Below are 72,089 nucleotides of genomic sequence, written 5' to 3'. Positions count from 1 at the left end.
ATAAGAAGTATGTATTGAATAGTTTTAAGGAATTAAAATGGGCATTCCTTCCATAATTCTTCCATCACATTTGTTAGCTGATAAACTAAACTCTCAGACTGGAAGTTCTACCTGTGTAATTAATGGGAGTATTTATCACTGATGCCTTAAAACAACTTGGTTATTCAGTTCCATTTATAGAAGGATAAAACAGTCAGCAGGCTTAAGACCAATAAAAGGTTAGTTTTGAGCATTATATTTACCATCTGAGAACTAAGTACTCTCCACTCCTGAACAGTCTCCCACTCAGAATTAGGAACAACCAGCTTCAAGTCATTGAGTGCCTGTGTGGAAAAAAGTATAAGCTATGGAAACAATGTGTCCCTGTGGAATTTCCCAAGTGGCACCAGGTGGGCCTCCTCCACTATGTGAATGCTTTGGGATGTCACAGAGGTAAGCAGTACTAAAGCTTATGGATGATTCGATAGCTGTAAACAAATAACCTTGTTCTGAATCTAGCCACCCTCTCCCAGACACAGCTAGGTCTGAAAATAGCAGCTGAAGGAACCTCCTCCCCAGTTGGCCCCAACGCTGTCCAGACAGAGGACTCCTCTGTTTCCACTAGAATGAGCCAGGAATAAAACCTCCATCCATCTGAGAATGCCTGGAATAATTTCAGCATTGGGAAGACAAAAAGAAAAGAAGTCTGAGGGTTTCACTGATAAGGATCTAGGTTTAAGGACGGGAAGTGCTATCCCCCAGAGATCACTTCTACATGTTCCTCAAGCACCAAATACTTGCTGAGACACCAAGCACAGCTGAGCCCCAGCCTGAGCCCTCAGAGGGCACATGTGGTTAGAACATTTGCCACAGGGGGAGAATTTCTCAGTTAAGCTAAAGGAAAATCACTGTGCCCCAATTCTCAGATGATGGCAATGAGGATTTAAGTGATCCAATTAATCATATGTGCATTAATATTTAGAAGATGAACCACTCATTTTTGCCACAAATAGCATGGCATTTAGTAATTTGGTTGAGGATATGAAGTAACCAGTGGTAACTTATTATCTATTTTATAAGGATAATATGTTCAAGATGTGATGTATTAGCTCACTTCTCCAGAATTGATCTCGATGGTATGGAGGAGAGCCAAGGAAATAGGCAAGAAGCCATTCAAGTGATGCCTGAGCAACTGAAATGTATGTCACAAACTACATGCCCTCTTATGCTCTCAACTCACAGGAGAGGGTCTTAGGGTGCACCTCAGGATATACATACTTTTGTTTTAGACACGATTCTAATAACAACCTGGAAGCAGATGATTGCAGAGAGAGAAAAAGGATATTTTCAAGATAACACAACTGAAAGCAAGAAGTGATGGAGAACCAATAATGATAGAGGAAACCAATCTATAAAAATGGCAGGAAAAATAACTCAATGTTTTACCAGTGTGGGGCAATTCTGTGTTGGGCAAAGTTAAAAATAGTTAAGCAGAACACAAGATTAGGTGTTCACATTAATAACCCTCTGATACCAGGAAATATGATATCCACATGAAGTAGACAAGTGATGTATTTTAAAGCAGTTCCAACAGAAAAAGGATAAATTATGTTAAATTCTGTCATCTTGAATACTCACTTTCATGCAATGCTAACTTCTCAGACTAATCTGCACAGATAACAGAGAAGCAGTGGAGTATCACAGTTAAGAGTGGATACAGTTGCCAGGCTGCCTGGGTTCAAATCCCAGCCATACCACCTCCTATCTGTGTGACTTTGGGCAACTCACTTAACCTCCCTGAATCTGTTCCTTGATTGTAAAATGGGTGATGGTAAGGATTTAATGAGTTAATGTGTGTAAAGCATTAGAGAATGCCTGGCACATAGTAAATGCTAGGTAAGCATTCTCTGAAAAGACGTTCATGTTTACCAGCTACCCACTGTGTGCCAGGTACCCACTATGTGCCAGGTACCCACTATGTGCCAGGTACTGGATGGGGGCTGATATCTTTATAAGCTATTCCTACTTGAAGTGAGACACCAGAATTTAGCCTTAAATATTCCTTAAGCCCAAAGTAATTGGAAATAAAAGGAAAAGCCAACACGACCCCTCACGTCTAGCATTCATGTGACCTGATTTCTGTTAACAGCAAAACACTAGTGTTTCTTCACCTTTTACATCTAATTTAGCTGCTATTCTGTCTCCGAATATTACAGAATAGTAGCTCAATTAAATGTCTTACCTTCATTTTGCATATGTATTCATCATCTTTTCTGCAATGATTTCAGCTCAGTTGCTATTTTAGACCCTATGGAGCCAATTATCTGGGAACATGAGAATAGGCATTGCATTCATCTGAAGATAGACATTACAACTATTTGCAAAGTAAAAACAGTGCTACAGAAGTTCTAGGTCTCTAATGGAGTCAAGAAGAAATGCCCAGCCATTTCTAGGTAAAAAGCACAAGAAATTTACCTTCTGAAATAGATCTCAAAATTGAAAAGTTATAGAATAAAGTGCTATAAGCACAAAAGTGATATTTGAATATCAAAAGTTATATTCAGTATCTACAAAATGCCTGACCACTGCTCTTCAAAACTGTCAAATAATGAAAACCAAGAAAAAGACTCAAAGTCACATACTGGAAAAGACAAAGCTTGATGAATAAATGTCAATACAGTGCCCTGGATTTGACCCAGGAACAGAGAAAGGTTATTAACAAAGTGCAGGTGCAATTTGAGTAAGAATTAGAATTTCGTTAGTCGTAATGTCTACAGTACATGGGATCACAGAGTCAGACATGACTGAGTGACTAACACACACAGTAGTACCGTACACGTGTAAACCTCTTTGTTTTGATAACTGTTTTTCATCAGAATGTAAGATGTTGGCATTGGGGAAAATGAGTGAACGGGTATACAGAAACATAATTCTAAAATAAAATTTATTTTTAAAATATCTGCAGGTCTCAAAGGCTGAGTAGTGAAAATAGCTTGGGGGTCTTATCAGATGGTTAGATTTCAATCTTGCTTCCACAACCACCCAGTCGGACAGCTTGTGATAAGTTTGGTTGAATGTTTTGAGCCTTGGTATCACTCATAAAATAGGGATGAGAACGTCCCTGGTGGCACAGTGGCTAAGAACCCGCCTGCCAGTGCAGGGGATTGCAGGTTCAGTAGTCTAGAGCCGGCGAGCCGCAAATACTGAGGCCAGCGCCCTACAGCTTGTGCTCTGCGGCGAGAAGTCACTGCAGTGAGAAGCCTGCGCACAACCAGAGAGCAGCCCCTCCCTGCCACAACTAGAGAAGAGCCCAGGCAGCAACGAAGACCCAGCACAGCCAAAGAGACAATGAATAAAGTAGGGATAAAAATGGTGGTCTGACACAGTCTTAGTGAAAAGAGCAAAGGAAAACTCACAAACCCAGACAGATGACCATTAATTACAAACGATTCAAAGCTTCTCTGAACTGCAACTTCAACCTTAAAACTAGCTAGTGAATTGACACCTATTCTTTTTCATTTTTAAAAATGATCAATAACTGATCTGGAATGCCTTCAATAAAGAAAAATTAAGTCAGATATTGACCTCATTAGAGAGCTTATATTTTCATCATCACCCTCCTTCAAAATTAGCATTGATTAGACAAACCAGCGTTTGTAGGAAATCTTTTGCACCTACTCTGGCATGAGTGCCCCATGTGCAAATAGAGACTTAAACATGAGTGAGACCAATAAAAATTGGTGGATTTGATATCCTGTTTTGTGGTTGTCTAACTGACAGTGAGACAAAACTGGGTATAGGTAAAGCATCGCTGTGGAAGCTCTGAGGAAATCCTTGGTGGAGAGGACAGGCAACGGGACAGGTTTGTTGGAATCACCCTTTCCTTCACAGAGGCAAGGCTGGCAAGTGGTTAAGAACGCAGGTTTTTATTGACTCCTCAGATTTGAAGTCAAGCTCTGGCTCTGGCATTTTAGAGCTTGGGGAGCTAACAAGAAGGTCAGGGGATCACCAGAGCTGAGATGAGGAGTCTGATATGGGAAATATGAAGGAAGTAGAAAGCAGTGGACATGGATGTCAGGAGAGGTGCAGGGATCAAGGAGACAAAGGAATCAAGGTGGGCTCTCGCGTTTCTGGAGAGGGGGCATTTTGTCCATTAACTAAGGTAGGAAATCTTGGAAGACTGGGGGAAAAGTAAGGCTTATGGTTTGAGAAACTCATGAGAAAAGATCTTTCTGGCATAAGAGTTTATATTTTATCTGAGTTAACAGGAGCTTGGAGACAAAGTAGAAGATAGAAATAGCATTCTTAAGCTCTACCACTTCCTGAGTGACTGAAGGGGCAAGTAGCTTAACCTCTGCCTTCATTTCCTCATTTATAACATGGGAATAATGAGAGCTATCTCAGAGCTGCTGTAAGAACAAGATATTGCATACAAAGAACCAGCCCTGCACCTGCCCAACCAATTTTAAGTCTTTCATTCCATGTTAGCTATTTAACTTTAATAACATAAAGCTGTAATGATCTGTAGCTAAAATAAGCAACTTCCCCAAAGATACATAGCCAGAGAAGCCCAAGGTGATATTCGAACCAGAACTGCCTCTTCACATTCAGCGCACAGATTCAGAGAGAGCTGTACCCACACTGATCTCAGTGGGCTGCAGCTTCCCAAGGTGAACAAGATCAAGTGAAGACCCTCCACTCCACCCCTCTTCCGCCCACCCAACCCTTTACACTCCAAAACTTCTGGGTCAGTGATATTGCCCGAGGATCTCATGAAGGTCGAATTCACAGTGGAGAGTTATAGAAGTGCATGAGACTTGAGGAAGTTGAAACAGCAAGCTCAAGACTTCCTTTCTTCATGAGGTAGAAGGTTAACACAGGCGAGAGTAGAATGCATTCATAGGCCGAGCAGAGGAAACTTGAGAAAATGTGATTAATAGAGAAGATAGCAAGCGAAGGCCCCATTGTGAAGGAAGCAGGCTAGGATGTGGCAGGAGTAGAGAAGAGCCACTTCTCCCACTGAGGGCTGGAAGGGGGTGACGCAGGAACACGGCCCTTGTGTGCTGCAGCAGGGCTTATGAGGGAAATGCTCTCAACATTCTCTAATTTCTCAGCAAAGCGGGAGGTTTGCTTTGCCCAATACACAGCAAGGCAGATGCTGAGATGCCAAGGTCTGCAGCAAAGAGAGGAGATGGAAGAAAGCCTTAGATATGCCTCCCCAGAGCGAAGGGGCTTGGGGTATTTATAAGATGCCAATAAAGCAGCAGGGCAGCTGAAGGCATCAGAAGCATGGGGAACCGGAATGTGAAGAAAGATGATTAGTCAAAGGTGTGGTGCTTCCATGTCCTGCCTACTGTAAACAGTGCTGCAACGACTGGGTACCTGTGTCTTTTTGAACCTAGATATCCATCAACAGATAAATGGATCAAGAAGTTATGGTACACATATACAATGCATTATTACTTAGTCATAAAAGGAATGAATTTGTGTCAGTTGAACTGAGACAGATGAATCTAGAGCCTATTATACAGAACGAAATCAGGAAGAGAAAAACAAATATCACATATTAATGCATACATATATATAGATGGAATCTAGAAAAATGGTACTGATGAGCCTACCTGCAAGGCAGTAATAGAGACGCAGACACAGAGAACAGACTTGTGGACACAGTGGGGGAAGGAAAGGGTGGGATGAGTTGAGAGCGCAACACTGAAACACTATATCTATTATTATATGTAAAATAGATAGCCAGTGGGAAGTTGCTGGACAACACAGGGAGCTCAAGCGAGTGCTCCGTGACAACCGAGAGATGTGGGATGGGGTGGGGGAGGAGGGAGGGTCAAGAGGGAGGGGATATATGAATACTGATGGCTGAGTCACACTGTTGTGTGGCAGAAACTAATATATAACATTTCAAAGCAATTATCCTCTAATTAAAAATAAAATTTAAGAACAAGAAAAGAAAAAAGGTACGATAATCGTGGTTCTGTGCAGGTGCCAACTAAGCTCCAGGACTCTGGACGTTCAAACATCAAGGTGCTTAGCACCATCTGAGGGTGAAGTTTCGGCCCTGGGACGTCAAAACGTGCAGTTGGGGGGGATTTAATGGTCTGATCAAGTCTTAACCCGCTCATCTGCAACTAGACACAGCGCCGAGTTCTTATAAAATAGCTGGGGCATGCACCTTCTTGTTTAGGCTGAGTGCTTCTTGGAGGACATGTAAGTCTTCTACAGCAACAATTAAAAGGACCTGGATTAGTGAAGGCAGGTTAAGGTGAAATGGACTTGACTGATGACTACCCATGGTTTCAAAAGGGTCCAATCTGTTTGCTTAAAGGTCTGAAATAACCACTGGCAGGCACAGAAAGGAAGCTGAACCAGAATTTATACCTGGATATAAAAGCTGAGATTCAAAAAAAAAAAAAAACAAAACAAAACCAAAGACCAAGTCTGTAGAGACCTCGGCTGGCACTGTTGCATGACTGCCTCCAGGGTAGATGAGCACCTGTCTGAGAAATCAGCAGAGAAGCCCACGTCTTTACTGTGTTTTGTGATATTTCTCTTTTCTCTGTTTTTCTTTTTTTTTGAGGGGTAGGGGGTGGAGGGGTGGTTTGCTGTGTGACTTTTGAGAGCTTAGTTCCCCAACCAGGGATCAACCCTAGACCCTTGACAGTGAAAACACAGAGTCCTACCCACTGGATTGCCAGGGAATTCCAGGAAATTTCTAAAAGATAGCCATGATCTATAAAAACTCTGTGATCCTTAAACTAAAATTATCCTGTATTGCGGGGTGATTCACTATGTAGACAGTTTGGAGCAGTTCCCTGATGAAATGGCAACATTTGCACCATTCTGTAGACGAGTGACATCCAGAAGAGTCTCTACTGCGTGTCTTTGGGCTCTAACAATCATTCTCCTGCTTCCAAATTAAAATGCAGCTGAACTTATAATTATATCCCTGTCTAAAAGGTGCATTCCTTTATTAAGAGAATTAATTGAGCTATCTCAGAAGAGAATATTGATTACATTGAGATTTGAGTAATAAAAATTCTTGCCAGTTTGTATCTAAAGTGAGGCTCAGAACTAGGTCACTGTTACTCATGAGAAAGCCCTGAGAAATCAAAGAGAAAAATATGACTTTGGCTCAAGGGTCAAGAAGCCAGGGCCAGAGGCATCCTTCAGTGGGGGAGCTGAGCGATTGACAGCTGCCTCTAGAGAAAGTGGAGGACGTGCAGGGCTCACAATATTAGGTACGTTAAGGGGGAAAAATACAGTAAAAAAAAATGTGAAAGGAAGTCTGTACAACTGAATGAGGCGTTCAGACATATGACTGATTTGAAAAACTTAGCAGGCTGTGTGTGTTTGCAGTTTCCATTCATTTTCTCTCCTTGCCTCTAAGTGATTCCCTGCATGGACCCTGCCACTACTTAACCAGCTTGTTAAATCTCTTTGATTCTCCAGTCATGCCAGTTTCTCTCATTTCCACTGCATTTTAGGGGGAATATACAACATCTCCATGTCTATGCATTAATCCACACAGCACTATAAAGGCAAGAAGCATTGTGAAAGTGTTTGCATTTAAATGGGCTGTAGGCAGTCAGGGTTTCCTGCTTCTGATCCTAGTGAACTGAGGCAAGAGGAAGTGAGCTTGTCTTTCCCCCCTCTTTTTAATTTAGCAAACCTGCTTGGCTACCAGCAAGGAGCTGACAGATTGCATACTGTCATCATTTAATCTTAAGACTAAAATTCAATTTTCCTTTCTCAGGATCAGAATGGGGAAGGGGGTGCAGAGGGGGGCATAAAACACCCCCAAGACACAAGGTGACCTGTCTCAGTGGGGTGACCCAGCGCACGTGCCAGCTAATGATGCCCGTCTGTCAGCAGAGCCCAAGGGGGGAGGCCAGTCCTGACAGATGGTGGCGGGTTTGCTGATTATAGAGCTCAGTTGGACCAAGACTTGGTTTCATTCCCTGCATCAAGGTCCCTTCTGAACAGGGGCTGTTTACTTAAAACATATTCATTCCTGTTTTGTTCATCAGATCCCCAGGATAAAAATGAACATGGGCAGCTGTTGGATTTCTGCTGCTAACTATTCAGTTCTGCTTTGTACTACGGAAACTCATAATCCATTTTACCCCATAATTATTCATTATAAGCGAGAAATCAAATCGGAAGTGGCAACAAGAGTGGATGCTAGGGAGAGAAATTCAAATAGGCATCACCTTTGGTTAATGTTATGTCTCTACATGGGAAATTCAGACTTTTGTGTTACCCTGCTAAAAAGGAAATGGCAACCAAATTTAGCAAGCTGGTGTTTTCGAGCACAAAACGGTATCAGCTGAGGAGCTTGATTCTTGCTTTGCCTTCCGGTTGAGAAATCTCAGCTTTTCTTACAGGGGTTAATGAAAAAGTGGCTTTGGGATGTTACCCTCCCAAGTTACTGATATTCACACCAAATCACACACAAACATTTAAGATTAGAGGTAGCAAATGCATAGTGGTGCCTGGACAGAAGGGTCAGAAGGAAAAGAAGCAGTCTTTGAAAAAGATTCTGAGCCTCTGCCCCCGGAAACCTCGAGGAGGGAGACAGCTACTCCAGTGGCAGCTGTAAATAACAACATGCCCAAGAACTTCCTCAGGCCCCTGCAGACCAGGGCTCATGCTGTTTGGAAAAACGACAGGGGTTATATGTTCACGTCCAGCTGTTGTGTTATGACTTAGCAGGCAAGAAGTCGTGGAGGCTTCTCGAGCTCCCCAGCACTGACTTATTTAGAACTCCTGTGGACAGGAGCTCAGGACTGTGGAGGAAGGGCCACATGGCAGGTGTTCTCAGCAGACACACATTCTGGAACAAGTCGTGTGAGGTATGGTCTGAGACACAGCCTCATTATCCAAGGCGAGGCTGTGTAATCCTGTGGCCAGCTGTCTTGGGAGCCCCATACGGCTGCTCCTTTCTGACACAGCCTGAGAAAAACAGCCCCTCCATTTTTAATGATTGCAGGGAGAAAGGCAGGAGTGAAGAAGCAGCTGCCCTCCAACTTCCTTTCCTAATTATTGTCTAGGATGGGGTCTGGTAGATTACATACTCAGTAAAATAACATGGTTTAGAGAAGTGAACACATAGGGAATCTGAAATTCATATTTTGTTCTTGGCTCTGCCTCTACCTGGGAGACTTTGGAAGAGTTACTTTATCTCTGTGGACTTCAATTTCTGCAATGACAAAATAACAGGATTGCAGCTGATAATGTCTACTGGATTCCAGGGTCAGCTCATCTTTTCTGAGTCTGATTGATCAGTTAACAGTAGATTAGGAGTTAATAATCCATCTCCAAACACTATGGATTCATTTAAGAATTAATGGATCAGGAATCTGTAATTCTGATGATCCAGATTGGGGAACGACGATACACTAGGTGTTCACTAGAATGAGATGGTCCTGTATCTCCTGGGAATACAGGGTACGTTCTTGCTCATTGCAACTGCAGATGGAAAGTAGTGGAAATACTTCTTTCTCCCAGGATCAGTATTATAACAAGGACCTAGCTAGCACTGTCCAATAAAACATTCTGCAAAGATGGAAATGCTCATTATCAGTGCTGTCCGAACAGTAGTTACTTTCTGAAAGTATTTACTGATCACTTAAATTGCAGCTAATGTGATCAAGGAACTGAATAACTTTGCTTCATTTTAGTTAATCTAAATTTAAATAACCACATGTGACTAGTATCTATCATAATGGATAATACAAATTCTACCATATTTTACTGCAATAAACTAATAAACGGTGCACTGAGGTGAAATGAAAAAAAGGCCTTTATTTTACTCCCATTTCTACACTTCTGGGTAGTATGGGGCAAGGGACAAGGTCTGTGACTGTTTCCTTTTCTCTCAAATTGTGATGGTCATATGTACTTCACAGTATTGTTTGGGAGACTTAGAACCTTTGAGAACCATAAAATGTTATATAAATGCAAGGTATTCCAAGGGCCAGTGCACTGTTGAAAGATGATCTTGCTTCAGCACAAAATACAATGGAGTTTGAGAACATGTAACTGAATGTGAGGAAATACTGGTAAGACCAGACATGAGAAGTTGAAAATAAAGAGGAGAAACTAAAAAGGAAACTCCAAAGAAGGCAGAGAAAAAGGAAGCAGATGAGAATGGAACGGATGGGCAAGTCAAGACCTGTGGGGAGAGGGTAATGTCAAAGAGAGGGTGGCGAACTTTATTTTGGGGAAACTCTTCAGGGCTGAGAATTACTCATGATGACAGGACCATGAATAGATGTCAGTTCTGAGTGGCAATAAATAGGAACATCATCCAATTGAATTTGGATACTTTTTTTTCCCCAAAAAATGGCAGTCTGATATCCATCTTGTTGACTTTTTTCCTATCCTTTTAGCTCAGTCTCTAAAAAGGGTTAGTTCTGGAAATGCCTGGGTTCAAACCCAAGCACTGTCATGCAATAGCTGTGATCTTGGGCAAGCAAAAAACTCTCCAAGTCACACCTTCCTCATCATGAGGCCATAGCAGTACCTGCCTTGGAGGAGTATGTGGGATAATTTATGGACAGACTAGCTCAGTCTCTGGTCACTGGGAAAACGCTCAAATTTGTAAATCAATCCAACAGACATGAATTTGAGCAAATTTCAGGAGGTCATGAAGGACAGGGAAGCCTGCTGTGCTACAGTCCACGGGGTCACAAAGAGTTGGACACGACTTAGTGACTGAACAACAACAATGTTTAAATATTATATTACAATGTCTCAGACTTCCAAGCAGATCATTGAAAAAGAAATAGACTTTCACTGGGTGAAATCAAACATAATGCACTGCTTTCTATAGATCAATACTTTTATTTTGGGAAGCTTAGCCAACTAAAGTTAACTACTGCTTTCATTCATTCATTCATTCATTCATTCAACTTATTTTTCCCTCAACTTTTAAATGGGGCAATCTGTTTTTTTTTTAACAACTTCACTGAAGTATATTTAATATAATGTAAAATTTACCCATTTTAATGTATAATTCACTCATTTAAACTAATATGACTATATGGTGCCAAGTGCACATCCTGTCCTAGCCACTGGGGATACTATAGTGAATAAGGTGAACAAGGTTTCTGCTTTCAAAGATCTTCCAGTCTTGAAAGAAAGACAGACGATGGACAAAGATAAAACCTAAGGGCTAAGAAGGAAAAGAGTAGAGTAAGACAATGGTGATAGGCTGCTCCATTTTAATAGGGTGTCCAGGAACATTCTCTCTGAGGAGGTAATATTTGAATAATGTGAAGAAGTGAACTATATGAACATCTGAGGAAGGCATATTCCCAGCAGGAAGAAGCATGTGCAAATGCCCTGGGGCAGAGGCATGCTTCTGCTCCCTCTGAGGAAAATCTAGGCTGGCAGTGTCACAGAAGCAGAATGAATGGGCAGGGAAAACAAGAGAGAAAAGACTCAAGATGTAGAGAAATCACAGTCAGGTCATACAAAGTCTTGGTTTCCTAAGTAAGACTTATGAATTTTGTTCTAGGTGAGATAGGAAGCCACTGAAAGGATTTGGGCAGCGAAATGACACAATAAGGTTTACATTTCAAAAGAGTCTTTCAAATAGTTGTTCGGAGAACAGTCTCTAAGAGGTAGAGAACACGCAGACCAGTGAGGAGGTCAGTGGACCAGAGGCTCAGACCAGCACGGAACTGGTGAGAGGGGACGATGTCACAAGTATATTTTGATGGCAAAATTTCCTGATAATACGATTTCCTGCACATACAATTTGAAAGAAAGAGAAGGATTTGGATGACTCTGAGGATGCTGACCTAGGTTACTCTTGATCCCACCCTTAGTGGGGGCTTTGCTAAGAAAGGGGGAGGCTTGAGGAGCTGGCTCGATGGGGGTGGGGAAGGTGTGAAGCTCCATTCTGTGACATATTTATTTTTTATGTTTATTAAAAGTTCCAGTAGAAATCAGACTAGTCTGCATACATACAACATATACATACATATATACTAGTCTACATCCATACAATAACATGTACATACAAGACTAGTCCATTGTATGTGCTTCATTGGAAAATAAAGACTTTGTAGTGGAGGACTTAAAGGATAGCCAAACAAATTCCTAAAACCTGGATCATCCGAGCTGAGAGCTGCACCTCAAGTGTATCCCATGGGATTCTGTATAACAAAAGAGCTACAAAACCTTCAATCTATTTGCTGGAAATGAGCTAGGCAATGAGTAAGGCAGAAAATATATGTGGTGAAAATTAGCTTGTCCTACCTAAATGTAAGACCGAATACTATAAAATTACTAGAGGAAAACATGGGCAGAATACTCTTTGACATAAATTGCAGCAATATTTTTTGGATCTGTCTAGTAAAGGAAATAAAAGCAAAAATAAACAAATGGGACCCAATTAAACTTGAAAGCTTTTGCACAGTCAAGGAAGCCATTGAAAAAATCAAAAAGACAACCTACTGAATGGGAGAAGATATTTGCAAATTACATGACTGATAAGTTGGAGTTAATATCCAACATATCAACAGCTCATACTACTCAACATCAAAAAATAACATGATTAAGAAATGGGAAGAAGGACTAAACAGACATTTTTCCAAAGAGGAAATGCAGATGGCCAATAGGCACATGAAAAGACACTCAACACTGCTAATTATCAGGGAATTCAAATAAAAATCACAGTGAGATATTGCCTCACATCTGTCAGAATCAGTTCAGTCACTCAGTCGTGTCCGACTCTTTGTGACCCCATGAACCGTAACACGCCAAGCCTCCCTGTCCATCACCAACACCTGGAGTTCACCCAAACTCATGTCCATCGAGTCAGTGATGCCATCCAACCATCTCACCCTCTATCGCCCCCTTCTCCTCCTGCCCTCAATCTTTCCTAGCATCAGGGTCTTTTCAAATGAGTCAATCTTCACATCAGGTGGCCAAAGTATTGGAGTCTCAGGTTCAACATCAGTCCTTCCAGTGAACACCCAGGACTGGTCTCCTTTAAGATGGACTGGTTGGATCTGCTTCCAGTCCAAGGGACTCTCAAGAGTCTTCTCCAACACCACAGTTCAAAAGCATCAGTTCTTTGGTGCTGAACTTTCTTTATAGTCCAACTCTCACATCCACCCACGACTACTGGAAAAACCATAGCCTTGACTAGACGGACCTTTGTAGACAAATAATATCTCTGTTTTTTAATATGCTGTCTAGGTTGGTCATAGCTTTTCTTCCAAGGAGTAAGTGTCTTTTAATTTCATGGCTACAATCACCATCTGGAGTGATTTTGGAGTCCCCAAAAATAAAGTCAGCCACTGTTTCCAATGTTTCCCCATCTATTTCCCATAAAGTGATGGGACCAGATGCCATGATCTTAGTTTTCTGAATGCTGAGCTTTAAGCCAACTTTTTCACTCTCCTCTTTCACTTTCATCAAGAGGCTATTAACAAAAAGACAACAAATAACACATGTCGGCAAGTATATGGAGAAAAGGGAGCCCTACACTGCTGGAGGAAATAAATCGGTACAGCCACTGTAGAAAACAGTACAGACATTTCTCACAAAACTAAAAACAGAACTACTGTATGACCCAGCAATTCCACTCCTGGGTATATATCTGAAAGAAATAAAAACACTAGTTGGAAATGATAAATGCATCCCAATGTTTGTAGCAGCATTATTTACCATGGCCAATATATCAAAGCAACCTATATGTCCATCAGCAGATGAATGGATAAAGAAGATGTGGTATATACATGTGCATATATATATACATGTGTGTGTGTATAAATGTATGCATATATATGTATAGTATATATTTATACATACACAATGGAATAATACTCTGCCATAAAATGAACAGATTTTTGTCATTTGCAACAACATGGATGAACTTGGAAGGCTTTAAGTGACTAAGTCAGATGGAGAAAGAAAAATACAGTATGCTACCACTTATATGTGGAATCTAAAGAATACAACAAACTAGTGAATATAACAAAAAAGCAGCAGACTCAAGAGAGACTATACTAGTGGTTACCAGTGGGAGCAGCAGGGAGGGGTAATACAGGGGTGGAGAAGTGGGAGGTACAAACCATTTTGGGGTATAAAACAGGCTCCTGAGTATACTGTATAACATGAAGAATGCAGCCAATATTTTATAACTATAAATGGAAAGTAACCTTTAAAAATTATACAAAAATTTAATTGGTTTGTCCTATCTATTTAATGTGAGAATTTGAGAGGAGTGTGTTAGAAAGAGTTCTAGTGACCTAAAAAGTTGATGAGGAAATAAATCAAGCATCAGCTATCTTGCAGGCAAGAAGAGAGAGAGAGATCTGTTTGAAAACAAATTCTCGCTGTTTTATTGCAAGAAAACAAATGAGTCACGGCAGGCAGACTACAGGATTATTTTTCATTTAACACCAAGACACTTCTTGAATTTTTTAAAATGCTTCTTGGTACAAAAATCCAAAGTTGTTTGGTAAAACTGAATGTGTTTTGAGAAGGATTAAGTGTAATTCAGTATTTGTTCATTTCTCAATTCAGTAGTTAAGTCTTCAAGACAGGTCTGTAATTCAGAGTAGAACTTCAGTAGATTTCAACTGCTGGGAGTTTATTTATTTGGAATGTCAGAGAAACAATTTTTATTACTCTTTATCCTTTCAGAAATCAGCTCCATAAATTTTAACTAGACAAATGCCTCCACTGAGTGCATGAGTTTGATAGTGAGATCCATTCAATTATATAAACATTCAGTAAGACATCAGAAGTTCTTACTCAACGATGTAAGTAAGTAAGTACATGCTTCACTCACCATGTGAAGCAGTGCACAGTATATAAACAAGGAATGGAACTCTATAGGATACATTTAGAATGCATACAGAATTTCTTTGATGCATCTCCTGGTGGCGGTGGGGTCATGGGGGAAGTATCAAACTTCTTTCCTTTTGTAGTTGTGTAGCTAGGGAATCCTCTGTAAAACCTAAACACATTGTTCCAATCAATCAACAAATATGTTCTGACTATATGCACTGGCTATGTTATGGTTTAAAGCTAGTCAAAGCTATGGTTTTTCCAGTAGCATGTGTAGATGTGAGAGTTGGACCATAAAGAAAGTTGAGTGCCAAAGAGTTGATGCTTTTGAACTGCGGTGTTGGAGAAGACTTTTTAGAGTCCCTTGTACTACAAGGGGATCAAACCAGTCAATTCTAAAGGAAATCAGTCCTGAATATTCATTGGAAGGACTGATGCTGAAGCTCCAATACTTTGGCCACCTGATGCAAAGAGCTGACTCATTAGAAAAGACCCTGATGCTGGGAAAGATTGAAGGCAGGAGGAAAAGGGGATGACAGAGGATGAGATAGTTGGATGGCATCACCCATGATGCGATGGACATGAGTTTGAGCAAGCTCCTGGAGTTGGTGATGGACAGGGAAGCCTGGCGTGTTGCAGCCCATGGGGTCACAAAGAGTCGGACACAACTGAGTGACTGAACTGAACTGATATGCACTGACAAGCTTTAGTTGACACTCCTTTTGAGAACAGACAAATGTGTATAACCACTCTATATACTTCTATGATGCATCTACAGTGTGTTTCTGTATACTTGTGTGATGCCATCTTTAAATGGAAATCAATATTCTATCTAAGCCATGGACTAACATATGTCTTGAGAAACGTATGTCCTAATACAATAGGAAAGTAGACTGTGAATAACTGCCAAAGCACTCTATGGTTTTTACAGTGATATGATTAAATAATTAGCCTTTCCTTTTTCCTTTTACTCTTTGTTCATATTTCCAAAATACTTAACCAGAAAGTAGTGAAAATTATTGGATTTTAGCCTCTTAGCTCATTTCATTCATCAGCCCACAATAGTTTAATTTTTTATTTACAGGGATTCTTCTGAGAAGATTCACTTCACATTATTCTACTCAGGAAATGTAATAATACATAATATGACATATTTAGATAATCTCTGAAGCACAAAATAATTTTCTGCCATGTTGTCTTGAAAACCCTGATCAGACTCTTCCCTAAAGGAATGAAAACACTGTAGTCAATTATATATATATATATATATGTGTGTGTGTTCATATATAATACATTAAATAAAAGTAAGTATGTGTATAATATGTAAAAATTTTACCTGTTGAAACATTTTCCTTCCTTTATATGTATATATATTTACATATGTAGACATAATAAATCAGGAGTTTCATGTGAAATAACTTCTGTAACTTGATTTATAAAAATGGTATAATATTGGATTATTTTAGAATTTGTTTTACTCTCAGAAACATGATTCTGAGATTTTTCAACGTGATCACGTATGGATGCACCTCATGCTTTATCAACTACATGATATTTCTTATTTGGGATATGCTATAATTTGTTTCATGATTCAAGCAATAATAGACATTTTTTCTCATATTTCATTATTAAAATGATAATGAAATCCTCCTTGTACAAGCCTCCCTGTGCACATGTACTTCTCAGGGTAAATGTGTGTAGTTAATGTGTGCACAGACATACACATATACATACCAAAATTCTTTATTAAGAATTTATGTTTGTGAATGAATAATCAGTTATCACGTCATTATTGAGATGTTCATCTCTTCCCCACTAAGTCAAAGTTCTGCCATTCTTATACTAAACCAGAACTTCTAGTCTGTTCTATGGTTCTATTTATCTACAAAGTCATGTTGTTTTCATTATTATACTTTATAATAACATATTTTGAAAATTTAAAAATCATCTTGGCAATTTTGAATATATACTCTTCTATGAAAAATGCTATGGCAATCTTGATTGTGAATCCACTGTATCCAAAGACAAACTTGGGAAGAACTTTCATCATTATAATAGTCAATCCTTAAATTCACAAGTCATTATCCATTTACTCAAACCTTACTCTGCTGCTTTCAGGACACATTTATATCCTTCTCTGTAAAGTTCCTATATTTGTATGCAGCTTATTCTTGACTACTACTTAGTTGCTGTGGCAATTGTAAATCTGAATTATCTTTTAAAAATTATGTTTTCTAATGCAGTAACGCTGAAGAAACTGAAGTTGAACGGTTTTATGAAGACCTACAAGACCTTTTAGAACTAACACCCAAAAAAGATGTCCTTTTCATTATAGGGGACTGGAATGCAAAAGTAGGAAGTCCAGAAACACCTGGAGTAACAGGCAAATTTGGCCTTGGAATGTGGAATGAAGCAGGGCAAAGGCTAACAGAGTTTTGCCAAGAAAATGCACGGGTCATAGCAAACACCCTCTTCCAACAACACAAGAGAAGACTCTACACACACATGGACATCACCAGATGGTCAACACCAAAATCAGACTAAATATATTCTTTGCAGCTAAAGATGGAGAAGCTCTATATAGTCAACAAAAACAAGACCAGGAGCTGACTGTGGCTCAGATCATGAACTCCTTATTACCAAATTCAGACTTAAATTGAAGAAAATAGGGAAAACCACTAGACCATTCAGGTATGACCTAAATCAAATCCCTTATGATTATACAGTGGAAGTGAGAAATAGATTTAAGGGCCTAGATCTGATAGATAGAGTGCCTGATGAACTATAGAATGAGGTTCGTGACACTGTACAGGAGACAGGGATCAAGACCATCCTCATGGAAAAGAAATGCAAAAAAGCAAAATGGCTGTCGGGGGTGGGGTGCCTTACAAATAGCTGTGAAAAGAAGAGAGGCAAAAAGCAAAGGAGAAAAGGAAAGATACAAGCATCTGAATGCAGAGTTCCAAAGAATAGCAAGAAGAGATAAGAAAGCCTTCTTCAGTGATTAATGCAAAGAAATAGAGGAAAACAACAGAATGGGAAAGACTAGCAATATCTTTAAGAAAATTAGAGATACCAAGGGAACATTTATGCAAAGATGGGCTCGATAAAGGACAGAAATGATATGGACCTAACAGAAGCAGAAGATATTAAGAAGAGGTGGCAAGAATACATGGAAGAACTGTACAAAAAAGATCTTCACGACCCAGATAATCATGATGATGTGATCACTCAGCTAGAGCCAGACATCTTGGAATGTGAGGTCAGGTGGCCGTAGAAAGCATTACTATGAACAAAGCTAGTGGAGGTGATGGAATTCCAGTTGAGCTGTTTCAAATCCTGAAAGATGATGCTGTGAAAGTGCTGCACTCAATATGCCAGCAAATTTGGAAAACACAGCAGTGGCCACAGGACTGGAAAAAGGTCAGTTTTCATTCCAATTCCAAAGAAAGGCAATGCCAAAGAATGCTCAAACTACCGCACAATTGTACTCATCTCACGTGCTAGTAAAGTAATGCTCAAAATTCTCCAATCCAGGCTTCAGCAATACGTGAACTGTGAACTCCCTGATGTTCAAGTTGGTGTCAGAAAAGGCAGAGGAACCAGAGATCAAATTGCCAACATCTGCTGGATCATGGAAAAAGCAAGAGAGTTCCAGAAAAACATCTATTTATGCTTTATTGGCTATGCCAAAGCCTTTGACTGTGTGGATCACAATCAACTGTGGAAAATTCTGAAAGAGATGGGAATACCAGACCACCTAACCTGCCTCTTGAGAAATCTGTATGCAGATCAGGAAGCAACAGTTAGAACTGGACATGGAACAACAGACTGGCTCCAAATAGGAAAAGGAGTACGTCAAGGCTGTATATTGTCACCCTGCTTATTTAACTTCTATGCAGAGTACATCATGAGAAACACTGGACTGGAAGAAACACAAGCTGGAATCAAGATTGCCGGGAGAAATATCAATAACCTCAGATATGTAGATGACACCACCCTTATGGCAGAAAGTGAAGAGAAGCTAAAAAGCCTCTTGATGGAAGTGGAAGTGGAGAGTGAAAAAGTTGGCTTAAAGCTCAACATTCAGAAAATGAAGATCATGGCATCCGGTCCCATCACTTCATAGGAAATAGATGGGGAAACAGTGGAAACTGTCAGATTTTATTTTGGGGGGCTCCAGAATCACTGCAGATGGTGCTTGCAGCCATGAAATTAGAAGTTGCTTACTCCTTGGAGGAAAAGTTATGACCAACCTAGATAATATATTCAAAAGCAGAGACATTACTTTGCCGACTAAGGTCCATCTAGTCAAGGCTATGGTTCTTCCTGTGGTCATGTATGGATGTGAGAGTTGGACTGTGAAGAAGGCTAAGTGCCGAAGAATTGATGCTTTTGCACTGTGGTGTTGGAGAAGACTCTTGAGAGTCCCTTGGACTGCAAGGAGATCCAACCAGTCCATTCTGAAGGAGATCAACCCTGGGATTTCTTTGGAAGGAATGATGCTAAAGCTGAATCTCCAGTACTTTGTCCACCTCATGAAAAGAGTTGACTCATTGGAAAAGACTCTGATGCTGGGAGGGATTGGGGGCAGGAGGAGAAGGGGACGACCGAGGATGAGATGGCTGGATGGCATCACTGACTCGATGGACGCTGAGTCTGAGTGAACTCCGGGAGATGGTGATGGACAGGGAGGCCTGGCGTGCTGCGATTCATGGGGTCGCAAAGAGTTGGACACGACCGAGCGACTGCACTGAACTGAATGGTTCTTGTTGGTGGACAGAAAAGCTAGCACTCCTATATCACTACAGCACTATTCACAATAGCCTACGTGTGGAAACACCCTGAATGTCCACCTAAAAATAAATGCGTAAAGAAAATGTGGTATATACATACAGAGGAAAACTCTTCAGCTTTTGAAAAGGAAATTCTGCAATATGCAACAATATGGACAAACTTTAAAAACATTAAGCTAAGTGAAATGAGCCAGTCACAGAAAAAATATTGCAATCATTCCATTTATATGAGGCATCGAAAGTACATAGTCCAATTCAGGAAAGCAAAGAATGGAACAGTGGTGACCAAGTGCTGGAGGAAGGGGAATGTGGAGTCATAATCAACAGGCATAAAGTTTCAGTCAAGCAAGAGGAACAAGCTCTAGAGAACTGCTGTACCGCACTGCGTACTCCCAGTCAACAATAATGCACTGCACACTTAAAAATTTGTTCAAAGTGTAGATCTTGTGTTAAGCATTTTACAATAAAACAATAAAAAAGAAAAGCTATTGCTTTTCGTATGTTGATTGCAAACTCTGCCTCTTTGATGAGCTATTTTAAGTTGTAATAGAATGTATGTTGATTGTCTTAGATTTCAAAGGTAGGCAGTCACATCATCTCCCAAATTCTATCTTCTCCTTTTCAATAATTATACCTCATTTCCTTTGCCTTATTTTGATGGCCACAGCCATCTGTTGGATAATATCCTGAGAGATGACACTGCTGTTTAAACCAAATTGACTCTACTATTTCCCTCTTAAGTATGATGTTTGCTAAAGCTGTTCACTTAGCCTCTATGAGGAAATTTCCTTGTATTTCTAGTTCCTGAAGGGCATTTTTCCCTCTTTGTCATGAATGGGTTATATCTGATTGAATATTTAATTCAGTTTTCCTGATATAATCATCTAACTTATCCTCTCTTAATTTAGTGAATTACCTTGATAGATGTTGAAAAGTTGAAATACCTTTTGCATGACTTGACATTGATTTGTTAAGGTCCTGCTGGATTCAATTTACTGAGTATGCTGTAGGATGTTTGCACGTGGATTTATGTTTCTAAAACAAATGGAGTTGTTTTCTGCCTCAGTGCCTAGGCCTGTTGGTCCGTCAGCTAAGACTTTGTTCTCCTGGTTCCTCCTCTCTGTTCAGGTCTTCGTTCAGAGGTCATCTTCTCTGCTGTTCCTCCCTGTCTTTACCATTTAACATTTCTCCTGTTTCTATCCTGTGCTTACACATTCCTGTTTCATTTTCCTCAGGGCAGGCATCACTATTAACCCATCTCCTCCCTCCCTTTCTTCTTTCCTTCCTTCCCCCTTCCTTCCTCCATTCCTTCTCCGCTCTCTCCTTTCTCTCGTCCCTGTCTTCTCCAAAAGAATGTAAGCTCCACGAGGGTAGCATGTGTTTAGTGAGTCCACCTTGACCTTCCTCGGTCTGTGCGTCATAAACACCACATACTCCCAGGTGGCAGAAGTGCAGAGGGGCTTAAATAATGAGCTGTGTGGTCTTGAGCAAAGTAATTAAACTTGCTCAGTTCTGTTCTTCCACAGGTAAAATGGGAATAATCACACAAATATAATACAATCTCTTTAAGTATTAAAGGAGTCAACATATTGAACCATGAATTTCAACACCTGGGACATAGTTGGAAGTCACTCATGGTTGGTTTCCCAACTCAGCTGTTTCCCTTATGGTTGTAATGATAAGATAGAAGGGGACAGAGAACAGTGCCCAGGAGAATGTTGTGTGGAGTTTCGCACGTGTTCTGGCACACAATTGCTGCATGTGTTAAGGCACAGCTTTCTGGTGCTGTAAGCACATCTCTGTACGTTCATCTGAAACAGCTTTACAATTTGAAGGGGAGTGCAGAGAGAGAACATTTTTTAGATTGAAACTCCAGTGATACAATGTCAGCATGAAATATCTGAATTCTTGATTCTTTTACCACAGTTTACGCTTTTGCATGTGTTTCTTCTTCTAAGGTTTTTAAGATAAGAGCTATTCATGAGTACTTTCCTAAGGCCATCTTTAAAGACAGAGTTTAAGGGAGTAGATAAAATTTTGCAATAATTTATTGGATGATCACAAAATTTTAACTTTAACATACATATCAGAATAATAAGTCAATTTATGATTATGACTGACAACCCAAGGTGCTCTTATAAATGTATCCATTCAGGTGCCAATTTTATTTTTCCAGCTTTTGAGGAATCAACTTCAAAATTCTCTTGAGGGGTCTGAGGATTCCTGGGTTGCCAAGCGCAGTAGATATTTTGAAATTGGTTTCTCTGTTTTCCTTCCTGCCATCTACTTGCTGAGTTTAAGACAGATTTTATATACATATAGTGCTAACCTCAGCTGGTGGGCAACTCACCCTATAGTTATAGCAAATTACCTAAAAGTAAATAAAAGTTTGGCGTATTTGAGTTGAAAAAATGTAGCTCCATAAAGTGACACTGCCATCACACCTTTATGGACTTGACATTGGATGTCACTGGCAACTGTTTCTTGCAATTCCCAAAGGTATGTTTTTCAGTTGACAACAGAACATTCTTAGCTGTTTCCGTACTTTCCAATTCATCCTATGTCAGCTTTTACCAAAATATACCAAAAATATTATTATGTAAGCCCATCAGACTTTCTGTAGGCTGTCAACTTTGAATAATAAAGCTACTTATAAATATAATTCAAAAGCACAAATCCCACATTCTCTCAATTTAAAAGAGATGAACCTGGTATTAAAACCTTAATGGCCCTGAATAGGAGACCTCTTTAAATAAAAAATTCACCAGCTAATATAGGTCAAAAACCAGTTTTCTCAGGCAATGAAACATTTATAGCATTTCTCTCCTGTACAAATTCTTGAGTGTTGAAAAAGGTGATAATTCTGGCTGAAGACTTTCCCACATTCATTACTTTTATAAGGTTTCTCTCCAGTATGAAACTGAATTACATCATGGGAAAGTTAGTTTCATGACTCCTTTGGGATAGCTATAGTCTTGAATATGGAAAATCAATTAATCTATTGCTTTAAGAATAATAGTCAAGAAATAACATATGAAAGTTCTTTGTGAACACTGAAAGGTTATACAAACATAGGATATTACTATATAGAACATTACCTTAGACTGTGAATTCAAGGAAAGAATCATGCCTTGTTATTATTATTATTATTGGTATCAGCTTCAGTGTCTGGCAAAATACAGAAATTTTAAATGTTTTTAAATGAACAAATAAACATTGGAAGTAGTAAGGTGGCAGCTGCAGCTTAAAGAATGTTTAGGAATAAAAATTAAAACTAAGGAAGTATTTATGTCCTACAATCTTAGCCACTGAAACTAGCTTGGGGGATTGGGTCAGATAAAGCCTGACCCAGAGACCAGGAAGCTCTACAGGTTGGAAAAGAGAGTCCAAGGGGCTAGCACAATCAGAAATCCTTAAGAGACCCAGCAGGTTGTGGGGCTGCAGTCAGGCAACCTGGGCTTAGAGGAAGTGACCTTATCTCTAAAATGAGTAGGAAGGTGAAACTGAATCCAGTCTGGAAAGAACTAACAGTCAGCAAACCAACGCAGGGACCCAAGCACAAAGGCACTAGAAGTGAAACCAGCTGGAATGACAACATAATGTTGCTGTTGTTCGGTCACTCAATCATGTCTGACTCTTTGCAACCCCATGGACTATAGCACAACAGGCTTCCCTGTCCTTCACCATCTATCAGAGTTTGCTTAAGCTCATGTCCATTGGGCTTCACAGGTGGTGCTAGTGGTAAAGAACTCGCCTGCCAGTTCAGGAGATGGAGGAGACTCAGGTTTGATCCCTGGGTCGGGAAGATCCCCTGAAGCAGGTAATGGCAACCCACTCCAGTATTCTTGCCTGGAGAATTCCATGGACAGAGAAGCCTGGTGGGCTACAGTCCATGGGGTCACACAGAGTCAGACACGACTGAAGCGACTTAGTAGCAGCAGCATGTCCATTGAGTCAATGATGCCATCCAACCATCTCATCCTCTGTTGCCCCTTTCTCCTCCTGCCTTTAATCTGTCCCAGCACCAGGGTCTTTTCCAAAGAGTCAGCTCTTCACATCAGGTGGCCAAAGTACTGGAGCTTCAGCTACAGCATCAGTCCTTCCAATAAATATTCTTAGCTGATTTCCTTTAGGATGGACTTGTTTGATCTCCTTGCTGTCCAACAGACTCTCAAGAGTCTTCTCCAGCACCACAGTTCAAAAGCAGTACTCAGTCTTCTTATGGTCTAACTCTCATATCCATACATGACTACTGGAAAAATCATTGTTTGACTCTATGGACTTTTGTAGGCAAAGTGATGTCTCTGCTTTTTAATATGCTGTCTAGCTTTGTCATAGCTTTTCCTCTAAAGACCAAATGTCTTTTAATTTCATGGCTGCAGTCACTATCTGCACTGATTTTGGAGCCCAAGAAAATAAAGTCTGTCACTGTTTCCATTTTTTCCCCATGTATTAGCCATGAAGTGATGGAACCGGATACTAATTTCTTTTCTTTTTTTTATGACAGCATAATGGGACTGATTTAATACAAACCTGTTACATGAATTATAGGGTAGAGGTTTATTATGAATGTGTCCCTGACCTAGAACAGCCAGAAATCATGGCAACCAAGAATTGTTCATTCATAGTGAGAAAGCCATGAGATCCTCACTGAAACCCTGGGGGATATCAAGGACCCATGTCGGGAAAGCAAAAACAACTTGTCTGGTCCCTGGTTTTCCAATTTATGGATCTAATCTGAAGGATCAGAGTCATCCAGAAAATGGGAAACAGACAGTGTGAATCTCCAACTTCTGTTGTATTATTAAAAAGTATTAAGTAAAGGACCAGTAGGTTCTTTACCTCTTATTCATGTGTTACTCAAAATGCCTGATATTTCTGGAATTCCAAATCTCAGCAATCACATTCAAATGCCACACCTTTTCCTAACACCACATATAAAGCAGCGATACCTTTTTTTTTTTTTTAAATTGAAACTAACACTTGGCCTCCTGAAACAACTGAACTCATGCATTACCATGAGGGACTATTTTTAAAATGACTTCCCCATGTTATCTGATTTATGACACATAGAAAAGAAAGCAATTCTCTGAGCCAATTGGAATAGGGATTATGTATGGCATGTGTAGCAACTGTTCCTCTTTGCCTGTTTCGTGCAGGCATCCAATAGAGGAGCAGCTGCAGCATTTGTCATCTGGTGTCGTACAAGAAAGGGATTTGTCTGGGAACCATGACACAGATTAGACAGTTCTCACTTTGGAAATGACTTTCTTGCTTTGGCTTTGATGTATGCATTGATAAATGCTTTTGGATTGCCTCAGGATTTCCCTGCTGATGGGAGACCATTGCTTGTTGACAACATTCATTGTCACTGATAGCGTCCCTCAGTGCCAATGCCTTTGTGCTCCGTGGGGGTCATGGAGACTGACAGCCTGCCAAATGAACATGTGATTGGTCACACTTGCAATGCTAGTGCACACTTAGCCTCTGCGGAGCTCTGTCTCCTGGAATACTTCCATTCCTAACTGTTCATCAGAATTTAATTGTTAGCAAGCACTTCCTCCTGAAATCTGCCACTACTAGCTCATTGTAAGAGTACAGGGAGCCCCAGCATCATCTAGAAGGCCACTCTACACAAAGTACCTAAAATAGTTGCAAAGTTTTCACATGAGTATTCATAGTAAGAGAAAAGAGTGCATGGTGGCCAAGTTACAAGCGGGATGGTGAAGCCAGCCTCTAGTTCTTGGCAAACAAAACAAAAGCAGCAGGTCTCTTTGTGATAGCAGCATGGCAGTGAATGCATGACTCCTCTCCCATCAGAAACAAACGTTTAGTGCCATAATTGTAGAAATCTTCTCAGCTGTCAAGTTATAAATTCTGGTGGGAGAATGACAACATCCTCTCCTGACAGATTAGGAATTGCCTGTAGCACACAGGACAGGCTGTCTTTTAGCTTATTTCTTATATTTCTTATATTCAGCTAGGCTGTCCATGGATTTCCTCCTGAACATACCTTACATTCTCTCATTTCCTAACTCCTGCCAAATGAAATGTTTGCCCCAACTCAACTACAACCTCCACCTTTCTCAGCTCTATCAGCCCTGGGGCTTGAGTCCCCAGCTCCCTCTGAATTCCACAACTCAAAGTGTTTGCTTCCCTCCATAAATACCTCAAGCTTTCAGCATCTGGCACCTCCCTTGTAGAGATGAGAGTGGCCATTGTTCACATGAACAAATAGCTACCAAGAGATTGAGCCTGGGGAAGTGAAAACTATAATGCTTTATGAATGAGGTAGTCTGAGCTTTCATCCCAGTTTAGCCATATACATGACCTCAGACAATTCACCTAAAATCACCATGCTCGTTTTCCCATCTTGAAAATAAGATGTTGGGACTAGATAATCTTTTTTTCCCTGTCTTACTTCAGTAAGCCATGAATTAGGTTTATTAAATAACAGGGAATGCACACATTCTTTTATTGTTGTGGCTATAACACTTAATATTTAGTATCAATCATTTACATAGAAAGGGCTTTAAAATGGCACTTACTATGTGGCAGGTATTATTCCCATTCAGTTATATCTTCCAATATTCACATACCCACTTCTCTGGTATTACATAAATGTGGATGTATTAAAGAGATAAAATAGCATTGTATTAATGGGGACTATTCTGCAAGAGTGAGTTTTGAAATGAAGTGTATGAGGGTAAGGCATAGTTTGTCAGAGAGGACGGGGAGATGTAATATAGGCAAAGGAAGAAATGAGTCCATTGTGCGCTAGGCAGACAACACAGAGATTGGATTGACACAGTGAGTATTGACAGCAAAGGCAGGGGACAATGACAAAAAGTTCTAAATGTCAGGCTATTGTATTTAGGCACGATGGGTCAAACAACACAGACCTCCTTGAACAAGGATAGCCAAACTACTCTGTCTCCCCGCTCCACTTTCATTGGGATATTTTTTTTTACATATAATATCTGTAAGTTTAAGGCATACAACGTGATTTGACTGGATCTACTGTGAAATGGTTGCCACAATAAAGTTAGTAACACCCCCAACTCCTCACATAATTGCCATTTTTTGGCAGTAATAACATTTATGATCTACTCTCCTAACAATTTTGAAGTATATAATACACTGTTGTTAACTACAGTCACCATGCTGTGCATGAACTTCCTCATCTTAAAACTCACATTTAAGAACTCATCTCAGAACTCACTCATCTTAGAGCTGGAAGCTTGAGGCCTTTCATCAACCTCTGCCCAGTCCCGTACCTCCGAGCCCCTGGGAACTACTGTTCTACTTTCTATTTCCAGGAGTCTAAATAAAATGTATCTTAGGAATGAGAAATCCCTGCGGCATGATAGTGTGTCAGTTGGAGGGGCAGGGACTAAGGAGGAACCCATACTCCTCCTTTAGCTCACTGCTGGACCATCAACAGCTAGACCTGTTCTTGGCTCAGGCCATGAACTGCAGTGCTCATGTGTCCCATGGCCTAGATTCCTCCTCCCTCTTTGGGACAGAGTTGGTGGCTGAGTCTCATGCCCAGGACTGATTGCCCTGACTGAAGACAGCTGAGTGGCCCAAGGTTTTGTCTGCTTTCCAGAGGCATGAAATCCAAGCCCTCTTGCCTCAAGGTGTGACAACTCCAAGGATCATCCAACTCCAGTTTCCTGTGGGACTGACTAAAGTTTTGTTGTGGCCCCATCACAGTTCAACTCCTCCCTCTGTCCAGTCTTACCTCCTCCCCTGCCCCCAGGAGTTGATCCCAAAGGCTCCTGTCACTAAATTCTCCATTTGAAAGTCTGCTTCACAGGGAACCTGACCTAAGACAATAATGGATGAGTAAATAAATAGATTTAAAAATATTGATTGAGAACCTTCCATATGCCTGACACTGTACTAGTGTAACTAAGCAGGACTCTATGGGGCCTTCCTGGGACAGACCCATCCCCCATATCCTCTGCTTTAGCTCCTCTCTGAAGTACCTAGACAATAGTAGTATCTGATGCACGTTTCCTGAGTTGTTTTATAGATGCTGAAGCCACCACCAAATGGAAGAAATTAACTATTTGATGATCATGAGCACATAGTTGCCAGACCTGCTGGAGCCTAAAGATTTATAATGTTACATCTGTGACACTATCCAGTTGCCTCACCATTAACCAGTCAGAGAACTGTACAGGAGCTGATTACATAGCTTGGGACGCCCCTCCCTCCCCTTGCCTTTAAAAATGCTCTGCTGTAGCTTGTCCAGGAGTTCAGGGGTTTTGAGCACTAGCTTCCCTGCACTCCTTGCTCGATGCCCTGCAGCTGCACTGTCCTTCACCACAATCTGGTGTCAGTAGATTGGTTTTACTGTGCATGAGTGAGTGGACCCAAGTTTGATTCAGTAACATGAGGTGCTGAGGACAGAGAGAACAAAACAAAGCACATCTCTAGTCAGATGCTTTCATTCTAAAGATGGAACATAGCCAAATATAATTTCAGATAGTGATGAGAGCAAGGAATGAAGAAAAACTGATGTGACAGGGATTGAAGTTACAGGGACTTCTTCAAATGGTCTGAAACCGTCTCACTGATTGTTATTGGGGATGAAATGTGTGTGTGTCAGGCACTGTTGTGTCCAACTCTTTGCAACCCCATGGACTGTAGTCCACCAGGCTCCTCTGTCTGTGGAATCTTTCAGACAAGACTACTAGAGTGGGTTGCCATTTCCTACTCCAGGGGATCTTCCTGACCCAGGGATCACACCCATGTCTCTTGCATCTCCTGCATTGGCCAGCAGATTCTTTACCACTGTACTACCTGGGAAGCCCTGAGATGAAACTCGAATACTAACGAAGAGCCAGACATGTAAACATGCAGTGAGAGTACTTCAGGTAGAAGTCACAGCTAGTACAAAGGTCCTAAGGCAAAGATGAGGTTGGCCCACCTGAGGAATATGAAGGTCAGTATGCCTGGAGCAGAAGAGTGACAGGACCATGGCAGAAAGGCAGGCTGGAAATCGATCATATAGGGCATTATATCACCTAGTAGGAATTTTTCATAAAGTACTGGGCACAATTTCATTTCACAACTGGACTTTTAATTCAAGGTTTTATCGCTGTCACCTTTCTCAGTTTGAAATTCTTTAGTTCTTCCTTATTTTTATCACTACTTCGGAGAGATTTTTTTCTTTCCTTAAAGGCTTTCATTCTTTATACAAGCCAAAAAAAAAAAAAAAAAAAAAAGGTGGGGGGGAGACTATTTTTTCCTTACCTTAAATTAAGGTTAGAATATATTCAGGCATATCTTAATATGTTATATTTCTACTTAGTCTGGGACCCTCTACATATTCCAACAGAAAAATTAACACATGGCTGAACCTTAACTGAGAACAGAGTAAGAGTTTTCCCTGGGACCATGTGTGGCTGCACTGTGCACAGAGGGGAAGTGGTGGGTACTTTTCATGTCAGGGTAGCTGAGCATGAGCCCCAGCCCACTAAGAGCTGCCTCTATAATTAGGTATTGAGGGTATTTCAAGTCAAAATAAGAGAGGGGAAAGGAGTTAGAGAAAGATAATTTTATCAAGAACCAGAAATTAAACTATTACCACAATTAAGTACTAAATTAATTCTGAGCTTATGATTACCCAAGGCAAAAAAGCAGTATCATGGGACCTCTTTGTCAAGCAAAAGGAAAGATGAGTTTTTAAGGAGAGAACTTTTTTTTTTCAACACATTCTAAATCAAGGACAAATTACTCATATGGATCCTAAACCCACTGGATAATATCAGTTCTATAAAAACATGTCACACATATATTACATGGCCATTTCCTACATCAACTCAAAGTAGTTGAGATTATGGTATATAGCTATGTTTAAGTGATGGACAGGGAAGCCTGGCATGCTGCAGTTCACGGGGTCGCAAAGAGTCGGACATGACTGAGAGACTGAACTGAACTGAAGTTCATTTGGATGAGAAACTGGGCTTATACTATCCAAATGTATTAGCTGTTGGCTAGAATGTTATAAGATGGATGGTTAGAATTCTCTTTGGCAGTTTGCAATATCATTCATTCTTACCAAGGTTTTGACAGTAAAGATTGGGATTTCTGAAAAGTACCTCAAGTACAGATGGTCCATCTTGCTTGAAAATAGATCTGTAAGATTTTAAGATACCAAATGATGGAATCACACCTGAAAATACAATACTCTACTGCACCATCTCACAATAATCTTTCTTAACAAATGTCCCTCTTTTTCCAACATATATTCAGATTCCTAACAGTTCATGTACTTGGTGTATTCTGCTCCTATGAGCTCATTATCATCTATTCAGTTCCTCTAAACAAAATGCTTGTACTTTTAGTCCCTGAACTTCTAACCCATCCCATATTTTGCAGTTAACAGTGGCAGCATTGCTTTTATACTGCTGCTTGACTTTATGATCCTCTTACTGTCAAATAATCATTATATGACCAAGAGAAGAAATGAGGGTTTACAACAGTATACAGCAGAAGGGTGAGAAAGGAGATTTTCAGTACTACAATAAAACCATACGAAAACTATGTGATAAATCCCCTCCTTTAAAACTGTTTGTTACAATAGTGCTATTCAATAGAAATATTATGAGCTACATGTGACTTTAAAATTTCTAGTAACCATATGAAAAATGAAATATTTTATGCCATATGAATAAACAAGGATGTCACAGTCATCAGTGATTGCATTCTTCCAGTGTGAGCTGGTGAGTCTGAGGAAAAGAATACCTGCCATCTAGGACCCATTAGACTACTGCCACTCCCTGCAGTCACTCCCTATGGTGAACCCTGAGGAAACTGGATGTGAAAACACAGGATCAGTTCAGTTCAGTCTCTCAGTCATGTCTGACTCTTTGTGACCCCATGGACTGCAACACACCAGGTCTCCCTGCCCATCACCAACTCCCAGAGCTTGCTCAAACTCATGTCCATTGAGTCGGTGATGCCATCCAACCATCTCATCCTCTGTCCTCCCCTTCTCTTCCTGCTTTCAATCTTTCTCAGCATCAAAGTCTTTTCCAATCAGTCAGTTCTTCGCATCAGGTGGCCAAAGTATTGGAGATTCAGCATGAGCCCCTCCAATGAATATTCAGAACTGATTTTCTTTAGGATGGACTGGTTTGATCTCCTTGCAGTCCAAGGGACTCTCAAGAGTTTTCTCCATCACCACAGTTCAAAAGCATAAATTCTTTGACACTTAGCTTTCTTTATGGTCCAACTCTCACATCCATGCATGACTACTGGAAAAACCATAGCTTGACTAGATGAACCTTTGTCGGTAAAGCAACATCTCTGCTTTTAAATATGCTGTCTAGGTTGGTCATGGCTTTTCTTCCAAGGAGCAAGTGTCTTCTAATTTCATGGCTGCAGTCACCATCTGCAGTGATTTTGGAGCCCAAGAAAATAAAGTCTGTCACTGTTTCCATTGTTTCCCTATCTATTTGCCATGAAGTGATGGGACGAGATGCCATGATCTTCATTTTTTGAATAAGTTTTAAGCCAGCTTTTTCACTCTCCTCTTTCACTTTCATCAAAAGGCTCTTCATTTCCTCTTCACTTTCTGCCATAAGAGTGGTGTCATCTGTATATCTGAGGTTATTGATATTTTTCCTGGCAATTTCGATTCCAGCTTGTGCTTCATCCAGCCCAGCATTTCACGTGATGTACTCTGCATATAAGTTAAATAAGCAAGGTGACAATATATAGCCTTGATGTACTCTTTTCCAATGTTGAACAAGTCCATTGTTGCATGTCCGGTTCTAACTGTTGCTTCCTGACCTGCATACAGATTTCTCAGAAGGCAGGTAAGGTGGTCTGGTATCCCCATCTCTTTAAGAATTTTCCACAGTTTGGTGTGACCCACACAGTCAAAGGCTTTCGCGTAGTCAATGAAGCAAAAGTAGATGTTTTCCTGGAAACACAGGATACTGGCCCCAAATAAGTGAGATGCATAATCAAAAAAATTATTTCAATGAGCTCAGATTCCCAGACAAAGAAAAGCGCTAAATTTCTTTATTTGTGATATCTGATTTTCTTTAATTAACCATCTTTTGATGTTCTGACCACCTGACTTTAGTTGCAAAACTTCCATATAACCTGGCTCCCCCTGGTATCCTCCCTGGAGCAGTTCTCTCAGGTTACTTGAGATGCTGTCTCCTAGGCTTGAAGTTCTAAAAATTCCCACCAAATAAAACATAATACTTAATTTTCAGGCTGTGAGCATTTTTTAAGTCCACAAATCTTTTTAAAAATAAAAAGAAACCAGTGAAATTAATCTTAATAGTATGTTCAACTTAACCTAATATATCCAAAAGATTCAATATGTAACCAAAATTTAAAAATATTAATAAAATAATTCAATATCCAGTATGTATTTTCCAACACATCTTAATCCATTCTACCTGCACTTTAATCTGACTAGTGGCTGCTATACTGAACAGTATAACCCTACAGTATATATTACACATCTCTCAGGAAGTTTTTTTGGTGAACTTCAGTCATAGTACCGAAAAATATTAGGAACACAGAGCTGTTACAAAGGAGTCAATATTTAAATTCTAAATAGACCTAGCATGCAATTACTTAGAGAATTAACTAATGTATTGATTGGTTATATTGTTCATTCAACAAATCTTTATCGAATCCATAAAATATGCTGGGCAAGTTAAGAGGTTTCTAGACCCCTTGAAGGGTTCAGTCAACGTTACTTCCTGACTGTTTTACAAAATAACAATCAGCCTTCCCACTTCTGAATATTTAGATATGATATAATTTAGCCTCCTTTGTTCTCCTTTGTGAAGGGGGAAAGAGGGACTCTGAAGGAGCTGGAGCCTACAGAGTGTCAACTTGGAAGCAGATCCTGGAGAGCTGGCAAAGAACTAATTCCACACACTGACATAGTAAGAATAATAATTCCATAGTTGCAATACTAGGAGAGGCAGCAAGGACACCTGACTGAACAGGGCCCGAGGGCTGAAACCAAACACAACACATAACTTTTATAACATGCTGATATTTTTAACTGTGGCAGAAACTGTACGTGACTTGAAAATCATAGAAAAAGAGAAAAATGCCTCTAATTCAACAACTTACACGTATTTTCATTCCACATTTTGATGCATTTTCTTTCATCCACGCCTCCTCCCCACCACTTATGTCCCAGGTCGCACAAGTCTGAGGCATGAGAAAATGTCATGCTTGCTTTTTATATCTAACTCAGCAATGATAAGAGCTACCACTGCCCCAACTTAACCCCTACCAGCTTAACCTCTGGGAACTTCTCTGCCTCAAGGGGTCTCCTGGCAAGTCTCCTGCATCTTGGGAACACACTCCCCTCTCCCTTCACCCCTCCAGTTTCAACACCATGGCATCCCCCTCTGGCCACCTGGTTGCACCCGATGTCCACCGTCTTAACGATGTCACTACTCTCCAGGGCCACCCATCTGCAGTGATTCTGTCCTTACTTTAGCCCAGCAGAGGGGCTTCTACAGGTCCCTCCCTTCAGCTGCTACTAGATATGGTGACTGAGTCCATACAACAGTCACAGTCAGCCCTCTTCCTCCCTGGGTCGGGTCTAACTTAAGTCCCACCAGTCAGAACTCTGGCATTTCCACACCTTCCAACTTAACCCCCAAATGGGGCTTTTCAGATCCAGAACTAGCCTCTCTCCAGGACAGCCAACAGTGGGAACACTCATTCCTTTACGAAAACATCACCTTCAAGGGTATGGTCTGGCCCCATGGCCCCAAAAGGATAATCGCAGCAAGATAATCACAGCAGCAACCCAACAATGCTCTTCTCAAGGCTTGTTTTCTTTTTCTCTTTTTTCCTTCCTTCCTTCGTCCCTCCCTTCTTTCTTCATTTTTATAATTTTGCTTATCTAAAATGGTATGAAAATATTTTCCTGTTATAAAAGTACAATAGATTCCCATTGTGAAAATGAAAAAATCCAAATAAACAAAAAGACTCATAAACTTACCACTACTGAGTTTACCATTCCACCATTCTAATATAATACCTTAAGAAGAATCTTAAACCTGAGGTAACCTCAAGTATTAGAGTCTTGGAGTAATCTAAAAGAGAGTGTGCCCCTCATTTAGAATTAAAAATAGACCGAAAAGGGGAATTCTAACAAAAGTCTGGAGAAAAGTTGAGGGCTAAATTAAATTTTGATTGATAGTAAATTATCTATTAGTATCCAGTAATTCCCAAAGTGTAGGCAGATATTTATTTATGTAAAACTTTGTTAAGATAATTTCTTATGCTGGTTTATTAAAGGAATTTTAAATTAAAAACACTTAGTTACCACTGTGTTAGACTACCGAAACTATGACCATAAAATTACCTAAAAGTAGAGAAAGAATGTGAATTTGAACCCCTAAGTTATACATTAGTACCAGTACCATCATACTCACTTAGGAAACATAGACCTCTACTACAACTTTTCAGCTGGTACTGCTTTCTTTCCCTTTCCTTTATGAGCCAATAAAAGCAATGCAAAATTGGGAATCAAAAAAATCTAGATTCTAGCCTTATTTTTCTCACCACCTGGTGACTATTGCTTGATGTCAAATGGGGATGAGAAAATCTGTCTCAGGCAATTCTGTGAAGACAAAATAAGATATGTGATGTCCAGTAATTTTAAAATGCTATACTAATTGCATAAATATATTATTTTCAGGAAAAATTACTTTTCAGGGGATTTTTAAAAACATAATCGTTACGTGAAACTTTTTGGTGGAAAATGACACCAAAAGGAAAGAATCACCTGGTATTGCTCTACTCTCATATTTTAAAATGTTGAGATGTAGACGCTTGAGGTAGAAGACGTGTGAGTGGATAAGCTCTGTCTTTTCCACAGGCATCTTTATTCTAGGCTCACACCATTAGCTTAGTTTAACAATCATGTTTTTAAAACGTACAAAACTCTTTTCTTGTAAATAACCAAGACAGAATGCCACATTCACACCTTCATCACTGCCACCAATTAATCCTGGAGACATTTCTCAGGACTTCAACTATAAAACTTCATACAAAGCTAGCAAACAAAACTTTTGCTTCACGCCATTTGAAATGAAATGGGTTTTTCTAGGTTTTGCAGGTAACTTGACTAAAGAGCGGAAAGCTTCCTCATAAAAGGCTATGATATATTCAAAATTTAATGAAGACACATGACAAAACCCTTTGCAACCCTACTAAATGTTGAGGAACAGGTCATTTCTTTCATACAATGTACAGGACACACATGCTGCCAACCAGCAAAGGAGTGTTAGCAGATTCACAAACACCCTTTCTACTCCTGCCTCATAAGCAGGCATGAACCTAGAGGCACCTGTTGTGAGAGTATGTCTGGGCACCACACACTGTCAACCCATTGCAAGATCTGTAACCGTTTTTTATTCCTTGCCACATTCACTACTCAGGGCCCCACACTTACCACCTAGTGTCTTCCCGTGACAGATTATAGTTAGGTGGCATGATGGTGGTGTGAGCATGCTAAGTTGCTTCAGTTGTGTCTGACTTTTGGCAACCCTATGGGCTGTAGCCCATCATGCTCCTCTGTCCATGGAATTCTCCAGGCAAGAATACTGGGATGGGTTGCCGTGCCCTCTTCCATGGGATCTTCCTGACCCAGGGATTGAACCTGGGTATTTTATGTCTCCTGCATTGGCAGGTGGGTTCTTTACCACTAGCACCACTTGGGAAGGAAGTTATGATGGTAGATATGGCCCATTTTAAAGCATGCCCAAAAGACCCTTGTTTTCCCCCTTTGTTTCTCTCTGTGTGTGTCTCTGTCTATCTCTCTCTCACACACACAATCTGTCCAGATAGTAAAACCCAACTGATATATTCTAAGTGAAGGTCCCTGATTTATATACATATTTAAAGTGAAAGGGAAGTCTTGAACTATTAGTCATCAGAAGCAGATTTTGAAGTTTATAAGACTACCTGTCCAGTCAACCTGAAGAAGAGGAAACTACATTCAAGAATATTGAGACCGGGAGAAAATAGAAGAGAAAAATAGATACAAAGTGTGGGCTATACCCCAGAATAACATCTAGGGGGATGCTACATGGCCATTCCATGCCAGGGGGCCTGAGATAATCTCATGGCACTGGGCACCTTGAGGTGGGAGAAGGGCAGAAAAAGTGGGTTCAATTCCAAGCATTTTACAACCACCAACAGACAAATCAGGAGTTTAAGCAGGCTCACCGTACAGGAAAGATTGAGAAGTGTCAGGTGAGTCCAGGTAACCTAGATTTCACTCACCTGGTACCCTCTGTGTGAAAGAAACTTTGGAATACTATATGAATTATGAGTAGATGACCACTGACTCTTTATCTCAGTATTTTAAAAGCGATTCTCAGAGAGGCAAAGGGGAAATAGAGAACTTATTTCCAAAGAGAAAAGTCTGAAATTCTTCTCGCAGAACAGGCCCAAACTTTGGGAGGTGGGTAAAAAGAAAATGAGGGGAAGGAAGGTACACACATAACATTGCAAATCTTTCTTCAGGACTATTGAGTCAGAGGAGAGATGATAATAAGAAATATCAAGGGCCAAAATAAATAGTAAAAGAGAAAATCACCAAATCACATCCTCAGTCTGGGGATGCTGTGGCTGAGGGTCATTTCTCACTCACTCTGACTTCATGAGTGATGTTCATGGGTTGATGGGAGCCATATAGACCCCAGATCTTTTTTTAGTATCAGTTAACAGAGCCTCTTTCTTTCTCTACCTATAGCTGTTAAGTTACCACGCAGTGTCTCATCTGCGCTTGATACTCCCTCCATCCACCCACACCACACTCTCACACAAACACATACACATGCACAGAGGCATAACCCTGGGTGCTTGCTTCACTCTGCTGTTCTTCTTGGCCAACTCTATTTCTAGAAACCTAGTTGTACAGAGTAAGGAATACAAACTAACTGGGGCCTTTCTGCCTTCCATGGGAAAAAATCACAAGGTCCCAAGCAAGGGTACTTCTTGAGGACTTGAACACCAAGAGCTCTTCGCTCAAATGCATTTCAGCAGAACTTCCAGAAAGCAAGATACCTGATAAGCAATTTAGTTTATCAAAACCAAGACAAAATGCAAATTATGAACTTGAAGCAACAGCAGGCCAAGTCAGACAGAAAACCACCACTCACCTCCTTTCCACCCCCACACAACCATCCTGCTTTCAGAGTAAGTTTCTATTACCATGGGGACTGTGCTAAGAATATATGAGAGAAAGCAAAAGAGGGCTGTCACAGGGGGGTAAATTATCTGGTGGATCTGCATGGCAGGTGGTGTTTCTTATAAAAGTGTGGTTGAAGTTTGTACCCGGGTAGACAGTGCATGATGAAGATTTCTGAGATTTTTATTATACTTCATCTATTAGCGGCAAGTCTGAATTCATTTGAAAGCAATTTGCTCTGTAAACTCCTGTTTCCAAATTAATTTCAGCTGAGAAAACCAAGCAGCCAAAATATATATAAACTTGCTGAGACACTAGAAAAATCTCTTGTGAGGCTTTCTTGCTCTCATATCTGTCCAAGTCACTCTCAATGGCTGGCAGTCAGTCACTCCTGGATATTGATCTGGTGCTTGCTGTGTGTGTAAGAAGCTTCACGAGATACTTTGAGGGCATGAACCAGATGTATCTCTGTTTACAAGAAGTTTACAGTCCAGGAGAGAGCTGAGCAGATTCACAAGTAAATATGGTAGTGAAACCATAGGTAATCATCAGTCAAGTCCATTTTACCTGCCTTCACTAATGTAGGTCATTTTATCTGTTGCTACAAAAGACTTGCATGTCCTCCAAGCTGCACACAGTCTAAACAAGAAGATGTTTGCCCCAGCTGTTTTATAGGAACTTGGAGTCACCTGTGTCTAGTTGGAGTTGAGGTGGTTAAGATGGATTAGACCAGTGTGAGTGTCCATTTGACATCAGAAGGCTGAAAACTTTACCCTTAAATCATGCTAAATGCCTCAGTGTTTGAACGTGCAGAAGCCTGTACCTTAGTTACACCTACACAGAATCATAATTAGATATTTTTCCAATCACCTTTTCCCAAGCTCCCCTTGCCTCAAATGGCCCTGCTGCTATATTCTTCATTCCATAAATACCCTGAGCCCTTTGCCTTCAGGGGGAGTGGGATTTGAGATGTATTTTCCCGTCTCCTAGCTTGCTGCTGCTGCTGCTGCTAAGTCACTTCAGTTGTGTCTGACTTTGTGCAACTCCATAGACAGCAGCCCACCAGGCTCCCCCATCCCTGGGATTCTCCAGGCAAGAACACTGGAGTGGGTTGCCATTTCCTTCTCCAACGCATGAAAGTGAAAAGTGAAAGTGAAGTTACTCAGTCGTGTCCAACTCATAGCAACCCCGTGGAATGCAGCCTATCAGGCTCCTCCGTCCATGGGATTTTCCAGGCAAGAGTACTGGAGTGGCGTGCCATTGCCTTCTCCTCTCCTAGCTTGACTGGCTTGCAAATAAACATTCTCTTTGCTAGAAGCTTTGGCATCTTAGCATTTTGGCTTGTTGCATGTTCATTAACTGTAGAGTGTAATATGAGCCCTGGGTGAGGCAGAGATGGGGCTACAGGAATTCACAGGGAGGGGGGCCACTCCTATATAGAGCTGTCAGGAAGACTTCATGGAGGAGGTAGGTCGAGGTCTGAGAGAGATGGGGGTGCCTGCATTCCACTCAGAGGGAAGAGAATAAGCAAAGAACCCACCAAGGTCCACCCAGAGAGAGCAAATGGTGTTTGGAGGTTCTCAAGAAACATAAGCAGGGGGACATAGCTTGGGAGCAGATGTGAAAGACCTTGAAAGATAGGTGAGGAGATTTGGACTTTATTCTGAGAGCAGTGGAGACCAATGAGGATCCAGAAGCCCAAGGTAAAGGCTAGGTCTTCAGAGTTTAAGTTAACATAGATGTTGATGTTAAGAAGGAGAGACCATTCCCAGGCTGTTGCAGGAATCCAGGCAAGAGGGGTGAGGGCCACCCTCTGAAGGAGTAGTACTAGAGCAAGAGAGCAAATGACAAAAGAAACCTGTGAACACGTATGCGCTCACAGTCCAAGAGGCGAGCATGGAGGGCTTTTTTCACTCATCTTGGTCCTCCACACATTAAAAGCAGCGGTGGGGTGGGCAGCTCACAATGACTGGCAGCACCTGGGAATTTTCCTTCTGTTCCAAACAGGCTGCTTGTATACATGCTTGGAACAGCTGAGGATGAGTAAAGTAAAAGGGTGGTTCTACTCTTACAACAAAAGATTTAGGGCTGATAGAAAATAAAATTATTTAAAAGCAAAAAAAAAAAATCATATGAGGAGCCATAGCTCACAAATGTTTAGACAACGGGCATATTTCAGAACTTTTGCTTAGATGCTTTCAGAAACATTGCTTAGATGGATATCACCAAAGGGAACTTGGGCTTCTTAATCATACCTATAAAATATCGGTAGTGCCAGGGCCTGGAGGCCGGGAAAGTCTCAAAGATCAGATTAAACCAACTCAGTTTTCCAGGTCTAACATGACAAGTCGTGATGTAGACAGCCACTTTAAGCATCATTTGAGAGTGCCATGAATGTCAGAAAATACATTTCCAAGAGAGATTTTTTCTAAACAAGTTCTCACACTGCAACCAAGAGTTAAAAAAAAAAAAACACCACAGTCACTGTGCTAAATGACGGATCTTGGAATCTCTCTGGGGGTAGGCATGCTGGAAGGAGGTGGAACTTACTTCTTGACTATTCCGTCACTAGATGCACAGAGCAAGGCTGGGTTTTGTTTTGCTGTCCTGGGCAGATCAGTTACCGAGTTAAAACCCAACCACAGCTCTGGGAGAAAAAGATTCAGGAGGTGTCAAATCAGATGTTTAATTTCCACAAAAAGTACAAGGGGGAGTACTTTAAAATCCTGTTTTGCAGCCACAATTCATTTTCTTTATGCTTGTACATTCCCATAGGTTTTTGGTCACATGAAGCCAGTGTGGAATTTGACAAGCTCTCCATGGGGTGGGAGGCAAGAGCAGCCTCCAAGGTGTTGGTTTCTAAATAGTGTTGTATATCCAGCAAGGAAATTGATGACAGAGTCCTCTGGCATAACGTAGCATGTGCATACTAAAGATTTCACTACTGTGTGACTAAACCCAGTTTTTATGCTACTATTTACTTTAATTTTTAATGCTTGCTATTTATTGAATGTTGTTTTATTTTAAAACATTTTAGTAATACTTATATATTACTATATATAAAATATGTACCATATATTACTATGTTAACAACATAGTACATTTATATGTAGTAATTTGCTAAGAGTTTATGTACATGATCCCATTTAATCCTCTCAGCAACCCACTGGAGAAGCAATATGCCCCCTACCATGCAAATGAGAAACGAGGCTCAGAAGCAAAGAACACGTTGGAGCTGGGATTTGCTGCTTCCATTTACTTGCCGTAAAGGACAAGCAGCTTTGCCCCCAACTTTTCTCTGACCTTGCATCTTCCTGCTCTTTTCCTGGCTAATTCTTTTGTTCCTTCTCTCTAGCCTGTCCTTTAACGTAGGTTGTTAAGGGTTGAATTGTGGCCCCTCCAAAATTCGTATGTTGAATCCCTAGCCCCAGGACTTCAGAACATGGCCTTACTTGGAGACAGGGTCTTCAAAGAAATAACAAAGTTAAGGTTATTAGTGGGGGCCCTAGTTCAGTATGACCGGGGTCCTCTCATAAAGGGGAAGTTTAGACACAGACGCACACAGGGTGAACAGGGTGTGAAAACGATTTCGGAGATCAGGGTGATGCTTCCACAAGCCAAGGAACCCCACAATGCCAGCAAAGCCCCAGAAGTGAGGAGAGAAACCTGGAACAGAGCCTTCCCACAAGACCCTCAGAAGGAACCAGTATTGCCAGCACCCTGATCTTGAACCTACAACCTTCATACCTGCAAGACATACATTTCTGCTGTTCAAGTCACTTACTTTGTGCTACTTTGTTATAGCAATTTCTCTCACACACACTAAATAGTTAACTTGGTATCTTCTCCTGGACACACCAAGAATTTTATGCCTTGTTCCTTTGTTGCTATTTCTCCTTTCTGGAATACCTCCATCAGTATTCCAACTCAATTATCACCTCCTACAGGAAGCTCTCCCTCCCTTTCTCTAATGCTCATTGACCAAGAAGAGTTAATCATGCCTTCCTCTGAGTTATACCTGTTCCTTGTACCCACTCCTATAGCACACGGTAACCTGGGCATTTATGTGCTAACTTGTCTGTCTCCCCTACTGGGCTGTCATCCCTGGGAGGGCAACTGCCCTCCTTATTCCTCTCTACTTAAGACGGTGCAGGTGATGGTCCTCCTTCAGTTCAGTTCAGTTCAGTCGCTCAGTCATGTCCGACTCTTTGCGACCCCATGAATGGCAGCACTCCAGGCTTCCCTGTCCATCACCAACTCCCGGAGTTCACCCAGACTTGCGTTCATCGAGTCAGTGATGCCATCCAGCCATCACATCCTCGGTCGTCCCCTTCTTCTCCTGCCTCCAATCTCTCCCAGCATCAAAGTCTTTTCCAATGAGTCATCTCTTTGCATGAGGTGGCCAAAGTACTGGAGTTTCAGCTTTAGCCTCATTCCTTCCAAAGAAATCCCAGGGCTGATCTCCTTCAGAATGGACTGGTTGGATCTCCTTGCAGTCCAAGGAATTCCCAAGAGCCTTCTCCAACACCACAGTTCAAAAGCATCAATTCCTTGGCGCTCAGCCTTCTTCACAGTCCAACTCTCACATCCATACATGACTACTGGAAAAACCATAGCCTTGACTAGATGGACCTGGAAGCTTTAAAAAAGTTTCTCCAGGTGGATCCCCTCAACCACAGTCCAGGGGACTGTAAAATGAACACAACGTGAGAGGAGACAGAATGGTGCCCTGATTAAATGCATGGACATAGTGAGTGACAGAATGTGTCCTTCCAGTGGGGCTGCGAAGTGGATGAGAAAGAAGCATTTAGGAAAGCAGGAGTGGGAGAACTTTCCCAAGAATTTTCTGATGGGGAATCTTGCTTGTCTGGCTTCAGATCTTTTTATCCACACGTGGAAAGCATTCTCAAGAGACGGATGCTTCAGAGTCTCTTATCTCTTTGCCGTTAAACCCTGGTTTCATCTAAGTGTCCTTGTTTGGCTTCCACGCTTTCCGAGTACAGAACATGTACTGTATGAACTTATGTTCCCAGTCCTTCAGCAGCAGTCTCTCTTGGCCAGCAGATTAAGTGACTTTGGATTATGTTTGGCTCCCAAGAAGTCTGATGACAGAGAGAGAAGGCTTGGATGGGGCAGGTGCAAGCATGAGAACTCCTGGTCTATCTGAGACACGCTTGTTAATTTGAATAAATAAACAGGCATTCTCATAGCTACCCCAGTCTTTTTGGTTTTGGTTGGCAAGAGCTAGGGAGTCAGATCCATCCTGATTCATATTTATTAGGTACTCAATGACACTAGCTGCTGAAAGAGAAATACCCTGAACATTAGTGGTTTAACAATAAAAGTGTATTTCTCACCTGTAGCCTCACATCCACTGCAGATGGATATGGGTAAGGACTCTGCCCCACATAGTGATCAGTCTTAGCGCCTCAGTGTGTTTTATTAAGCTGGCAGTCGTGAAAAGAAAGCAATTTCGCTTTCTTGCAGAAGATAAAATGGGCTTGAGGGATGTATTCATGAATCCAGTCTGGGAATAGCCATACTGCAAGCACTCCAGTGCCAGTGGCCAGAATTTGGTCTCATGTCCAATCTAGTGAAAGGGAGACTGGAAAATGTGGTCCAGCCAGGTGCTTAAGAAGAGAAGAACTTGGCAACTGGTCAGCCCAAGTAGTCTCTGCCACATGGGGGCACAACAAAATTAGATTCCAGACCTCTCTTTGGGCAATACCGTAAGTACTTCCAGACTTACCAGCCTTCCTTCCTTGCTACACCTGCATCAAGAAGAAACTGGTTCATGTTTGCTAAAAGGATGAATGAATGTAACCTTGGATCTTTTCTCTCCCCAACTATCTTGGAAATCCTGAGGCTCTAGTTATCACCTCTAGGTGGATGGGCTTCCAGTGTCCTCATCTCTCTCCTGAGCTTACACCTTACATTTCCAGCCCATTGCTAGACATGGTCACAGAGGGTTCAACCACCCCTTCAATTCAACACACCATACCTGAGCGCCGCCATCTCTTCAGTCCTGGACTGTGCTTTCCTTTGCTCAAGACTAAGACAGAACCCTTGTCCGACTCAACTTTCTAGCCCTCTAAGCATTGTATTCTTTGGAAGGAATGATGCTAAAGCTGAAACTCCAGTACTTTGGCCACCTCATGGGAAGAGCTGACTCACTGGAAAAGACTCTGATGCTGGGAGGGATTGGGGGCAAGAAGAAAAGGGGACGACAGAGGATGAGATGGCTGGATGGCATCACTGACTCGATGGACGTGAGTTTGAGTGAACTCCGGGAGATGGTGATGGACAGGGAGACCCGGCGTCCTGTGATTCATGGGGTCGCAAAGAGTCAGACACGACTGAGCGACTGAAATGAACTGAACTGAACTAAACTGAAGCATTTAGCACAACACCTTACATGCTGTTGACTATCAAGCCATCTTTATATATTTATATACATTTTTTCTATTGTAGAGACATGTATTTAAATCACATTGCACTAAGATGTGCAAAAATATAGTTCCTCTATTTTTCTATAGGCTGTTTGTTCTTCCTCATAAACATTTACCCCTCTAAAACACAATATGCTTGTAAACTCAGTTACATAAAATAATTGGAAATTTCCAGGTATCTGAATCTAGCGTCTTTAGGAGAATATTCCATTTTCGGATGACCTCTTTCTCTGCTTCCTGCAGGAGGCATCTGTGTCAGTGGCTGGGACCTGCTGAATCCTGCCTGGGGCAGTCTGGCCAGTAGCCCTTGGCTTATAAGGTCTGTTAAGGGTTTCCCTGGTGGCTCAGAGGTTAAAGCGTCTGCCTGCATTGCAGGAGACCTGGGTTCGATCCCTGGGTTGGGAAGATCCCCTGGAGAAGGAAATGGCAACCCACTCCAGGATTCTTGCCTGGAGAATCCCATGGATGGAGGAGCCTGGTGGGCTACAGTCCGTGGGGTCGCAAAGAGTCAGACACAACTGAGCAACTTCACTTTCATTCTCACCACAGCAACATCCCAAGTAAACTCACCCTCCAGTGCTGTTAGCTGACTCCTGCACATCTCTTCACAGGGTCCAGGAGCTTCAGGGCACCTGAGGGGGCAGGGAGAGAACTAAGTGCAGGCTTCCCTTGCCTCACCGTGCCCCAGCTGCCAAGTCTTCTTTGACGGGCCATCCGTGTTGGCAAGTGGGGAGGAAGGACATCTGGGAGACTGCGTCTTCCCATAGCCCCAGATGGAAATGAGGACAGTTCCACTCTGCTCTCTACTTAGCCTTCCATTTGTCACTTCAGTCCCCTTTCAGGAATTTCCTACTGGGGCAGCTGTAATAGGTGACTCCAGGCCCACTCTGCCTATCCCTGCTGCAGTCCACTGTGGTCATTTGCTTCTCTCCAGGTGGCTAACAGCCCCCTGTACTGATTCTGCTGCTGTCCCAAGGGAACTGGTTTGCCAATGTTCTCTGGTGTATACAGTGGACTGACTTCTGTGTATCACAATGTGCAAGAGAGAAAATGAGACACACATTTAAAAAATATTTTTAAATGTAAGTAACACTTACTAAGTATCAGGCACTATTCTGAGAACCTTCCAAATATGAATTCATGTTATCCTATGAGTGGGTACTACTATCCTTCCCATTTTACTGACAAGGAAGCAGAAGCACAGAGTAGATAAACAACTTGGCCCAAGGGCACAGAGCTCAGGTTCAGACTTCAGACAGAATGGCTGTAAATGACTAAGCATATTCTTAATCACCATGCTAAGGTGCCTATCACATTCATTTTATATTTTTCAAAATATTACTCCTAGTTTACCTTAAAATTTAAAGGATATTTAATTGCTTGTCACATTTCCTCAGATGCACCAAATCAAAGATGTCAAGTGAAGACTTCTCTTTAGCATGAGGCAAAAATTCACATGACCAAATCTTAGTGATCTATTATTTGAAAAACAAATACCCATAAGATGTGAAATACAAGCTTCAAAAGAACTGCTCTCTTGGGATTCTCACCACTTTGGAAGACTTTAGAGGAATGGGGTTTACTTTCCCTTCTGTAGATTCTCCTCCCACCCCTCCAGTCCAGCACTTTAGCACATGTGTGTGAACTTGAGCACACACATATACATGCACACACTCACACACTCATTGACATCAAAAACTCACTGGAATCCTGCAAATCCACTGCAGGGCCATTGATTCTCACCAAGAGGGCCATTCTGATGCACAATTTTAAGGTGTCAAATAGTAAAGTACAGCCTTTTTGAATCACCATTTCACATTTTAGAGATGATCAGAAGAGCGTGAGTTGCATTTCTGTAATAATATCCCTCTAGTTCACTTGCATTCCCTCTCCTAAATAGGAGAGAAGGGAGAATTCCAACCAGAGAGCTGGAAACTGCACAAATCCTGCAGCCTACCTCTGAGAGTGAGCAAACTTTACTGCTATATAATAGTCCCAAGATTGAGATTATTTCTCTGCTGAAACACTGTCAGGTCTAAAGCTCCTCACCAAGAGTATGGACTTTGGTCAGATTGCCAGGTTATTAGACATGTCCTGAAAGCTTAGTTTTTGCTGCATGACTACTCCTTAGACATAAAAGCTAATGATTAACTGCTTCTTTTAGGCTTTTCCAAAAAAAAAAAAAAAGTTAATGTTTCCTGGCACTATTTAGGCCCATAACAAAGGTTTCTGGGATGAAATAAATTCAGAGAACTCCAGATACTTTCTTTTCCCCTTGAAGTTTCACAATATGCATTGTCCTATTAAAGGAACCCTATAAGAAAAGAAACCTCATTTACTGCACATAAACTGGAGTTCTCCAAACTAAGATTTGATAGAGAAACGCTTAAGTTTTTTATGATGCGTACTATCATAGTTTCTAACAGGGACTCTTTAATCTTGAGAATTTCTCCACTGTCCTTAAAAAGAAGTCACCTTCTCACTGTATAGACCCACAGACACAATTTGTAGTTGCTTCGGGGTTGTTAGGTGGGTAATGACCCAAGCCATCGAAGAAAATGAGGAAACGGTGCATGAAGACAAGGATGTCTTAAAGTAACCAAAAGGCAGAGGAGAAATCAAAGAATTCTTCCTACCTTCTCAGCATTCAAAATTCCTACTGCTGAAGAATTCAAGCCCAACTGGAGGAAATAAAAGAGGATATCCACATAAAGACCCTAGCTTATGGTGTTTACCACTTATTCTGTGCCCATTTTCTCCAAGGCAATTCATTACTGTTATAACTGCATAATTACAACTGTACATACTGTTATAACTGTATAACTGTATAATGCATTCGTAACTGCTGTTACTAATGAAGACATTACAAAGGATAAAAGCGCCTGGCTGCCACTTCTCAGCATGGAGCTGCGCGGCATCCAATGAAATGAAGCACTTCTGTAGCTGACAGCTGGGGAAAGCCCTGTCACCACAGCCACAGTGTCAAGTGTGGTCTGACACCTCTGTGTGTGCTACTTTTGCACCTAAGAGCCCCTTTTCCAACACAGACCAAAATAAAGAGAGAAAACTGGCTTTTGCCAGCACAGAGGATTAGCTGTACTGTTGAGAAAACCATAGGGATATTTGGCATGGACTCAGGATTTAAGAATTCTTTTCCCTGAGGATTCTGCAGAAAGTGTTTTTCTATGAAGGGTTTAATGAGAGTTGCTTTTCCCTACATTGCTCATGGAAGAGAATTAGGATGTTAACTGCTGATCCAATTAATACTGCCATTTGATCCCATAAGTGCTGGACAGGACTCAGTTACTTATGGAAAAGAGCTCCTGCCAGATCAAACACTCTCAAAGCCAAAGTCACAGGATTCTGACTTCACATTCTCTATTTTGCCACCATTCATTTTGCCTCTTAGATTGTTATGAACTCCCCGACCAAAGAGGCTGTCCACCCCTCAACCTCATCTCTTGCTAAGACAATTAGGAGTCAGGCCATTTATGTTCTTTGCAAAGATTTTCCTCATGAAGATCTCTCCAGTGGATTCAAAGTAGTACCTTGCTGCCTTTTTCATCCTTGTCCTATTCATTCACATCTTGCAACAAAACTGAAAGCTTAACTCTATGGAGGAATACTGATACTAAATGGTATTTGGTGTATTTGTAACTTTTTGTTCTAGTTTGTGGGAGAGGCTGTGTGTACACTGTGCAGGTGTTTATTGAATCCTTGTATCTGACAAATAGCCTTCTTTATGAAATGCTCTGCAGACTGTTTATATTGTATGCTATCTTAGATTAAAATTTTCGACAAGGGTTGGATAGGTGCCTTTAAATCTAACAGACACTGGATCATGTTTCCTGAACTGCATTCCCTGGAACATTAGTAGCCACGAATACTAGAGGGTTTAGGATGAAAGGGTCCATTTGCAAAGTGTAAAGACCACTTCACTTTCAGTGCTCCTTTGTATGAGGCATAAAATTCTCTAATGCTGAAAACACCTGTCATACCTATCATAGAGAATCATGTTTAACTGCAACTTAGTGTATCTCTAACTTACTTTACTTTGAAGTTCAAAATTCTTGCAACAATCCACAGGCCAAGTAAGACTTAGTAACATTCCACATCTTGGAAAAGGAAACACATGGCTGGGTAGCTAGGTGATTTCCCTCCTCATAAGGTCCCTGCCTCGATTCTCTCCTGGTCATCACCAGGAGGATCTTTCTGATACACCACTCTGCTTTTCTCACTCCTCCACTGACTAGGATTCAGGTATGTTGCTGCAACAGAGATACCAAACAGCAGTGGCTCAAACAAAACAGAAATTTATCTTTCTCTCACCTAACAGTCTGTACATTAGCAGTTCAAGATTTGAATAGTTCTGCCAAAAAGACAGAGACCTAGGCTCTTCCAGCCTTAGTCCTCTGCCATATGTAGGCTGTCTTCCCATCCACATGGTCCAAAGTGTCTCACCTCTATGTCTATATTCCAGGCAGTCGGAAAGAGGGAAGGAGTAGAGAACAGAATTCTTCCTTTCAAGCAAGCTGAAAGTTGCATTTATAGCTTCTGCTCATATACCATTGTGAACTTCACTGCTTAATCCCACTGACCTGTGAAGAAGGCTGGAATACGTATTTTTTTCCTGACTCTGGTGGCCACTGCTATAGAAAAATGTTCCTCTGGTGCAGGAGAAAGAAAGAATGGATACTGGGAAGTAGCTGATTATCTCTGCCGCTCATATGACACCCCATTTAATCCTTAGCATGATTTTTTTGAGGCAACGATTTTTATGCCAAGTTTTCAAATGAGAAAATTAAGGCTCAGAAAACATAAATAGTATTGTATAAAATAAGAGACAATGAGAAATCACTCATAGTTTGCATATTGTTACCATATCAAAAACTGTTCATCTTACCTCATTCTAAGCTATTAACAAGGTAGCCGACACAGTTACATGGCTTCTGAGATGAGATTCCTGAGTCAGAGACAAAGAACTCTGCTACTCATGGCACAGCAGCCAGCACAAGCTTCATGGTCTCTTGGTTCTTCTTGCCCTGGAATTCCATGGGGCATTAGAGGGTGGTCCAGGGAGATGGTGCCATACATCACATCACAATTGAGGAAATCCAACTTAGGAAGCTCCAACAAAGAGTCTAAAAGAAACCTGTCCAATCTTTGCTTTGGAGGAAAACATTTTCTTTAGTATGGCCTTCCCTGATGGCTCACTGGTAAAGATGGCTCACTACTGTAACGCAGGAGACTTGCAGGGGACACGGTTCGGTCCCTGGGTCAGGAAGATCCCCTGGAAAAGGCAATGGCGACCCACTCCACTATTCTTGCCTGGAGAATCCCACTGATAGAGGAGCCTGGTGGGCTACAGTCCACGAGGTCGCAAGAATCAAACATGACCTAGTGACTGAGCACAGGGATCCTGTGAGAAGCTCCATCAGGTGTCAGCACTGTTCTCTGAAACAAAGTAGTCAATTTGTTTGGTAAGGATGTATCAATACTCATTTAGCTCATTACTCACTCACTTCCAAAAATAATAAAACACAGAAAAATGTCAATACTGAACAATAAAAACAGTAAAATCTCTCAGAGGGGAAGGTCATTGTAATTCATTTAAATACTGACAAATATTGAGACCAGCGGTGAGTGTGGAGATGTGGCATGAGGAGAAGGACCAGAAGGAAATGACTGGTATATCTAATTTTTCAAACCACCATCGATTCTAAATGAATTATGATAGGAGAGATTTATACATGATGCTAGGTTAAAGGCCTAATAGTAACATATACTAAGTATTTCCTCAATTTTATAAATGAACAAATTACCTCAAAGAAGTCAAATAATTTACCCAGAGTCATTAAGTAAGCCTAGAATGGCACCCCACTCCAGTACTCTTGCCTGGAAAAATCCCATGGACGGAGGAGCCTGGTAAGCTGCAGTCCATGGGGTTGCTAAGAATCGGACACGACTGAGCGACTTCACTTTCACTTTTCACTTTCATGCATTGGAGAAGGCAATGGCAACCCACTCCAGTATTCTTGCCTGGAGAATCCCAGGGACAGAGGAGTCTGGTAGGAGGCTATCTATGGGGTCGCACAGAGTCGGACATGACTGAAGCGACTTAGCAGCAGTAGCAGCTGCAGCAGAGTCAACTCAGGTTTTCCAACTTTATTTCCATTGAATTTATCTCCCTCAGAGATAACTGCAGCACTGAGAAGATGGAAACTAGAAGAGCTAGAAATAGAGAGCTCAGGTGAAACACTGGGTTCAAGTGTAAGTTCAAGGCTCATGTGGAGAGGCACTGGCATGTAGGCATGACAGGTGAAGTATTCCTGTGTATTTTAATCACACAAAACAAGGTTCTAGTCAACGTTGAATAGCCCTCCAAAAGTCTCAACCACTGACATGTATGCTTATTTTTTCTAATGGAAAACAATTTATGTCCACTTTAATTAAAAACTGTGCCAGTTATAAGAATCATTCAAATATCAGTCACAGAGAATGAGCATCAGAAAAAAGAAACCTCCAGTAAGAGATCCTTGCAACTCAAAAACACATTTCCCCCTGAATCTTATTAACTAGAGTTAAAAGGGAGCATTTTTAAAAGAAATAGAATAAACTTAAGTAAAACTCTGAGTTATATGGCCTCTTAAAAAATTTCAATGTTTTAAAAGCTCAATTATTTTGAGCTCATGTTTGCCTGTGTAATGAAATGAGCATTATTTATGACAACATCCAGAAGAACAGTTCTCAGGGGTTGGCTTTATTACTGTACATTAATTAAAACTAATTTGCCATGATTCTCTAGTTATTCTTTAGCCTTTTTCTAAAGATTTTCAGACAGACACATGTACACACACACACACACACACACACTCCTCCTCCAGAGAAGAAATGTAAAAAATATTTCATCTTCATCTTATCCTATTCAGCTTCCTCTATAGCCCAGTTGGTAAAGAATCTGCCTGCAATTCAGGAGACCAGGGTTCGATCCTGGGAAGATCCCATGGAGAAGGAAATGGCAATCAACTCCAGTATTCTTGCCTGGAAAATCCCATGGACAGAGAAGTCTGGCAGGCTACAGTCAGTCCATGGGGTCTCAAGAGTTGGACATGACTTAGCGACTAAAACACCACATATCCTATCCCCTGAGAAGAGTCATGACTTCTAGTTTTCACACAGGAAGGATCAAAAGACAATAAGGAAAAGCAGGACCTAATTGCGCTTGCATAGTCAGTTCAGTTCAGTCGCTCAGTCTTGTCCGACTCTTTGGGACCCCATGAATCACACCACACCAGGCCTCCCTGTCCATCACCCACTCCTGGAGTTCACTCAAACTCATGTCTGTCGAGTCGGTGATGCCATCCAGCCATTTCATCCTCTGTCATTCCCTTCTCCTCCTGCGCCCAATCCCTCCCAGCATCAGGATCTTTTCCAATGAGTCAGCTCTTCGCATGAAGTGGCCAAAGTATTGGAGTTTCAGCTTCCCAATGCAAAAAGATAATGCCTACCTTTTCCAGGTATTAACCCTTTGTTTTTGCTCTTAAGAGGGTCAGAGGGTTGGAATAGCTTTTAAAAAGTATCTAAGGCCCTGAGTTTTTCATTTTGGTGTTTGAAGCTACGAGAAAATCTATGACTCAAAGCTCAATGTTGAGAGAGATACTATTTCAACTTAAATGGGGCCTTAAAAATAGAGGCCCCTTTATTTCCATTCCTCATGGAATGTTGAGATTTGCATTCTCTCTTCCCATTTAATGGCAGCCTGGCATCAAAAATGTGGAGGATGCTTTAGCATTGTTGCCATCTAACCTGATATGCAGTTTGCTGCTGCTGCTGCTAAGTCGCTTCAGTCGTATCCGACTCTGTGTGACCCCATAGACAGCAGCCTACGAGGCTCCCCCATCCCTGGGATTCTCCAGGCAAGAACACTGGAGTGGGTTGCCATTTCCTTCTCCAATGCATGAAAGTGAAAAGTGAAAGTGAAGTCGCTTAGTTGTGTCCGACTCTTTGAGACCCCATGGACTGCAGCCTACCAGGCTCCTCCGTCCATAGGGTTTTCCAGGCAGAGTACTGGAGTGGGGCGCCATTGCCTTCTCCGGATACGCAGTTTACAAACCAGCAAAAATATAGAATGTGCTGTAGGAGAAAATGTTGTTGCAGTGACAGCCATCTTTTACCCGGTATGAAGCAAAAAGGCTGGATTCTGTTTCATCGGCAAGAAAAATTGTGATTGTCAGGCTGTGTGTATAGAGTCAACCTTGAGTATTCCTATCTGCCAAGTTAAGAAATTACCCTAAACTTGCATGCTGAGTCGCTTCAGTGGTGTTTGACACTTTGTGACTCTATGGACTGTAGCTCACCAAGCTCCTCTGTTCATGGGATTCTCCAGGCAAGAATACTGGAGTGCATTGCCATGCCCTTCTTCAGGGGATCTTCCTGACCCAGAGGTTGAACCTGGGTCTCCTGCATTGCAGGCAGATTCTTTACCATGTGAGCTATCAGGGAAATAGACCCAATTGATAGGACTCTGCTTGAAATCATGAGAAAAACAGTTGTAAATTTATTTTCTAATTATCAGAAAATATCTGAGAAGGAGAATTGACTCTAGAGACATAGATGGCCTAATGGAATAATTAAAATTATAATTAAATAAAACCAAGTCATCCCAAGGCTATTAATTCCTATAATTCCCCCCAGGATTTTGGTTGCATTTGAGGGACGGAGGCTGAAGAAATTACTTTTCAGGATTTTCCAGTGTGAGGGAATCCTCCACACTTTCAGAACTAAGAAAGGCTAAGAAGAAGTAGATACCAGGGCAAACAAAGGAGATATTACACCCCTCCCTAATTAGTCCTACTTTACCATCAACGGCCACACAGCCACTGACCTTGTACTTGTCATTGTCAATTTCCTCATCTTGAGAATTTCTGGGACAGTAATAACATGCCTCACAGAGTTGTTAAAAAGGTCAAATGATACCATGTATAATAAGTGTTATGGGTATATTTGGTGTTTAGTATCATCATTTAAAATTTTTAAAAAATTTCTTAGAGAAGTATAGTTGATTTACAATGTAGTTTTAATTACTGCTGTACAGCAAAATGATTTAGTTATACATATATATTCTTTTTCATATTCTTTTCCATTATGGATTATCACAGGTTATTGAATATAGTTCTCTGTGCTATACAGTAGGATCTTATTATCTATCCAGTATCATCATTAATATATGTAATGAATCGAATGGGAAAGTAAAGAGTATTCTAAAAAAAGCTGAAGAAGATCATATTAAATTCATTGAGCTGGGTGATAAAGATAGAAGAGTTTCTGGGTAGAGTTGGAAGTTAAAATTGGAAAAGCCTCCATGTACACTGAGAAGGGGACTCTGGAATGGAGAGAGAGGGTGAGGCCTCAAATAGCTTCTTCTCTCCTATTAAGCGCAGACTCCAAAATGTCTGTCATAGGTAAGGAACACAGTAATTAAAATGAGGGAGGTCTGTGAAGAAAGGAGTTTTCATTCCATGGGCCATATAAGCCATTCACCCAGTTTAGAAAGTGACCCAAAGGACTCTTAATTTCATATTCCTTTTGTTATTGCTTAAAAATCAATAGCTTCCCATTCACCTGGATGGCTAAAATCACAATGATAGATGATAAAAAGTGTTGACAAAGATGCAGAGAAATGAACCGCACACACTGGTATGGCAATGTAAAACAGTGCAGGCTGTTTGTGAAACAGTTTGAGAATTCTTCATCAGGTTAAACATACGGTTACAATTACACTTAACAATTCCTTCCTAGGTGTATAATCAAGGTAATTGAGAACTACATATACAGAAAACTTCTGTGAGCATTCTTAGAGGCAGTATTCATAACAGCCAAAAAGCGGAAACAACCCAAATGCCCATCAGCTAATGACAGGATAAACAGAATGTGGTAAATCCACACAACAGAATATTATTTAGCCATAAACAGAAATGAACTATTCCCCTTGGAAACATTATGCTGAATGAAAGAAACCAGACACAGAAGTCCACATAACGCATGATTAAATTTATATGAACTGTCCAGAACAGGCAAGTCCAGAGACACGCAGAACAGTGGCTGCCATATCAGGGGGTAAAGGAGATGAGGACTGTCTGCTAGCGTGAATAGAGCTGCTTCTTTTCTGAGGTGATAGAAATGTCCTGGAATTAGAAGGTGGTTGTGGTTGTACAACTTTGTGAATGTATTAAAAACCATTACATTTTATAATTTAAGAGGGTGAATTTATAGTGTGTGAATTAGATCTCAATTTAAAAATTGCATGAGAGAAAAATCAATTGCTGATTTAACACATTATACTAAATTAAGCTGAAGGCAAATGGAGTCTCACGTTTTGACAAAGGCTTTAGTGAGCCTACATGTGCCACTTAAATCCTTTCTGCGCTTTCATTTTCCTTATCCGGAGGAAGAGAGGAACAACATCTGTCACCCATATTTGTGATAAGGCCTGAGTGTATTTTTGAAAAGCCTATGTTTCCAGTAAAAGGTGACATACAAATACAAGGCAACAAATACAGGAAATGGTGAACACGAGGTAGCTTTAAATAGAGTCACAGTGTGGCAGTCGAGTCTTAAACACACAGGCAGGTATTCATTTCCCGCAGCCAGGAAGTGGCGCATGTGATGCTTCATGGCTCCAAGGGAATCAGCCACAGAGGCAAAGCCTGGGACACACACATAGCTTTGAGATTCAAGCACTAGGTTCTCACTCCACTTATCATGGTGTCCTGAATATTAAATTCTGTCTTTGAAATAAATAATCTTGACAAAATCATCAGCCCTGATGACTCATTTAGAAAATAATACACAACAGTCTTCATCTGGCTAGGAAGAAAACTGGTGCTCATGAGGCGCTGTTCAGATCACTTTTGCTGCAAGCAAAGGGATGGAGGATGAGATCCTTTTCCTTCAGCTGTTTTCCAAGGCAGCGGATAGGAAGACTAAGATACTAAAATGTGAAAAGGGTACCTTAGCTCATTTTCTAGGTAGTAAACATTGTTAGCTTACCGTTCCTCAGAAGACAGACACAGCCTAGGAAGGGCTGTGCCCTGAATCCTGAGTTCCAAACAACCATCGCAAATCCTGGCTGCCTATCCTTAATTCACTGTAAAATTACTGTAATTACTTAATTCACTGTAAAATCACAGTCTAAGAAAAGAACCCTCCTGCTCCTTAGTCGCGATTTACACAAATGGGTCTAGGATCCCTACTGTGTAAAACCCGAAGCAAGGAGACCCTTGTTACATGGCTTCATTGCGCCACCCTCACCCCTCACTGCTATGCAGACGCACACGGAAGAGAATGAGTACTGTGCCTTCATCGGGTAAAAACATGCTTGCTTCCTACACCCCTAATTTATCCTCAGGCCACCAGCTAAAGGAGAGGTAAAGCTGAATTACATGTTGGACAGAAAGACCCTGGATCTAGTGGCCCAGCTCCTCACTCTAGTCCTTCCTTCCTTTTGAAACAGCCAGAAAGGTAGAAAGGACAGACAAGCTAAGACTGATGTGGAAATCTAAACACACATGATGAAACTAAATTTTTGTGTCTTTAGGGAAACTTTCTCTTCTATTTCCCACATTCCCCTCTCATCCCACAGAAGGAACCTCCACCAGCTATCTCAGAAATGCCGTAAAGGAAACGTCCGTTCTTCCCAATCCCTCTTTCCTTAATCTTCCTTACGGAAGCGGAAGTGATTAATAATCTGACTGGTTTATTTGCCTCAAGCCAAGAGACAAGGTCCTACTGTCATCTCAGATACCTGAAAGCAAATTGAAGTCTGGGTTTTACCAATGCTGGATATCTGTGTTCAATAGTGGCAAACATCCTCTGTGCTTCCAGTTCTCATGAGATAAGTAGATCAAGCACTGGCTTTACCAGTTGATGATAAGAAGCTAAAAAGAAGGCAAAAATCAAGGGTTTGGGGGTGTGAAGTATGGGAGGGAGAAGGGGAAGAGAAGAGGCAAATGGAGCTATTCATGATTATGTGACTTGTATATCGTTTGCAACTGATTAGGTTCAGCAATGCTGAACAAAATCCCAAGTAACAATGGGTTAAAAAGATACACATTTACTTTCATTCCCCTCAAATACTATTCGGAGATAAGTTAGCCAGGACTGGGAATGCTGCCCACAGTTATCAGGGACCAAGAATTTATTTTCAACTTCATATCCTAGATGTATAGCTTCTATTTTCAAGGTCACCATGAGGTTGCAAGGTAGCTACTGCAGCTCTAGGTATTTCATCCACAATCCAGACAACAGGAAAGAGGAAGGGGCCAGAGCAAAGGACATGCCTCCCAGGTGAATCAGAGGTTCCCTGGGAACCCCACCCACAGTGTCTGCTTCCATCCCACTGGCACCTCTGGCTGCAAGAAGCTGGGATGTGCAGTCTCTTATCTCGACATGGTGCTGGCAAAATAAAAGCATACCAACCATGGTGTAGGTTAGGAAGGAGCAGGTAGGGAATGACTGACTAGTCCTACAGGGCAGAGGAGAAGATGGAAAGGGAAGTTATGACTCACTCCCCAGTGTATCCAGAACACAAAAGAACTGGCAAATTTTCTTCCCCTGTGATCTAAAGATAAATAGAAAATTGAGGGATTTCTCTGAATAAAATAGGACCACCACTCTATTAAACATACACATGCAAAAACAGATCCATCTTTCATGGATAAATGCAAAAATAGGAATATGGCTATGGAGGAAAATGCTTCCCTTCACAGCTGTATCTTCCAGTCAAATATCGTTTTGTGTGCATGGGCTATATCAATGCAGCCCAACCCTACTGAGGTCCCGTTATAAAAGTCAATAACTCAAGTTCATTCCTAGGATATTCCCAAAGAACAGGTAGGGATCAGCACTTCCTTGGATCCTATCGGTGGCATCACGAAATTAATTCTTCAAATCAGTATGTGCTGGGGGCGCGGGGCAGTCCATCTGGGAAAGAGGCCTGAGCATGGAGGCCAAGCTTCAGGGAACAATGGGACAGAGACAGACCAGACAGGACAGGCCATCAGGAACACTGTGCAGAAAAATTCCCGCCACCTCTGCCAGCTCCTGAACTGCCTGTGAAAGGGGATTTCTACTATTACTCCATCAGCTGGTTTATCTTGCCAGAATGGCACGTTGAGAGGAGACTATTTACTTGCCAGTTCAATCAGTTTCTCTGGCTACTTGATATAGCAGCTTTCAAAACATAAAGTTGAAAAACAAATGTTAAAGCTTGGGTTATTCTTTTCAGGAAGATGATGAATCATTCTACAGACAGGAATAACAAAGATTCCTGGGAATAAATACAGCGGAGAGGTTGCCATGATAACCTTTAGAGGAGGCACTGGGACTCCTTTCATGATCTTTGTCCCAGAATTCAGGGACCATTGCTCTGAAACTCTATTAATACAGCTACATTAAAATTGTTGTTACTGGAAGTGTTACACACTTATGCAGTGCAAAAACTGACCATTTTCAAATGGGCAAATTCAAGGGCAAACAAAGTTTGACTATAAATCCACAGAATGATGATGTTTATTTTTTCAAAAAGACACAAAAACTTAAATCTGCCTAATAATGATTTTTATCTTAAGAAACTTCAGTTGCTAAGCCTTAAAATTGTATTTACTACTCCTGTTGGTTTTTGATAACTGTTAAAAGAGAAAGTCGCTCAGTCATGTCCGACTCTTTGCAACCCCATGGTCTGTAGGAATTCTCCAGGCCAGAATTCTGGAGTGGGTAGCCGTTCCCTTTTCCAGGGGATCTTCACAACCCAGGAATTGAACTACAGTGTCCTGCACTGAGGGCAGATTCTTTACCAGCTGAGCAACCAGGGAAGCCCTGTAAATGTGGGTGTTTTTAAGAGCAGCAGTTGCTGAACTGAGGGTTCTCATTATTTAAGGGATAATAGTAAAAATCCTGCTTTCATGTACTTCAGGGTCCTCAGAGGCTACAATTGCCAACACAAATAAAAATAAATAAAACAAAATAAAATAAAACAAAGTGCAACCCATCTCTGGTAATACCTTCAGCATCCCTATCACTTAAGCCAGAAACTCTGTGCCTCAAGTTCTTGGGGTCATCTCATGGTTCAACGAGGATGCCCGATATCAGGCCCTGGTGTCTCCAAACTCTCCAGCTATCATCAGCAAGAATTACTGTACCAAAGCTTCATCTTGGTCATACCCAAGATCGTCCTCAGCGTAAGTGTCAGAACTTTTTCTCTTTGTGTTTGGCTAAATACCAATTGTCTACTTGCAAAACGAGTGGTTTATGTAAATGTAATTGATGCATTATATCTGCAAATGGGTTACTTGCAAGGATGTCCCACTGCTTAAATGCTTGCTCAAGGGAATTCAGTAACACTGACTGCAAGGCATAGTAAGTGCTAAGGTTTAGATCTGCCCACAACATCTGCTCACAACTGACTTAGATTTGTTCATATTTGGTTTTTGATTCAGGAACACCAGCCTGAAGGCTAGATGGAGGTGAATGAGACAGTCAGTTACAGAAGCTGGCCCTGGAAATTGTCAGCAGTCAGGTTAGAACACAGGAGCAGGAAAATCACCCTAGTCTCTTCTTTTTAATGGAAAGGACTTAGTTGTCTTGTAGAAAACGTGCTTTAAAAATTGATGTCTCTGAGGCTCAGATAAACAGGACAAACTGAAGGGGGCAAGGAGCAGGGGTCAGCAAATGTATTATTACCAGTTTCACACTTACTAGATGTCTGACCTTGACCAGATTTCTTAAGCTCTCTAAACCTTAAGTTTTCTCATCTCTAAAATGGGAGTCTTGGTGGTATTTCAATTTTTGGAAAGAAAATGTTCCATACGTAGCCTTGAAACAAAGAGCAGAATGTCTAATAAATTGTTGTAATTTCCTTATCTCCCCTCAAGAGGAACATTCGTTGATAGATCAGAAGATAGTTTTTAGTAATCATAGCATGCCCTGAAATGCTCAGTTTTACCTCTGACTTGTCAAATGGTTATATAATGATACTTAAATCAGAATCACATGGAAACCTTGTGAAATGTTGAAAGTGCATTGCCTCCCCGTATCAGGAGGTTGGGATTCTGCAATTTTGACAAGGAATCTGCATTTTTTTTTATCAACCTTGCTGATGATTTGGAGGCATGTCCAAACTTGAAACCCAACAGGTTAGGGCAATGTCAGTATAATAACAGAAAAAAAGTCATTTTGATTTACTTTAATAACGTTATCATTAAAGTAAATTAAAAGATACATCCAATCAGTTAATAAAATTACAGATCTAGGCTTTTAAAAATGTAAGTACTGCTGAAATCTCTTAGTGATTCAATTTAGCTAAGCCATGAAGTAGAAACTGTAAAGCTTCTTGATTTCACAGATGGTAAAATTCCAGTTCAAATGCCATGCCTCTCAGTGAAACCTCCCTGACAGTCTCATCTTCCTGTGTGGGATTAATTAAATCTCTTGATTTCTGGCTGTTAGCAAACTATATTTAGATTCACTGTTTACATGGCCCTACCTACCATGAGCTTCTTTCTGGAGGGGGAAACAACTAGCCACGCGATCGATCTTCTCCCCGTTTCAACATAGTACCAGGCACACACGAACCATTAAGTAAATGAGTACTGAATTTCACCATAAATTTCTTAAACTAATTTACACTTATTTTATAAAACTAAGAATATGTAGAAAATTTAGATGTAACTACTGGCAACATTTTGATATATTTGTTTGATTATGCAAGTCCATTCATCTCTTTAAGAAAAGATGTTTCCTAATCTCAAGTTGTTTCTCCTAAGAAGGAAAAGTGAAGCAATTTGCTTAAAAACTTCCCCCTAAGTTAAATATTGATTTAGCAACTTTTATTAATATAACCCCCTCTTCTCTACTGTGTAACTGTTTTTAAATGGATTGGCAATGGATGAATAATAAGTAACTCCTTTCACAAATATTTAAAGACACCATTCAAACAAAACAAAAACCTCTTTCCACATCAATTTAGTGAGGCCTTAATTATTCTTCCTAAGCACACAGTATAATAAAAACATGGAACACACACACTCAGTTTACCTCCTGCTGAAATGACATGAGAGAAGGTTCTAGTGAAGTGCTGAAGGGCACTGGTAATTGCTCCCTCACTCGTTATGCCTCTAAATCAGCAGATGAGCCAGAAGCAGAGAGGCAGCAGAGGCAACAGCATTGAGTTTTGTGGAGATGTGGCTGCCCTAGACTGTTCCCTCTCCTTAGGGAGCTCACAGTCTGTGGAGAAGACAGGTACGTGAAACATTAATTGCCAGGTAAGGTGAAAAATGCCTTGTGGAAGATACAGAGTTTCGCTATAGGAGAGAAGAAAGAGGAAGAGCTGCCTGAGCATCAGGTCTGATAGACTGGAAGGGTGAATAAGAATTCACCCAGAGATGTTCATAAGGTTAGGAATTATGTTTACTGAGCTTGCTTTTTAGGTAGTTCAGGTCTGCACCCTCAAAAAGAGTCTTTTAAAAAGTTTGACAATAAAATATATGAGCATATGAGCCGATAAAGGATCAGGGGTAGTACAGTGACCTCAGCAGATGCTAACAGCCCAGCAATAAGTTTAGACCACATAAAACTAGTTATACTCATGAAAATGCTGGCAGCAGGGTGACCAATTTACCAGTAGAGGAAAAAGGAAAGACTCATAGAATACGCAGGATTTATTCATTTTTCCCAATAAAGACTAAGCTCCTTCACATGCTTTTGCTAATTCATGACTTTTCCAATTTATAGTCCAGAGACACACTGTGCTGTTTTTAAACAGCTGTTGTAAGTAATACACAAGATTTTATTTAGACCACATCACCTTAATTTTTATTTCTGCCTCATTCAGCTCAATGTCGGCACATTTGTTGGAGTCATAAATTGGGTTAGATTACCTAGCGACACCTAGTGGCAGAGACTGGGACCAAAGGCTACTTTAGCAGTGAAGGGAGCGCATCTATCTTCATGTTTTGCTCCATGAAAGCCCTCATACTCCAAGTGTTCTTTTCAACTCCTTGTAATGATGTGCAGTGGTTAATTTTATCTGTCATCCTGACTGGGCCAGTAGGCTTCCAGATTAAAAATTATTACTGGGTGTGTATGTAAGAATGTTTCTGATGAGAACAACATTTGAATCAGGGCACTCAGTAAAGTAGATCACCCTCTCCAAAGTGAGTGAGCACCATTCTTTGAGGACCTGAATAGGAAAAAAAAAGAAAAGGCAGAGAAAGAAGGAATTATCCCCCTTTGCTTCCTGTCTGTCTGCTTGAACTGGGACTTTGAACTTCTCCTGCCCTTGGACTGGGGTTTATATTATACCATCCGGCCCCCTGGCTCTCAGGCATTCAGACTCAGACTGGAATTATACCACTGGCTTCTCTGGGCCTCCGCCTTGCAGACAGCACATTGTAGGACTTCTCAGCTTCCATAACTGTATGAGCCAATTCTCCATAATATATCTTTCCATATCTAAAGCTATATACACAGCTATATATCTCACTGGTTCTGTTTCTCTGCAGAACTCTAATGCTAGATTCTAAAGCAAATCTATGCAAGCAGCTTGACCTGAAACAGAAGTGATAAGAGAGATAAAAAGGAGAAAGAGAAGAACAAGAGGGACAGAGAGAGGAGAAGAGACCTCTGGTTGAAACTGAAGAGCTGTTTTAAAGTTGCAGAGGAGCCAAGGTCAGTTATGAGGGTATTTATTATTTGGCCACATTCATAAGAAGAAATGGAGCTTCCAAGTGGTGCAGTGGTAAAAAGTCCACCTGCTAATACAGGAGATGCAAGAGACATGGGTTCAATCTCTGGGTTGGGAAGATCCCCTGGAGTAAGGAATGACAACCCACTCCAGTATTCTCGCCTGGAAAATCCCATGAACAGAGGCGTCTGGCGGGCTATAGCCCATGGGGTCGCAAAGAGCCAGACATGGCCTAGCACACAGCATACACACACACATAACAAGAAATAGAGAAGTCTATCTGTTGATTCAGAAGATGTATGAGAACCTCTGGCAGTCTGAAGAAGAAAGACTATTTTGTTTCTATCTTTTCCACTCAGATTTGAGAATATGGAATAAACATGTCTATGATAATTTCAAAGTTCAAGATACATCCAAACGCAGACTTTAAACATAATCATTTTCATAAATTACAAAATGCCTTTCACACATCTCAATCTCTGTCCCCTCTGTCCCTTCTTTATTCACCTTATCACGTCCACTTGCGTTTCCCACTAATGGATGTCTTGAGATGTGAACATTAATCTCATTTAGAGCAACATTCAGTGTTGCTCTAAAAATAAGGTGGTGATTTGCTACCCTGGCATATCCTGTCAGAAAACCAATCAATCTACCAAAGTAATAAAAAAGCAAAACAAGTACAGTCATTAGGAAAATGAATTTAAAAAACAAAAGTATAACAAAGTTACTAGAAGTGAGGGTGCATGTGACAACTTTACATGAGTTGAAGGTCTGAATCCTCGACGAATCTCATCCAAGGGTTCTGTGGGAACTTAAGCAAGAAGCTGCTGCCTGAAATCTTTGAGAAAACACACAGAACAGGAATAATGTTACAGGGCTGGACTCAATTTTAAAAACTAGAACAGATTTCTGAGAATGCAGACCGGGGAACCCTCAACATGGTTTTATTGTTTAGTCCCTAAGTCATATCCGACTCTGGGCTATATAGCCCACCAGGCTCCTTTGAACACGGGCTTTCCCAGGCAAGAATACTAGAGTAGGTTGCCATTTCATTCTCCAAGGGATCTTCTCAACTCAGAGATCAAAACTGCGTCTCCTGCATTGGCAGGTGGATTGTTTACCACTGAGCCACCTGGGAAGCCCAGGAGGAGCTGGCCCTGTTCTTCATGGTCCAGTTCCCTTTCCAACAGTAGGGTTCATCACCTATGTGTTTAGCCCTTTACGTTTCTGGGCCCATCGGAACTTTATCTGAAACATTAGGAGCTACTTGCTCCTTGGAGGTGGAATTCAGAGATGGTGTTGTGTGGAGCAGCCTTGATTCTGAGGTTCAAGTGTTTTGCGGGCACCTGGGTGAACTGAAGTGTTTCTGAGACACCAAAGTATCAGGCAGCAAGGCTGATTCTAACCTCTGCCTATGGAGGGTGTGTGGCATCTATCGGGTCTCCATCCCTTTCCCAGGGGACGGAGGAAAGTAGGGGATGACCATGAGGATTCTCCACACTTTTAGAGGATCTTCCCAAAGGCCATGAAACATGACAGTGGGATTTCAGGCAGGGGTGGGAGATATTTGGAGGAGAAGAGAAGCATTGTATTGTGTCCTAAATAAAACTGATGTGAAAGTCTCTATTTTATGAAAACCTCCTGTTACTTATATTTTTAACATATAAGAAAACAATGACAAAAATCAGACACCTGTTAATATTTAACAACCCTACTTTGAAGTGGTGCTTTATCCTAAATAATACTGGGCAAGTAGCAATCATTTATTAATATTTTGGTAAAAAAAATGACATTTTCAAGTTGTTACAAAAATAATTAACTGTTAAAATACACATTATAATGCATGGATACTTAATCCCAACTTAATCCCAATTCTTACATGTCCTTACCAGCAAAAGATAATATTGTTTTATTTCCTCAGAACAGAGTCTGACCTGTGCTATCTTTTCCCATGGAGTCACTTTGAATAAAAATGTACTTGACTAAATGGCAATACAAAGTTGAAGTATTCTGTCACTATCAACATTATTAACATCAATGACAGTTATTAAAATCAATGTATGAATATACTACAAAATGTTTCAAAAATAAGATAGATTAGTAGCTTCATGGGAGGAATAATAGATAGAGATATGTGATAGTGGAAGTAGAGTGCAATGTTTATGGTAGAGCCTAGGTGGTGGGTACATGGGTGTTCACTTTAAAATCTTTTCAACTTTGTTATATGTTTTAAAATTTTCATAATGGTATATTGGGAAAAAGTCAGTGGGAAGCAACACAAAATAGTTCTATGATTAAAAAAATTAATGTATGGGATTTCTTCAGAATTATTTTACCAGATATTCATTTGATAAAGACAACTAAAAGAAGTTTTTCCTAATATTGACAATAGTCAACACAGCTTGACCTTCATGAAAAAGGAAGGATATATATGTGTTTATCTGAATTATCAATATATATGTGAATGTATTTACCTGGATTATCTATATGTATGTATACACATGCATATACATGTATATATATATATATGTACGTGTGTACATATGTATTAGGGAATGCAGAGAATGAAGGGGTGATAAAGAATTAGATAAAGGAACCATGAAAAACTGCAAAAGCTTTAAACAGATCTGAAAGGTGCAGTCTGACTATTTTAGATTAGAAAAGCCATCAAAAGAAGTTCTGTCTAGAATATGTTGGTGGAAACCCAGGATGAATTGCTTGGAAACCCAGGATGAACCAGCACAAGATGACTATGAAAATGCACTTCCATGTTTCTACTCGGGTCAGGGGATTTAATGACTTGCTCCCCCGGCCGAGGGTCAGATTCACGGGCGTGACACTGACACGTTCACTCCTCTAACGCTCAGGTTCAGTGCGTCTGGGATGGGACTTGGGCATCCATATTGCTATTAATGCCAGAGGAGATTCCCATGCACAGCTGGCTTTGAGCACTATTTCTTTGCCCCTGAAGCTGCAGACAGCAAATTACTTCTTAGTCATGAGAGCAGCAGGCCTATAAATTTCTCTCTAAATTATTAGTCCTCACTGTTCTTTCCTCCCATTTCGTTCAGCTCTGTTCTGTTAGTTGAAAAGTTGTTATTTTCTCTAGGGCTCCAATAAACCATCATTTCAAACTTGAAGAAAATACACTTATAAGATCTAATTGTGGTCTTTGAAAAAAAAAAAGACTTGAAATAGAGAAGAGGAAGTTGGTCAAGCAGGGCTTCAAAGGAGAAATAAACATGTAGGGAAAGGGGAGAAGAAGGGCAGTACCGGCTCACAAAACCTAGGGAAATACTTTTTTGTCACAACGAAGCACTCTTTAGAGATCTGAGGTAGACTACCACCAGCTAGCCAAGTTCAGAAGAGTGGAGGGTGATCACACATGGCAGTGTGCCCACAAGTTCTGGTTTATGTCTACAGGTCCAGGGTAATTGGTAACAACAGTCCTTTACTGACTTTAGACAATAAATTACATGGGCACCCCAAGGTTAAGTAAGAGTGTTTGGAAGATCTGATTATAAATATATAAATACAGACTTTAGCAAGTTTCTTAACCTCTGAGCCTTTGCACCTGCATTTGTGCCTTGAGAATGCTATGTTGAAGATTGTCGTGAGGCTGAAATCCAGGTGAGACGCCTGGCTCCAAGGCTGCCAGTGTTTGGGGGCTCAACAAGCAGCAGTGGTTCATCCCACAGCTTGGAACCCAGGCTGCCCGAAGTTAGATCAAGACTCCAGCACCTCTGTGCACTGTGAGTTGGAACAATGTCCTTGCCCTCTCGATTTCTCAGTTTCTTTTCTATAAAATGTATATAAGGAAAGTATTTGCCTAGCAGAATTTGTTTTATAGATAAAATGAGTAAGAATAAGCATAGTGCCTTGAACAATACTTGGCACATAGTATCAGTTCAGTTCAGTCGCTCAGTCATGTCCAACTCTTTGCAAACCCCTGGACTGCAGCACGACAGGCTTCCCTGTCCATCACCAACACCTGGAGCTTGCTCAGACTCATGTCCATCAAGTCAGTGGTGCCACCCAACCATCTCATCCTCTGTTGTTCCCCTCTCCTCCTGCCTTCAATCTTCCTCAGCATCAGGGTCTTTTCCAATGAGTCGTCCTTCGCATCAAAGCACTGGAGATTCAGCTTCAGCATCAGTCCTTCCAATGAATATTCAGGACTGATTTCCTTTAGGATTGACTGGTTTGATCTCCTTGCAGTCCAAGGGATTCTCACGAGTCTTCTCCAACACCACTGTTCAAAAGCATCAATTCTTTGGTGCTCAGTAAGTTGGTTTTTTCTTCTTTTTTTATGGTCCAACTCTCACATCCATATATGAATACTGGAAAAACCACAGCTTTCACTAGATGGACCTTTGTTGGCAAAGTAATATCTCTTTTTCAATATGCTGTCTAGGTTTTCATAGCTTTTCTTCCAAGGAGTAAGCATCTTTTAATTTCATGGCTGCAGTCACCATCTGCAGTGATAGTGGATATTCAGTAAATATATTATTATTAATCAAAAGAGATTTAGATTTTTGATCTCATGCCTTGTGGATAAAATGACATCTTATCACTTAATTTGAAGGTTTTCTTGTGGTACAAAAATATTTAGGACAAATTCCTGATGTTCAAGCTGGTTTTAGAAAAGGCAGAGGAACCAGAGATCAAATTGCCAACATCTGCTGGATCATGGAAAAAGTAAGAGAGTTCCAGAAAAACATCTATTTCTGCTTTATTGACTATGCCAAAGCCTTTGACTGTGTGGATCACAATAAACTGTGGAAATTTCTGAAAGAGATGGGAATACCAGACCACCTAACCAGCCTCTTGAGAAACCTATATGCAGGTCAGGAAGCAACAGTTAGAACTGGACATGGAACAACAGACTGGTTCCAAATAGGAAAAGGAGTACGTCAAGGCTGTATATTGTCACCCTGCTTATTTAACTTATATGCAGAGTACATCATGAGAAACGCTGGGCTGGAAGAAGCACAAGCTGGAATCAAGATTGCTGGGAGAAATATCAATAACCTCAGATATGCAGATGACACCACCCTTATGGCAGAAAGTGAAGAGGAACTAAAAAGCCTCTTGATGAAAGTGAAAGAGGAGAGTGAAAAAGTTGGCTTAAAGCTCAACTTCCAGAAACGAAGATCATGGCATCTGGTCCCATCATTTCATGGGAAATAGATGGGGAAACAGTGGAAACAGTGTCAGACTTTATTTGGGGGGGCTCCAAAATCACTGCAGGTGGTGACTGCAGCCATGAAATTAAAAGACGCTTACTCTTTGGAAGAAAAGTTATGGCCAACCTAGATAGTATATTCAAAAGCAGAGACATTACTTTGCCGACTAAGGTCCGTCTAGTCAAGGCTATGGTTTTTCCAGTGATCATGTATGGCTGTGAGAGTTGGACTGTGAAGAAGGCTGAGCGCTGAAGAATTGATGCTTTTGAACTGTGGTGCTGGAGAAGACTCTTGAGAGTCCCTTGGACTGTAAGGAGATCCAACCAGTCCATTCTGAAGGAGATCAGTACTGGGATTTCTTTGGAAGGAATAATGCTAAAGCTGATACTCCAGTACTTTGGCCACCTGATATGAAGAGCTGACTCATTGGAAAAGACCCTGATGCTGGGAGGGATTGGGGGCAGGAGGAGAAGGAGACGACCGAGGATGAGATGGCTGGATGGCATCACTGACTCGATGGACGTGAGTCTGAGTGAACTCTGGGAGTTGGTGATGGACAGGGAGGCCTGGCGTGCTGCGATTCATGGGGTCACAAAGAGTTGGACACAACTGAGCGACTGAACTGAACCGAAGACTCATAAACTACTGGCTTCCATTTGACCTTCTCTATTCTATTTTTCTACATTCATGAACTAGAGCTACTCTTTCTCCTTTTATTTTTTTTCTTCAATACTTCTTTCCCAATATATTTATTTTTTAATTTTTTTTTTACTTTACAATACTGTATTGGTTTTGCCATACATTGACATGAATCTGCCACAAGTGTCTGCATAAGCACTCAGAACCTCTTCCAATTTGTTCTCTTGCTGTCACTGTGGTCCTAATTCCCATTCTAGGAGAGTGAACCCCACAGGGCTACATCTGGGCATGACCTTGCTGTCCCTGCCTTTTTCATGAGATGAAGCACTGGGGAAGGAATAAAAGAGCATGGATTATGTGTTAAACAGGTGTCTGTGCCCAGAAACTAAAGGGAAACTCACAGCAGAGAATTTGTTTCAACCCAATTTTTCAGCCCAAAGGAGCTAGGAAGAAACAGAGCATCTAAGTTATAGGGAAGAGGGAGTTTCCTTCTCTTTATGAACGTAAAATAAAAGGGCAGGCTAATATCAGAGATGGATTAATATTTATTTATTCATCTTTCAATACATAGACAATTAGAAAATTGTCATGTTTAATTTTATTAGTTTTTATTAATAGAAAAACTTTTTATATTGTTTTATTAGCTCACACTGGTAGCTACTTCTAGTGCCTAACTTATAAACAGTTTATTCAAAGAACTTAACTCAGTGGGATACAAGCAGATTGCAACTTTGTTGTCTAAAATATTCTTTCAACCTGTTTTTCCCCACCCCTGGATGAAATCTTGATCATTCTCAGGTAATAAATCGTGCATTTCATTTTCAACGCACATATGCACACACACACACACACACACACACACACACACACACACACACACACACATGCTCGCTCTCTCTCTCTCCAGAGTAATGTTAACATTTCAAACTCTTATCTGATTTAAAATTTTTACCTTTCCTGGCCTGAAATGACCTTATTTCCTAATAAGGTCATATTCAGAGGTAATGAGGGTTAGGACTTCAACATATATTTTTGGTGAACCCGGTTCAATCCATAACATGCCTGCATACTATTTCACTGCCTCTCTGAGAAATGTTAAGAGCGATGGAAGTCTTGAGAGCAGAGAGAACAAATTATTTTGAACAATAAAGAGTGAATCCTACAAACCACCTTGAAACAACAATTGCATTATTTCTACCTTCTGTCACAAAGTTTTACTCAAAATGTGTTCTTTAAACTATGGCCATCTTAATAAAGATGCTTCTACCATGATGAAGTTTAGCAGAAGCAAAGCCTTACACTCAATAAAATGTGTATTTTTACACTAGGGATTTGACTTTACTATATGGAAAACAAAGGTTAATTTGACCAGTGTTGGGAGAGAGAGCAGACAAGCAAGTCCGGCTTTGTGCAACTAATTGTCTACGTTTAACCAAAGGGTTGTGTAGCAGTCAGTACTGACTGCAAACAGTGGTAGAGAAAGCCAGTTCTCCACAAACAATTTGTGCTTCCTCTTCCAGAGTGTGGAGCTATTACTCACCCAGAGATTCTGTGACTACTACTTACCAATGGAATGTGAGCTGAAGCGACATGTGTTAACTTCTAGGTTGCATGATCTCATTTTCCATCCATCAGCTGGAGCAGAGGACATCAAGGCTCTAGAGGCATAAGATGGGGGGAATCCAATGAGTGAATTACTGTGTAAAGGAAAACTGCCCACCAATCAGGGCACTCATTAGACCGTTAGGTTTGGTAGGTATAACTCTCAGCTTAGAGTTTACGTGGTGCAGTAGGTGGTGCTATCCTACCTAGTTAATACAGAAAGTTGCCCCTTAACACAGAGTACATTGCAACAAAAGCCAAATTACACTGGTTTGGAGGTCAAGGGCAGGCAGTGAGGAAAGATATTGCAGATTGGAAAAAGTGGAAATCAATACTATAATAGGGGCAAAATATTTGTTAAAATTGCCACTTGTCATAACTCAGACAGACTAAATGCTTACTGAGCCTGTGTCTTTAGGAAAAGTGGTTGGAAAGACTATTAACGTGTGGCACCTTTTCTTCTTGCTTTTAGCAAAATACAGCAAAACAAACAAAAAACAACATTACACAAAAATAGGCTGATTTGAAATCACAGTTGGAAACCAAAAAGATGAAAAAGCTAATTCCTCTAGAATCTAAGAAGTAGAAACTGAAAAATAAAACCTTTGAGAGACAGAAGACTGTTAAGAATCCTAAGGTAAAGTGATTCAGTCCCATGGCAAAAATCAGCATAAAGCTATTGAAGACCCACCCAAGCCTATTCTTTGAATGTGTCCAAAGCAGATACTATTAAGGTGGAAAACAGGGGCTTGGGGAGAGGAAACAGTCATATATTTAAGTCATATGACCGTTAGGAATTAATTTGGGATGTGATTCTTGATACATGGGACTGAATGGAAACAAACAGATCAAAATTCTACTATGTTTCTGAGGGCTCTCAAAAAAGCCCACTATAGTATTCCACCATTATTCAAGTCTTCAGGAAGCTTCCATAAGCCTCTTATCTTTATCCATCAGAGGGCAGACAGAATGAAAATCACAATCACAGAGAATTAACCAAACTGATCACATGAATCACAGTCTTGTCTAACTCAATGAAACTATGAGTCATGCCATGTACGGCCACCCAAAACGGGATGGGTCATTGTGGAGAGTTTTAACAAAATGTGGTCTAATGGAGAGGTGAATGGCAAACCATGTCAGTATTCTTGTCTTGAGAACCCCATGAACAGTATGAAAAGGCAAAAAGATATGACACTGAAAGATGAACTCCCCAGGTTGGTAGGTGCCCAATATGCTACTGGAGAAGAGTGGAGAAATAACTCCAGAAAAAACGAAGAGGCAGAGCCAAAAAGAAAAAAACACCCAGCTGTGGATGTGACTGGTGATGGAAGTAAAGTCCAATGCTGTAAAGAGCAATACTGCATTGGAAGCTGGAATGTTAGGTCCATTAATCAAGGTAAATTGGAAGTGGTCAAACAGGAGATGATAAGATGACACTGACATTTAGTAATCAGTGAACTAAAATGGACTGGAATGGGTGAATTTAATTCAGATGACTGCAGTAGTAGATATGTACTACTGTGGGCAAGAATCCCTTAGAAGAAATGGAGTAGCCATCATAGTCAACAGAAGAGTCTGAAATGCAGTACCTGGGAGCAATCTCAAAAACTACCGAACGATCTCTGCTCGTTTCCAAGGTAAACCATTCACTATCACAGTAATCCAAGTCTATGCCCTACCACTAAGGTCAAAGGAGCTGAAGTTGAATGGTTCACTGATGACCTACAAGACCTAAAACTAACATCCCTAAAAGATGTCCTTTTCATCATAGGGGACTGGAATGCAAATGTAGGAAGTCAAGAGATACCTGGAGTAACAGGAAAGTTTGGCCTTGGAGTACAAAATGAAGCAGGGCAAAGCTAACAAGAATTTTGCCAAGAGAACTCACTGGTCATAGCAAAGACCCCTCTTCCAACAACACAAGAGATAACATCACCAGACTGTCAATACTGATGGAAAAGCTCTAAACAGTCAGCAAAAACAAGACCAAGAGATGACTGTGATTCAGATCATGAACTCCTTATTGCCAAATTCAGACTTAAATTGAAGAAGTAGAGAAAACCACTAGATCATTCAGGTACAACCTAAATCAAATCCCTTACGATTATAGAGTGGAAGTGAAAAACAGATTCAAGGAATCAGATCCGACAGAATTTAGAATGATGGCAATGATGACCCTGTATGCAAGACAGCAAAAAAGACACAGATGTGTATAGCAGACTTTTGGACTCAGAGGGAGAGGGAGAGGGTGGGATGATTTGGGAGAATGGCATTGAAACATGTATACTATCATGTAAGAATCGAATCGCCAGTCTATGTCCAATGCAGGATACAGCATGCTTGGGGCTGGTGCACGGTGATGACCCAGAGAGATGTTATGGGGAGGGAGGTGGGAGGGGCTTCATATTTGGGAACACATGTACACCCGTGGTGGATTCATGTCAATGTATGGCAAAACCAATACAGTATTGTAAAGTAAAATAAAGTAAAAATAAAAATCAAAAAAAAAGAAAAAAAAAAGAGTGCCTGAAGAACTATGGACAGAGGTCTGAAACACTGTACAGGAAGCAGTGATCAAAACCATCTCGAAGAAAAAGAAAGGCAAAATGGTTGTCTGAGGAGGCCTGACAAACAGCTATGAAAAGAAGAGAAGCGAAAGGCAAAGGAGAAAAGGAAAGATATATCCATTTGAATGCAGATTTCCAAAGAACAGCAATGAGAGATAAGAAAGCCTTCCTCAGGGATCAATGCAAAGAAATAGAGGAAAACAATATAATGGGAAAGACTAGAAATCTCTCCAAGAAAATTAGAGATACCAAGGAAATATTTCATGCAAAGATGGGCACAATAAAGGACAGAAACAGTATGGACCTAACAGAAGCAGAAGATATTAAGAAGAGGTGGCAAGAATACATAGAACTATACAAAAAAAGATCTTAATGACCCAGATAGCCACGATGGTGTGATCCCTCACCTGGTGCTGGACATCCTGGAGGGTGAGGTCAGGTGGGCCTTGGGAAGCATCACTAGGAACAAAGCTAGTGGAGGTGATGGAATTTCAGTTGAGCTATTTCAAATCTTAAAAGATGATGCTGTGAAAGTGCTGCACTCAATATGCCAGCAAATTTAGAAAACTCAGCAGTGGTCTAAGGATTGTAAAACTTCCATTTTCATTCCAATCCCCAAAGAAAGGCAATGCCAAAGAATGTTCAAACTACTGCACAGTTGTACTCGTCTCACACGCTAGCAGAGTAATGTTCAAAATTCTCCAAGCCAGGCTTTAACAGTACATGACCATGAACCTCCAGATGTTTAAGATGGATATAGAAAAGATGGAAGAACCAGAGATCAAATTGCCAACATCCGATGGATTGTAGAAAAAGCAAGATAATTCCAGAAAAACATCTACTTCTACTTCATTAACTATGCTAAAGCCTTTGACTGTGTGGATCACAACAAACTGTGGAAAATTCTTAAAGGGATGGGAATACCAGACCACCCTACCTGCCTCCTGAGAAATCTGTATGCAGGTCAAGAAGCAACAGTTAGAACTGGACATGGAACGAAGAACTGGTTCCACATTGGGAAAGGAGTATGTCAAGGTTGTATATTGTCACCTTGCTTCTTTAACTTCTTTGAAGAGTACATCATGCAAAATGC

This window comes from Ovis canadensis, chromosome 3 (assembly GCF_042477335.2).
Source record: "Ovis canadensis isolate MfBH-ARS-UI-01 breed Bighorn chromosome 3, ARS-UI_OviCan_v2, whole genome shotgun sequence".
Lineage (NCBI taxonomy): Eukaryota > Metazoa > Chordata > Mammalia > Artiodactyla > Bovidae > Ovis > Ovis canadensis.
The sequence above is the reverse complement of the archived record's forward strand: the minus strand, read 5'-3'. Positions refer to the sequence as shown.